Source organism: Mobula birostris, chromosome X (genome assembly GCF_030028105.1).
Source record: "Mobula birostris isolate sMobBir1 chromosome X, sMobBir1.hap1, whole genome shotgun sequence".
In the NCBI taxonomy this organism is placed as follows: Eukaryota; Metazoa; Chordata; class Chondrichthyes; order Myliobatiformes; family Myliobatidae; genus Mobula; species Mobula birostris.
Window position 1 is genome coordinate 43,961,261 of NC_092402.1, and position 72,089 is coordinate 44,033,349.

The following is a 72,089-nucleotide window of genomic DNA, read 5'->3' on the forward strand; positions in this document are numbered from 1 at the left end:
ACATCCATGCAAACAAAACTCCATTCTTTCACTCTCTCCCAATAGACCTGCAAATTACTTTCCTGCAGTTTACTATCCAATTTCTTTTTAAAAAAGGCAAGTGAACATGATCTGAAGAGAGTTTCCAACACTTTTTTTAATCTTGTTTGTAAGCTCCTGTTGATCCCCTCTGCAGACAGCAAGTTCCAGATCACAAACACTCACTGCAGACACATTTTATCTTTTGCCCTTCTCTTAAATTTTTTTGCAAGTATAAGCAGCTGCTACATATCCGTCTAAAACTATCCTGATCTCGTGAACCTTTTTCAAATAAATTCCAAAGAGAACCAGTTCCTTCAGTCTAATCTTGTAACTGAAATCTTGACCTTAGAAATGTTTTGGGAAATTTCTTCAAGGAACTAATGCACATATACATTCAGTCCCCTCCCTCCATTGATTCCTACATAACCTTTAAAGTTGTGCATTGAACCTGCATTGCCCTTCAATCTGCCAGCCAAGACATCAACACAATTATGTTTGTTAACTTTCATCTGTCATTCTGCTGCCCATTCTACCAGCATAGACTTATTGCAATCTACTAACATGTTCTTCACTGTTTAATCACCCCTCCAAACTTGGTGACAACTATAAATGTTGTCTTGCACAGCAAGTCAAATTACAGCTGCCTTAGCACAGAGTCCTAAGGACCATTGCTGCCCATTGCCAGAATTTACCATTGGAATTTTATCAACATGACTACATGAGGACAAACCCAAATGCTCCATTTCAGTACTGCCATACACACAGGTACCTCATTAATGATCAACCCTATCACCTCCCGCAACAATCTATCAGCAACCATCCTCAGTATACCACAGAACTCCCATTCAGTGTAACAGAACCCTGGGATGATTCCTTCAATGTTACCACATCACGACCCAACTCCAAGCCTTCCCAATGTTGCAAACTCTTAAATATTCCTATCTTAACACTATAATGCCATCAGATGGATTGCAAACAAAATAAAGGAAAATCATATGAGAAGGTAGAATGGAAGTATGATGAAAGGCAGTAAATGTAATTCATAGGAACAATACTTAGGAAATACAACTACACATTTTACATGCACTTTATCAGCTTTCTCAAGGTTCGAATTCCAGAAATTCTTCAAACCTCGGCTTTCTAATCCTTCGTGGCCTTATTTCATCAGGATTTCTGTCTAATCGAATATCATAACCATACAAGGAAATCAGTTCATCTCGGGATTTAGGCGCTTGTTCATCTTCTTGGAACTTATCATGCACCCATCGACCTTCATCTTTCCAGAGCTTGCGCTGTCTGACTTTGGGCCTGAAGAGAGAAAGAAGTTAAAAACTGAACAGAGTAAATATATCCAGAAAGAGAGCAAAGGGGAAAAGAACCTTTTTTGTATACTTCCTGGACTTCTCCTAAAGACAAATATACTGCATGATTATATCTTAAATTCTGCACTGATGTCCAGCACTGATTCTTACAAAGCAGCAACTAAATTCAGTAACAGACAAAAAACACTGGAGGAACTCAGCAGGTCAGGCAGCATCTATGGAGAGGAAATCACAGGCTCAAATTTAATACAATAGGATGACAATCAATCACAAACCTCACTTCTTCTGGTTCAGTATGTCCTCTTAGATCATGCTCAAAGAAGAGTCCTTTCCGTGGAATATAGGCAGGGTTTTTCCGATCTTCATCATCATCCAGTTGACGCCTGCTCTTTTTACCCATTTTATTTTCGACAGGTTCCGTGCTTTCCTATAGGGAGAAAATGTGGTACAAAAACAATTATTTTCAGAGCAGGAAATAACAGCTTTCATGTCACTTAATCCAGTTCCTTCCATGATATGATAAGGCTCTGTTCCTGAAAACAGCTTGAAAGCTGAATAGATTACAAGTTGGAAAGTGGTCCCTCAACCATGTAGTTAATAAGCACATGCGTTAACCACGTGCAGCAAGTAGTTCATCTAGGGCATACAATTCAACCATTCCAATTTCTCTGCAAGGTGCAATGATATTGCCACAAACCAAGTTCTCACATGGCAGAGTTGCCTGAAACCCTGCAACAGCTGGCAAACCCATCCTTCTGGTTGTCCCACTCATTCACTATATATACAAATGAGTGCTTGGCACATTCGAAGCTGCTGCAGGGTTCCAGGCATTTTCTGTCATGTGGGAACTTGGTCTGTGTCACTGAATGCACACAAGCATCTAGGGGTCTTGACAGGATGGAGGTGGAGTGGATGTTTCCTCTTGTGCAACTATCTAGCATTACAGGGTCACTGTCTAAAAGCAAAAGGTCACCCACTTATTACAATTATGAAGCAAGCATTTGGTCTGAGGGCTGTACATCTTTGGAACTCTGTTTCCATTGTTGTTGAGGAACAGTCCTTGAATATTATTAAAGCACAGACAAACACTTGATAAGAGGGTGTAAGGTTACTGTGGGTGATAAGAAACTGGAGTTAAGGTCAGATCAGTCATGATTTCATTAAATGACACAATAGGTTGGGGGGGGGATTGAATGACCTCCTCTTGCTCATAATTCATCTGCTTGTATGAATAGATATTGTCCCCCCCAAAAATATGTAAAATCTTAATGTTATTTTCTCTCCTGAAGACCCTAACTTTCTGATGGAGCCTATGACTCCGAGATGCATGACTACTTGCACAAATTCTGATAGAATGTGGCTATTTTAATGCAGAAGTATGACAGTCTTGCAAAAGGATAGCACTTAACACTGCTCAACTTACTAAGAGATGTGCAGATTAGTTAACATGGCAAAGAGAGAAATTATAACAAAGGTAGAAATCTTAGAAATACAGATCAGGCAACAGTTGCAGAGAGAGGCAAAAGATTATTGAACTCAAGCATCAACTCTGTTTCACCACTTCACAGACGATGCATGATGCACTGTATTTTTTCCAGCATTTCCTGTCTATACATCAGATATTGGGGTGGCACAGTAGCATAGTGGTTAGCACAATGCTTTACCATACAAGTGACCGGGTTCAATTCCAGTCAGTGCCTGTACATTTTCCCCGTGACCGTGTGGGTTTCTTCCCACACTCTAAAGATGTACCAGTTGCTAGGTAAATTAGTTGTTGTAAATTGCCCCACGATCAGGCTAGGGTTAGATTGGGCATTGCTGGGCTGTGTGGCTCAAAGGGCCTATTCCACATGGACTCTTTTTAGCACCTGCAATTAATTTGCTTTCCAATAGGATTATTACCTTGGTTGAGATGCTTTGTGCATGAAATGCATCTCTACTCATTTGCAATATTTTTGTTCAAGTGCATCCTAAATGCACTTTTACACTGTGCTAATAACTGCCAGATTCAAATACAAACAATGCACATAGCAAAAGAGTTATATCACCAGCTCTATGTCCCAGCAACTTTACATTGAACTTTCAGCTGTGCAGTTTCCATAATTACTCAGTAAAATAGCATATTATGAGAAGTGATACTTTCTGGATGAGGCATTACAAGTACAGCTGCTTCTGAGTAGCAACAAATGTCACTATTTAAAATGGAATCCTTCTAATTCATGACTGACACTGCTCTCTAGTGAACATCAAAATAATAAGTGGGTAAATGAATGCGGATTGTGCATAATTCACTGATCATAATTTATTTTGAGATGTTTCCAGAAGTGATGGGTTGCTACAAAATTTAGATTATGAGTACACTCAGTCCTCTTTTATTGTCATTTAGAAATGCATACATGCATTAAGAAATGATACAATGTTTCTCCGGAGTGGTATCACAGAAAACAGGACAGACCAAAGACTAACACTGACAGAACCACATAATTATAACATAAAGTTACAGCAGTGCAAAGCAATACCATAATTTGATGAAGAACAGACCATGGGCACAGTAAAAAAAAAAGTCTCAAAGTTCCGAGTCGATCGACTCCCGAGTCCCCGATAGCAGGCGGCAAAAGGGAGAAACTCCGTGCCATAAACCTCCAGGCACCGTCAACTTGCCGATACTTTGGAAGCAGCCGACCACGGCCGACACTGAGTCTATCCGTCCGAAAACTTCGAGCTTCCGACCAGCCTCTCCAATATAGCCTCCCGAGCGCCATCCTCTACCGAGCACCTTCAACCTCTCCCCGGCCGCTGAAACACGCAAAGCCGAGGATTTTGGGGCCTTCAGCTCTGGAGATTCCGGTTACCATACAGTAGCAGCGGCAGTGAAGCGGGCATTTCAGTTTTCCAAATGATCCTCCGTGCTCTCACGTCTGTCTCCATCAATTGAAGTGTTTTATTACTTTTCTTTCTGAATGCTGGGGATCTCTACATTACCATGTACACATTGTCACCATAAATGAAATGAGCTTTTTAGGCTTATAAGGTCAAATCTGTCTTATCCTTGCAAAGTGAAATGAGTAGCATTTTATGTTACCTGTCCATCTCCACTCTGTCTCTCTCCAGTAATCTCTCCTTTCTCTTCAGGCTTTCCTTCCTTTGATGATTCATCCTCATCCCCTTTATTGCTAGTTCTTGCTCCCTCTTTTGGGACTTCCTCTTCACTATATTCTTCACCATCTTCTTCCTGCAAACATTTGATTAAGCACTGGTAAAATAATGTAATAGATTTAAAACAGAATGCACAACAAACTATTTTTTCTTACAAAGCACAGTCTGATGTTGTTCATCATAATGATCAAAATGTTACCACAGCTTCCTTTGAGTCTCAACACTCAAGTTTTTTCTGCCTCCATCCTTTTCTGAGTACAGTGACTCAAGCTGTCTTTAGCAGTCATCAGCTCCACGATACTCTGACAAATGTTCCAAGTGGCCGTGTGTGAATAATAAAAGTGAGTTTGACTATGTGTGTTAAAGCAGACTCCACTGCACATACTTATACATTTGCCAGAGTCATGACAGAACTCCAGGACCAATCTGGAAACTGTTCATTTGGAAACAGCAATATAGATAAATTTACATTAGAGAAAACAGGAATTACACAGTACAGGTTTTCCCCCGCTATCTGAAGGTACAGCGTTCCTATGAAACAGTTCATAAGCCAAAATGTCATAAAGTGAATAAGGAATTACCATTTATTTATACAGGAAAAAGTTTTGAGCATTCCCAGACCCAAAAAAACCCTACAAAATCATGCCAAATAACACATAAAACCTAAAATAACAGTAATATATAGTAAAAGCAGGAATGATATGATAAATATACAGTCTATATAAAGTAGAAATACTTTTCTGCAGCACTGTCTAGCGCAGCAAAAATCTCACAGAAGCGCTCTCGGCAGAAACACACTCTCCAGTAACCTTTAAGCTATGAAGATGCCAAATCATACCAAATAACACATAAAAATACAGCCTATATAAAGTAGAAATAATGTATGTACAGTGTAGTTTCACTTACCGGAATCGGGAAGACTCCAATAAATTGCAGTTTCGTCACAGTTAAACACTTGCTCATACGAATAACCACCTGACACAATCGGCAATTGCCTCTGATCTGGGCTGACATTTACATGCTGGGCGGCACCTAATTAATTAGCTTGTTTATTTTGGCTTTTTTCTTAAAGTATGTGCTGGGTGCGTTCCGACTACCACTGCACCACTGCATTCTTTGCGGCAATGTATCAGTTCGTGGCCCGGAGGTTGGGGACCACTGCTTAAACTGTGAAGTTGCCCTCGCCTCAGAAACCGATCAAACCACCCATGACTACCTTTAAATTCCACTTTCACAACACTTTCATCACCATCATCCAGTGCTTTCTGGTTCAGCTTATTAAAAAGACTGACTGATTTCTCCTTAAGTATAAGAAAACTTAACGGAACACCACGCTTTGTACACCCATCAATCCACTCAAGCAATAGACTTCTCATTTTATCCATTGTTGGATGCCGACTGAGAGAGACCACTTTGCTACGAGCAGAACCAACAGTAACATCGGCAGCTTTCAAAATTCTCTCTGCGTATAAATAGTGCGAATGGTGGACACAGGCAAGTTCAACGTGCGGACAGTGTCCTTACCACGATCGAAACGCTTAATTATGTCTAGTTTTGCGCAAAGTGTAACACCCTTACGAGCTCTTTTAGGCTTTTCCAATACCTTAGAACTCATCTTGCTAACGGATGCACAAAATAAATTGAGATAAAGCACGTGTTTAAGCAATGCAGGCTAGAATGCAGTTCCAGGGGAGGAGCTTGGCTGTTTGGGCGCGTGCTGCCTTTTATCGTAACAGTGAAAACACCTTCTGTTAGCGAAAACAGGTAACTAATGTAGGTCTTTAGTAACAGCAAGGTGTCGTAAAGCAAACGTTCGGAAAACGGGAGCCACCTGTACACCAAAACTTGAGCTTTTATTAAGTTACATACTTAAAAATTAACAGAAAACAGCACAAAATATTTACATTGTACATATAATATTAACATTTTCAATTTAGTCACAGCGTAATATTTTATTCTCCTGCATTACAGAGAGTCAGCACTTTTCCTTCCTTCTCCCTATTTTAGCCCAATTAAAGTACGGATTCAGCTCAGAACATGGACTGGGCAAGATCATAAATGACTTAAGTACAAAATATATCTACTGTGAAATTTTCTATCAGGCAATGTTCTGAATCATTTTCCACAATTAGAAACTATATTAAGCTACCAAAAGTGGATATATTCCAAAACTTGTTTCTGACATATTCCTGAGTCAGTAAAATGATCAAGGTGTATGACTTATACATTCTTTGATAATAAATACACTTTGATGATTGATGAAGCTGACATTATATACTAAAATCCAAAGGTTTTAAAATTATACTCACAAATCTATTTCACATAATTTACAATTACATGAAATTAAAATAGCCAAATCAAACTATACAATCACTCACTACTACACTTACAGATTTTTGAGAACCATTCTCTTCAGCACTTTCATAATCTGAAAGTACAACAGCTGAAAGAAAAGAATAAAAAAATTAGCAAGTGTATAAAGTATAACAGAACCAACAATCTACATGTCAATTTCAATTACCACAAAACATGATTGGAGAGTCTTGTGTTAAGTTTACATGGCTTGATTGGCAAATGTACAGTCTGATGTGCCATTACTGGTCTTTGATTCAAAACTGAATTCTCAACAAAGCAGTTATATGTTGAGGAGAACAAAGCAACAAAGGACTTTATGATGCAATATATGCTTGTGTCTGTTTATAGGTTACGATGTGGGAAAACAGCAAGCACTGCTGAATATCATATAGTGATTCCTCCTGCAAAATGCTGTGAACATCATGAGGTTTGAGTTCTAAACCTCTCCACAATAAACTAGCATTGTAGAGGAAGGGCAAAAAAAAGATCATTTTCTAAGTTTGTAATTACACAGAATACAAACACACTTATTTAACACAGTCACTTACAACTTCAATACAGGTAGGATTAAAAAGTGTCAAAACCTTCTAACAAATTATAAGGCTTGCATGTATCTGTGGTACTTACCATCGCCTTCTATGCCATCTTCACTCTCCTACAAAAGAAAGACAATTTCATTGGTATTCATTTTCTGCCTTTTCAGTGCATGTTACTACATCTGATATTTAACACCAAATGTACATACTACCCCTGCTAACAGATATACTGTGTTTCAGTGTATGTATACACATCCACACAGGTACAAAAAACATATTGTATACCATCGGAGAGTAACAAAAAAATTAAGAGATTCCATCCTTCACATCACCACTTCCCCACTTAACCCTCACCTGTTTCTTTCTTTCAATTTCCAGAATCTGGACATCACTGGCAAGGATAGTGATTATTGCCCTTCCCCTTACTACTCTTGAGAAGTGGCAGTGAGTTGCTTTTTGAATAATTGTAGTCCTTACAGTAAAGAAGTGTTAGGTTAAGGAAGTCCAGAGTTTGATGCAATAATGAAGAACAGTAAATGCTAATTCAAGATGGACTTGGATGGGAACATACTGATGACCGTCTCCTTGTACATTTGAAACTACAGTCTTACTTAGCAGTAGAAGTTGCAAGTTTGGGAAATGAAGCAGCCTAATTATAATAACTGCAATGCATATTGTAATGGTACACAAAGCACTCACTCACTGTAGTAGTGAAGGATGCAATGGATAGGGTGCCAAAATGGTTGCTGTGATGCGTCTAGTGTGGTAGTGGAGTGGGTAGTGCTTATTGCTCTCACTTTCAGCTTCCACTACTGGCTAGCAGTCTTGTGAAAAGGAGAGCTGAATGGTTAAGTCTCTCCCTGCCAGTACATAGCCTCTCCAACAGAAAGCCTCATGTGGTGCCTCCTTGCTGGCTACACAGAAGCTGAACTCCTTTCGGACGCAGGCTGAACTACAGAGGACAGGGAGGAGGTCTGGCCTCTGCACATGTAGCACACAGGCTCACCAGTGTGTGGACATGCCCTGGTGCTCATGAACCAGATCTTCAGCGATGGGTAAATAGCCCCACTGCCTTGTGGGCAGCCTCAAGAGAGACGAAGGCTACGGGAGTAAACCCAGACAGCAAATCCAGAGTGGAGCCCCGAAGATGACCAGACATCATTGAACATCCTTCCGGCAGCTCCTGCAGCCAAGCTGGTACCAAACATATTGCTTCATAAGCTTTCTTTTGGACTACACTGTGAGGCCGAGAGAAGGATCTTGATGACTGGGCATCATCACCCATTGCTCTTCGAGACAGACGGATGCCAACCACCACTAGGATGCCAGTCAAGTAGACTGTGATACCTTGGATGGTGTTGGGCCTTTTGAGAGTTATTGGAACTGCACTCATCCAGACAGTGGACAGTATTCCATGATGTTTACTGTAGATGATGGAAAGACATTGAGGTGTCGAAAGACAAGCTGCTCTCTCTCTAAAATGCTGCTTTCATAGTTAAATTATTTATCTTGCTGTTCCAGCTGAGTGTCTGATCAATAGCAACCCCACAAGTATATTGAATAAATACATGGCCATGTCATAGTCCTACTTTATTGATCCCGGGGGAAATTGGTTTTCGTTACAGTTGCACCATAAATAATAAATAGTAATAGAAATAGTAATAGTAATATTACTATTAGTAAATAGTAATAGTCATGGAAATAATAAATACTAATAGAAAAATAGTAATAAATAGTTAAATAGTAATATGTAAATTATGCCAGTAAATTATGAAATAAGTCCAGGACCAGCCTATCGGCTCAGGGTGTCTGACCCTCCAAGGGAGGAGTTGTAAAGTTTGATGGCCACAGGCAGGAATGACTTCCTATGACGCTCTGTGCTGCATCTCAGTGGAATGAGTCTCTGGCTGAATGTACTCCTGTGCCCACCCAGTACATTATGTAGTGGATGGGAGACATTGACCAAGATGGCATGCAACTTGGACAGAATCCTCTTTTCAGACACCACCGTGAGAGAGTCCAGTTCCATCCCCACAACATCACTGGCCTTATGAGTTTGTTGATGCTGTTGGTGTCTGCTACCCTCAGCCTGCTGCCCCAGCACACAACAGCAAACACGATAGCACTAGCCACCACAGACTCGTAGAACATCCTCAGCATCGTCCGGCAGATGTTAAAGGGCCTCAGTCTCCTCAGGAAATAGAGACGGCTCTGACCCTTCTTGTAGACAGCCTCAGTGTTCTTTGACCAGTCCAGTTTATTGTCAACTCGTATCCCCAGGTATTTGTAATCCTCCACCATGTCCACACTGACCCCCTGGATGGAAACAGGGGTCACCGGTACCTTAGCTCTCCTCAGGTCTACCACCAGCCCCTTCGTCTTTTTCACATTAAGCTGCAGATAATTCTGCTCACACCATGTGACAAAGTTTCCTACCGTAGCCCTGTACTCAACCTCATCTCCCTTGTTGATGCATCCAACTATGGCAGAGTCATCAGAAAACTTCTGAAGATGACAAGACTCTGTGCAGTAGTTGAAGTCCGAGGTGTAAGTGGTGAAAAGAAAGGGAGACAAGACAGTACCCTGTGGAGCCCCAGTGCTGCTGATCACTCTGTCGGACACACAGTGTTGCAAGCACACGTACTGTGGTCTGCCAGTCAGGTAATCAAGAATGGTAATGTTATTAAATGATAAAAGGAACTGAAATCTCTTTTGTTGAATATGATCATTGTTTGGCACAGCATGATGTGAATATTACTTGTAAGGCAAAAACTACTTGAATGCTGAAGCACATACACCAAACCAACTTACAGTAAAACTTTAATGACTTGGCATCCCTAGCATTTTGGTGATATCAGACCAGCACATTTTTTAGACTGTTGAATGGTATTCCCATTAGTAACATTGTATTAACACACTTTTACTTAACATCTTTTTCTTGTTACAATGTAGTATAACAAATTTTCCACTAAACCAGGTGAATTTAAAGGAAGCCTAAAATATACAAACAAATGGACCCCTGCCCAAGCTGCAAACCTACCCACTTTCCTGACCCTTCCTTGGTGTTCCAACCCCAAGCTACAACCACACATTCAGCCCATAATCTACACTCAAGTCTTGGCTACACTCTGGAAGCAGTGTTCACATTCTGAACTAATATATGAACCAGATGCTGAATTATGTGGATTTACAAATGATGATACGCTAGCTAGCCCCATTCACTCTTCATATACCCATTATACTGAATGAGGTTTTTGCATAGTAGGGGAATTAAAGGTTATGGGGAAAAGGCAGGTAGGTGGCAATGAGTCCATGGTCATGATCTTATTGAGTGGCGGCTCGATGGGCCAGATGGCCTACTCCTGCTTCCATTTCTTATGTTCTAATGTAGAAACCTAAGCAAAACACATTAATCTCAAATGAAAACAGTAAAACAATACATCTTTTTCTATGAATTAATTGACTGGTGAATTTAAGTTGCAAAATCTTTCAGCCATGTAGTCAGAGTCACAGCATGGAAACAGCACCTTTGGCCCACTGAGTCCACACCAACCATCAAACAACCATTCTTACACTAAAGCTCCCATGAGCCATTTTATTCTTCTAGAATCTCCCATGAGGCATTTTATTCTTCTAGAATCTTCTACGTCATCTATACAATAAAGGGATGGGGGTGCAATTTACAATTTCCAATTAACCTACCAACCACATTTTTTGGGATGTGCGAGGAAGTTCACATGCAAAATTCACACAGAAAACTCCCAGAGATCAGAATTAAATCTTGATGGCAGAGCTGTGCACCACCACAGTGCCCTCACTACAATCTTGTAAGTGTCCATAATAACTCTAAGGCAAGCCCCAGGTCATATCTTAAAAAAAACACACCAGTGAGAACAGCAGTTCAGATAGTGAAATGTAGTCACTACACTAGTGACTATATAGTGGAGACTGCTGCCTAAACAATCAGTTTCAATGACAACTTCAGCAGTCACAACTTCTGGCAAATAAACAGCAGACAGACTCCATTAACTGAGTAGCTCAATATTTTGTCATTATGTTAATTTTATTTTCAAATGGACATCAGAATCAGGTTTATCATCACCGGCTGGTGATGTGAAATTTATTAACTTAGCAGTACCAGTTCAATGCAATAAATATAGAAGAGAAAAAAAATAAATAAAATTTTTCTAAAAATTAATAAATAAGTGTCAAATCCTGCAATGATATCATTACTATTTGGTGACATAATAGTCACACAAAACAAAAAAAGAAATCCAAGAAGCTTAATATTGTGTTTTGTAATTATTTCACTGGTCATATGCAAATGTGTATATTTTGTTCCACTACACAAAAACAAAACCTCTTGTACAATGGAAGCCACTTGATACATCTGACTGATAATCAATGTTTCAGGTACAGTTGAAATCAATTTATCTTAGTACTACTGATTACACCTGTGATTTTGTTCCTTTTGAAAACAATGTTGTTAAGTCACTTCATTTTATTTGTAGACATTAAAATAAATTAATACATTTCAAAGGCATACTTGTTGCTTTAGTCCAAATAAGCAAAGAAAAGTCTACATGTCACATCAGCAAAAATCTTACTTAAGAGTTCTGGTACCTCCAACATACATGCCTTACACAACTCTTACTGTGCACTTTAACCTGTCAACAATGTTACAGGCACAAACCATTGATATTGCCACTTTTTAGCTTTCATACTTGAACAGGAAGATGCAACCATCGACTAAGTTGGCCTGAAATTTCCATATTCCTTACTAACATGACTAGCAATTCAATATTTATTTGAAACAATTAAGCTATCGTCATATATGCCAGTGTGCAACAAAATGTCTTGAAAAATCAGCTAATCATGATAAAAGGAAATGAAACAGCAGATCATGATATGGGGAAAAATGTTTGTGTACAAGAGGCAAAACGTAAGACAAAAAAAATTTCTGATACCCTACCTGGAAGAAATGAACTTGTCTAGAGTTCCCACAGACTACAATTAAAAGCACATCGTTGTTGAGGCTAACGTACAAGAGCGCAGTCTACTACATAAACCTTAGCAACAATGCAGCCATTTGATCTGCAACACCATGATCGTAAACGAAATTAGAATACATGACCACACTGCAGCCTTATTTTCTATATCACAGTAGTCCACTTCCCAGCAAAATAACTTCGAAAAAATCGCCTGGATTCGTCTTCAACCACTTCTACATGTTGAACCCAATGTGTGAACAGATAAGACGGAATTAAATAAAAAAAATCAAACTAACACAGAGCCTGGGAGGCTGGAAGACCTTCAGCTCTATCTTGACCGGCGACACATCCCTGTACCACCAGGCTGTGTTAGGAACCCCAGGCCCAGTCCCCATCCCCATCCCTATCCCTTCACTCTCCCCCGCTGGCCACACTCACACACTCAGATTCTGCTTCGCGAGCCTGAACACCAGACAGGTCCAAGATGCAAGGGACGGAGGGAACAACTTCCAGCTCCGACTGAGGCACGTCGTCGTCTTCCTCGTCGGTGTCCTGAGAAGCACGTCGCCGCCGCCTGTCCGCCATCTTCGCTCACTGAGGAAACCGAAAAACTTATGGCGTAGTGCATCCTGGGTGCTGTAGTCAAAAGTAAACCATATATCACGAGACTACATTTCCCGATAGACCCAACCTTACATCACAAAATACAATGGAGTCCTCATAATAAGAGCTTTGGATGGAAAAAGACTACCATTCCCACAATGTCCAGGGAGACCGTGTTCTTGTTGCAGAGACAACAGACAATCAAATTGTGAGGCTGTTTCTTCAATCCTGGCTTGCCTTTTTCTCAATTAAACCTCAAGGTGCCACTAGTAAAACATAAAACAAAAATGCACTATCTTTAGAAGGGTATAAGTAATAAAGAACAATTTGGTAAATTCTGATTCAGTCATTTCAGATTGGCAACATCATCTCCACAATCACCATCAGCAAATTTGCACCACAAGGCTGTGTGCTCAGCCCCTGCTCTACTTACTTTATACTTAGGACTGAGGCTAAGTGCAGATCCAATGCCATATTTTAAGTTTGATAACGATATCAGCATTTAGGAGGGAGATTGAAAATCTGGCTGAGTGGTGCCACAATAACAACCTCTCACTCAACGACAGCAAAACTAAGGAGCTGGTCATTGAATACATGAGGAGGAATCCAGAAGTCCATGAGAGAAGTCCTCAGCAGGGGATCAGATGTGGAGAGAGTAAGTAACTCTAAATTCTTCGGTGTTATCATTTCAGGGGATCTGTCCTGAGTCCAGCACATAAGTGCCATTCCAAAGCAGGCATGGCAGTGCCTCTACTTTCAGAGAAGTTCACGAAGAGTCAGCATGTCATCTAAAACTTTGACAAATTTGTATAGATGCATGGTGGAGAGTGTACTGACTGGCTGCATCACGACCTGGTATGGAAACACAAATGCCCTTGAATGGAAAAGCCTGCAAAAAGTAGTGGATACGGCCCAGTCCATCATAGGTAAAGCCCTCCCCACCATTCAGCACATCTACAAGGAGTGTTGTTGCAGGAAAGGAGCTTCCATCATCAATGACCCTGACCATCCAAGCCATGTTCTCGGGAAATAGGTACAGGAACCTGAGGTCTTGCACAACCATGTCCATGAATAGTTATTACCCCTCAACCACCAGGCTCATGAACAAAAGTAGAGAACTTCACCTACCCCAACACTGAACTGATTCCGCGACCTATGGACTCTGAAATTCATGTTCTCGAGATTTATTATTTATTTATTATTACTATTTTTTTCTTTTTGGTATTTTCCAATTTATTGTCTTTTGCACATTGGTTGTTTGGGTGTAGTTATTCATTGATTATATTGTGTTTCTTTGATTTACTGTGAATGTCTGCAAGAAAATGCATCTCTGGGGAGTAGTATGGTAACATATATGAACTTTGATAATAAATTTACATTGAACTTTATTTTGAACTTTGAACTTGAACTGATTCTAAACCTGATTCTGAAATTGGTTTATTATTGACACACATACTGAAGTACAGTGGGAAAACTTGACTTGCATATTGTTCATACAGATCAAATCATTATGCAGTGGTACAAGGTAAACCAGTAACAGAATTCAGAATAAGGTGTTACAGTTACAGAGAAAGTGCAGTATCATTTGAGGGCCACTCCCACAGGTGTAACGGTGCCTGTGGGGGTGCATTTTGAACTTTTTGGCATTCTGAACAGCTTTTGGCCAAGTCTTCAATCTGTTTATCTATTCCTGGCCACCACATGTACCTGCAGGTGAGACTCTTCATCTTGACTGTACCCAGGTGTCCTTCAGGTACAGTTTAGAACCTCAGAACAAGATCCACACATCAGAGATACTGACAGTTGGTCTTATCTTGCTGAGACCGCTGGAAATAATGCTTTGCATTGTGATGTCATAGACTTTTGACAATGTTGTTTCCCTTTGTATTTCAAAAGTTGTTAACAGCAACTGGTCCACCAGTACAGTTTGGAGCACCTCTGCTAGACATTTCTCCTTCAGTTGTCGACAGTGGAAGACATGACAAGCCATCAGCATTGCTGTGTTGTTTGGTACCCTTGAACTCTATGTCAACAGAGTGGACTCCTAGGAAAAGTGCCCAACATTGCAACAGGGTAGCAGATATCACTGGGATTCCCTTCCTGGGATTGAAAACGGACACAAAGGGCCGGTGGTCAGTCTAAACTTTTGTCTGTAGAGGTAGTGGTGGAACTTCTTTATTCCCTATACTAGACAAAGAGCCGCTCAGTTGATCTGTGTGTAGTTGCGTTCTGTACTCATCAGTGATCTTGAAGCAAATCCAATTGGACATTCAGATCCATCGTTCATAGACTGTGACAAAACGACTCCAAAGCATCACACGCCAGTCTGATGGGCAGCGATGGATCATAATGGGTGAGTAGTTCATCTGATGTTTAGTCTCTTTGTTTCCTTAAATGTTCTTTCACATCTTTCTGACCATTTATACTTTGCTCATGCCTGCAATAGTGTGTTCAATGGGTGCAGCAATGTTTGGGAGAAACTGGTGGTAGTAGTTTATAAGGCCCAAGTATGACCCAAGTTGTGACGCATTTTCCAGTTTGGGTGCCTGTATCTCTGCTTCAATCTTCTCTTTTTCAATCTTTTTATTAGTATCGTAATGATAAAGATTAACATAACATAATAATCGTACAAAGTTATTGGGATTACATTGTTGTAATTATCATATATAAATATAAACCCAGTTAGCACATGGGTACTAAACCTCCCAATCATACAAGATACAAATATTATATATAAATAAAATAACATGAAAAAGGAAAAAAGAAGAAAAAATATACCCCCCAAAAAACTAATCTAACAAGACTAACCAACTAAACTACAGAAAAAAAAAGACATGGGCTGTTGTGAAACATTAAAAAAAAAGAACCATTAGTGTCATTGACTCCACTCCTCCCAACATATACTAAAAAGAAATGCAATAGGTTTGGAAAAGGTCAAATTACATCATATGGAAGTGTTGAATAAATAGCCTCCAAGTCTTTTCAAATTTAATAGAGGGATCATAAATAACACTTCTAATTTTTTCTAAGTTTAAACACAACATAGTTTGAGAGAACCAATGAAATGTGGTGGGGGTATTGATCTCTTTCCAATTCAGCAAAATGGATCTTCTGGCCATTAGCGTAAGAAATGCAATCATCCGACAGGCTGAAGATATTAAAAGATTTGGTTCTATCATTGGTAAACCAAAAATTGCAGTAATAGGGTGGGGTTGTAAATCAATACTCAAAACAGTTGAAATAATATCAAAGATATCTTTCCAGTATTTTTTTAAAAGAGGACATGACCAAAACATATGAGTTAAAGAAGCGATCTCAGAGTGACATCTATCACACATTTATATGAGAGTAATAATGAGCTAATTTATCCTTAGACATATGAGCCCTATGCACGACTTTAAACAGTATGTTTAACACATATAGGGGATGACTTAACTAATTGAAGAATTTTTTCCCATTTTTCAATAGGTAATCTTAAGTTCCCTTTCCCAATCAATCTTAACTTTATTAGATACGTCTGGACGTATTTTCATAATTATATTATAAATATTTGCTATTACACCTTTCTGAAAAGGATTTAAACCTAAATTTTTTTCCAAAATATCCGTTGAATATAAATTCGGGAAGGTAGGAAGAACAGTATTTTAAAAATTTCTAATCTGTAAATATCTAAAGAAATGGGATCTAGGCAAATTATATTTTTTAAATAATTGTTCAAAAGACATGAAACAATTATCCAAAAATAGATCACAAAATCTTAACATACCTTTAGTTTTCCAAGCCAAATAGGCTTGATCCATGATAGAGGGTTGAAAAAACAAATTAGATATAATAGGACTTGCTAGAATAAAATGATTCAACCCAAAAAATTTTCAAAATTGAAACCATATTCGTAAAGTATATTTTACTATTGGGTTAACCATTTGTTTATGCAATTTAGAAAGAGAAAAGGGAAGCGAAGTCCCTAAAATAGAACCCAATGAAAACCCTTGTAAAGATTTACATTCAAAAGATTTACCCAATGTGGACTTGAAGTTATGTCCAAGTCCCATGAACAAAATTTTAAATATCGAATATTAATTGCCCAATAGTAAAATCTAAAATTTGGCAATGTCAGACCCCCCTCCTTTTTAGATTTCTGTAAGTATCTTTTACCTAACCTAGGATTTTTATTCTGCCATATATATGAAGAAATTTTGGAATCAACCTTATCAAAAAAGGATTTCAGAATAAAAACTGGCACCACTTGAAATAAATATAAGAATTTAGGTAAAATAATCATCTTGATAGCATTGATCCGACCTATCAATGATAGAGACATTGGTGACCATTTAATAAACGAATGTTTAATCTGATCAATTAAAGGTAAAAAATTAGCCTTAAATAAATCCTTCTGCTTTTTTGTAATTTTGACCCTAAAGTATGTAAAGAAATCAGTAAACAATTTAAATGGTAAACATCCATAAATTGGAACCTGCATATCTAGGGGAAATAGTTCACTCTTATTAAGGTTCAATTTATAACCAGAAAAATTACTAAACTGAGCCAACAAGGATAAAACAGCAGGAATGGATTTCTCAGGGTTAGAAATATATAATAGCAAATCGCCTGCATATAATGATAACTTATGTATTTTATTCACACGGTGAATGTCAGGTGAGTCTTGAATAGCAATTGCTAAAGGTTCAAAGGCAATATCAAATAATAATGGACTAAGAGGACATCCCTGCCTAGTACCCCGAAATAAGCGAAAAAAGGGAGATCTTTGATTATTAGTAAAAACCGAAGCTACAGGGGTATGATATATCAATTTAATCCAAGATATAAATATCGGGGACTAAAATTTAATTTCTCAAGTACAGTAAATAAATATGGCCATTCAACTCTGTCAAAAGCTTTCTCAGCATCTAGTGAAATAACACATTCTGGAGTAGTAAGTGATGGAGTATAAATAATACTAATTAATCTCCTAATATTAAAAGATGAATAATGATTTTTAATAAATCCAGTCTGGTCCACAGAGATAATCTGAGGTTTTCTGAGGTAATCTGAGATAATCTGCTGTTTCAATCTTCTTTTGTGACTTATGTAAGCCATGCTCTTCAATAACATGTCTACAATATGAGATTTCATTCTTGAAAAACTCACATTTCTCTCTCTTTGTATACAATCTATACTCATTCAGCCTGGTAAGCACTTTAACAAAGTTCTGGAGGCATTCTTCATCATTCTTGCCAGTCATAATGATGCCGTCAAGGTAATATTGTGTTCCTGCGATATCTTGGAGCACTTGGTCCATTGCTGTTTGCCAAATTGCTGGAGCTGATGCGACGCCAAGGATGAGACGATTATATTGGAACAGTCTCTGTGAGTGTTGATAGTGAGGAACCTCCTGCTTGACTCCTCAATCTCCATTTGCAGATAGGCTTGTGACAAGTCCATCTTTGAAAAGCTCTCCCCGCCTGCCAAGGATACAAATATGTCTTCCATTCATGGCAGGAGATACTGCACAATCAGCAGCACCGGGTTAATGCTCACTTTGAAATCCCCACATCTGCGAACAGCTCTGGCCTTCTCTTTCTTGATCACTGGGACAATGGGCCAATCACTCCACTCAGCCTTGGTGAGATACCTCCAAACTCTGAAGTCCAGCCTCCACTTTAGGACATAGTGCATAAGGCACTGGACACACCTTATGGAATATTGGTGTTGCTGCTTCATCCAGTTCAATTCTGGCCTTCGTGTCTTTGAGTTTACAAAAACCTTCCTCAAACACCTTCTCATTTACATTAAACAGCTGTGCCAGTCTCTGGTTATTGCTACCATTTGGGCTGCCGTTGCCTGTTGATGTCACATTGAGAGCTTTGGTTTGTGCCAGTCTGGTTGGATTTTTCTCAACCATTTACGTCCAAAAAGTGCTAGCCCTCCACTTTGCCTTTGGGAGACAATCTTTTGCCTGTGTAGGTCTTTAGCATCACAGGGGTCTTTTCTAATGGTAACTTAGAAAACAGTCCGTTACAGTCAGTCTCTGAAATTACAGACAAAGCTCTATTTTCAGTTTTACACCAGACACATCTGCTTTAGTAACGTGATGCAATTCTAGGCATGACAGCTCACCTTTGTCAGATGCTGTGTTGTCTGATTCTGTTTTGCATTCGGTCACGTTATGCATTATCTGACTTGAACACTCTCTCTATGTGAACTTGTCTGTGACACTTTCTGCAAACCTTTTCTTTGAACCAACAGTCATTTGTATTTGGGAGGATTTGCCACATCGATAACATTTTTGACTTTTTGCTCAATTCAAGGACATTTTTTGCATTTCACATTCTAACCTCTTTTTCTGTAGTTCTGCCGCATCCTTTGCTGCAGTCTAACGATAATGGTCACAGTACTAGGAAAGTTTGCGCATTTCTGCATTGTATTCAGCAATGATTTCATCCTTTGGTTCCTTTTATAAAATCTAAATCTCTCCATTATTACCTGTTGTTTAGGGCTCAAGTGATTTTGCAAAATTGTAACAATTTTGTCGAACGTCTCGTTTTGGCCTTGCAGGGGTTACTAAGTTGCGTAAGAGACTGTACGTCCTAGGACCCATTAAGCTAGGAAGTTGTGGGGGCTTTCTTTTACTCATCCACGTTGTTCAACTTACAATACAGTTCGACCTTCTCGATATACGACTCCCAGCCTTCACTAGCACTATCACATTATTCAACTTTCCCATCTGAAGCCATCGCCACATTATTTTCATTTTAACTTTGCTAATTGTGTCTTTCACCGTGTACTGTGCACTGTTATACACACATTCCTTTGTTAGCGTCCATGACGGCTTTCTCCTACTATTTAGCTCTTTCCTCTCGCTGTTTCGTCCCGTAACTGTCAGTGCAGTTGGTGATGTGCTCTGACATTCAGGTTCGTATTCATCCCCGATTTGTTGTGTCTGTGCAACGACATATCAATTGCACGCAGGAGATGGCTTTAACTGGTGTATTCACATTGCAGTGAGAGAGCGAGAGATCAATGTGCATACGTAGACGACAGATCATACACAGTGCTAAGGGGAGTTGTTGCTCTAAAAGAAATAGATCCATACGTTACAGATCTGATGTGGGTAAATGGGATTAGTGTATACAAATGGTTCCGTATAGATGTAGCCAGCCAAAGGACACATTTCTGTTCTGTGTACCTGTATCACTCTGTAGCCACACAACAAATAAAGCGTCTCCATTAAATACTCAACCCTCTGTCCTATATGAACTCCAATTCCCATGGTGCCCTCACCATTTTTAATAAATTAACTAAACTGTAAAAGACTTTGAAGTCAATGATAAAGCAAAAAAAAATTAAATACTGCTGTAGTTTTCTCCAGCATTGCTTGGAACAGTCATCATATTTTAATAATTGAATTAAACTGAATTGACTTTATTTCTTACATCTTTCACATACATGAGGAGTAAAAATCTTTATGTTACATCTCCATCTAAATGTGCAATGAGCAATCAAAGTAATTTATAGTAATTTATAATAAATAGAACAGTCAGTGTAATATAGAGTACACTCAAATCAGCGTGAGTTCATCAGTCTGATGGCCTGGTGGAAGAAGCTGTCCCGGAGCCTGCTGGAGCTTTTATGCTGCGGTACCGTTTCAATTCAATACTGCAATTCCTAAAGACTAACTTTTGTAAAGTTAGAATTATATTTTCATCTTTGTACAAATTCACCCAATGAAGGGTGCAGGAGCTATTTATCTATTTTTTGTCCGTTGAAGCCATGCATATACTTTCTGCCTGTATTCTATTTTGTGGCTAATTTGTTATGGTAATCTGACATGTGGGTTGGGATGTGGTAGAAGCAAATCAGTATAGTTACATATTCTCGTTTCATTAGTTAGTTATTTAGTTTAGTCCAGTGGAGAGGAGTGAGCCACCTTTTTGTTGACCGCTGATTGGGATGTTATTGGAACGCTTCAATACGTGTAGAACACTAATTCTGATATTGCTAATTAGATTGCTTAGTTACGCTGATTTGAACGCTAAGAACACTATATTGCTAATTTAGTTTCCTTAGTTTTTTAATCGCTATAAGATTGTTCATCTTTGTTGGTTTTGTAATAAAGGATCAAAAGTACCTTTTTCAACTTGGGAACTTTGTTATTTTAGAAGTGCGTCATACAGTGTCAATCTCTGCGTTTAGTCTCTCAGCAGTTTTGGTTTGTTTTAAAGTAACCGCTATAAAGGATTTTGATCCAAAACATCAACTGTTTATTTTCCTCCATAGATAGATGCTGTCTGACCTGCTGAGTTCCTCCAGCATTTTGTATGTATTGTTATCGAAGTAGTTATTTTCCATTTAGTCCCATAACCATGTTTTCTTCTTGCTGCTGCCATTGGGAAGGAGGTACAGGGCCTTAGGTCCCACACCACCAGATTCAAGAACAGTTATTACCAGACATCCCACCTCTCCCGGAAGTTCTGGGAGTCTCCCGCATATCGATAGTGGCTCCCTGACGCCCAGAGATTATATACAATAGCCCAGAAATAGATTTTTTGAGAGGGAGAGAGAGAGGGAGAGCGAGCATCCTAATTGGTCTCTCTTCGTGCACGATATGAGTCAGCTGCACCTTTCCTCATTCCCTGTCACGCACTGTTGAATTTTAACGCATGCAAGGTCATCAGTGACCCAAGACGTGCAAAGGAATGGGTCCGTGACCCATTTGTGAATGCCCCTGGTGAATCATCCATGTCAGCGCGGGAAAAAGATCAACTCCTCGAGCTTGCAAATGACGGCGGGCTGAAAAGTATGTTTGACATAACATCTCTGCCGGCATTCTGGATCAAAGCCAAGGCTGAATATCCTGAGATAGCCACAAAAGCACTGAAAACGTTGCTTCCATTTCCAACATATTTTTGTGAAGCGGAGTTTTCTGCAATGAATGCAACGGAAACTAAATTGCGGAATAGACTGGACATAAGAAACCCCCTTCGAGTATCGCTGTCTCCCATCACCCCTCAATAGGACCGTGTTGTTGTAGGAAAACAAGCCCAGGGCTCCCACTGATTCAGCGATGTTGGTGTGTTGCAATGATTTTATATGTTCATACAAGGAAAATATGCGCTGTGTGTTTAATATCCAAACGTTACTTAAAATGTTATGATGCTATTGACTTATAAGTGACATAATTCAGTGGTCCCCAACCTCCGGACCGCGAAGAATGCAGCGGTGGCCGGAACGCACCCAGCACATCGTTAAGAAAAAAGCCGAAATAAACAAGCTAATTAATTAGGTGCCGCCCGGCACGTAAATGTCGGCCCAGATCAGAGGCGATTGCTGATTGCGTCGCCTCTGATCTGGGCCGACATTTACGTGCTGGGCGGCACCTAATCAATTAGCTTGTTTATTGAGGCTGTTTTTCTTAAGAGATGTGCTGGGTGTGTTCCAGCCACCGCTGTACCGCTGCATTCTTCGCGGCCCGGAGGTTTGGGACCACTGTTATAATTGACTTATATCTACATTCATGCAAGGAAAGTATGTGCTGTGTGTTTAATATTAAATTTGTTAGATAAACCCCTTTAGAAACGAAATTGAGTGTATTAGCCACTTACAAGTGACTTATAGTTGACTTACCACCTATATTCCGGTCGCGTTTAACCGAGGAGAACGTTAGAAGGGCCTTCCTGAAGATAAATCCAAGGAAGACGACGGGCCCAGATGGCATCCCAGGATGGGTTCTCCGGGCCTGTGCAAGGGAGCTAGCTGGAGTGTTTGCTGACATCTTCAACTGCTCCTTGCTTCAGTCTAAGATCCCCTCGTGTTTTAAGAAGGCAACGATAATCCCAGTGCCGAAGAAGAGCAAGGTGGCATGCCTGAATGACTATCGACCTGTGGCTCTGACATCAATTGCTATGAAGTGCTTTGAGCGATTGGTTATGGCACACATCAACCGCAGCCTACTGGTCAAACTTGACGCTTTGCAATTCGCCTACCGGAGCAACAGGTCAACGGCAGATGCCATCTCTCTGGCCCTACATTCCTCCTTAGAACACCTGGAGAATAAAGACGCATACGTAAGGCTCCTTTTCATTGACTACAGCTCTGCCTTTAATACCATCATTCCAAATAAACTGATTCCTAAGCTCCAGAACCTGGGCCTTAGCACTCAGATCTGCAGCTGGATCTTCAACTTCCTCACAGACAGGACCCAGGCTGTAAAAGTAGGGGACAGGCTCTCCTCTACAATCACTCTGAGCACCGGTGCCCCACAAGGCTGTGTACTCAGCCCCCTGCTGTACTCACTGTACACTCATGATTGTGTAGCCAAGTTTCCATCGAACTCAATATATAAGTTTGCTGATGACACAACAATAGTAGGCTGTATCTCGGGTAATGATGAGTTTGGGTACAGAGAGAAAATTGAGCACAGAGAGGAAATTAAGAACCTGCTGGCATGGTGCGAAGACAATAACCTATCCCTCAACGTCAGCAAGACGAAGGAATTGGTTGTTGACTTCAGAAGGAGTAGCAGACCACACGACCCAATTTACATCGGTGGTGCGCAAGTGGAACAGGTCAAAAGCTTTAAATTCCTCGGGGTCAATATCACAAATGACCTGACTTGGTCCAACCAAGCAGGGTCCACTGCCAAGGAGGTCCACCAGCGCCTTTACTTCCTGAAAAAACTAAAGAAATTTGGCCTGTCCCCTAAAACTCTCACTAATTTTTATAGATGTACCATAGAAAGCATTCTTCTAGGGTGCATCACAACCTGGTATGGAAGTTGTCCTGTCCAAGACCGAAAGAAGCTGCAGAAGATCGTGAACACGGCGCCGCACATCACACAAACCAATCTTCCATCCGTGGACTCACTTTAAACCGCACGCTGTCGGAGCAGTGCTGCCAGGATAATCAAGGACACGACCCACCCAGCCAACACACTTTTCGTCCCTCTTCCCTCCGGGAGAAGGCTCAGGAGCTTGAAGACTTGTATGACCAGATTTGGGAACAGCTTCTTTCCAACTGTGATAAGACTGCTGAATGGATCCTGACCCGGATCTGGGCCGTACCCTCCAAATATCCAGACCGGCCTCTTGGTTTTTTGCGCTACCTTACTTTCCATTTTTCTATTTTCTATTTATGATTTATAATTTAAATGTTTTAATATTTACTATCTATTTGTAATCCAGGGAGCGGGAAGCACAGAATCAAATATCGCTGTGATGATTGTACGTTTTAGTATCAATTGTTTGGCGACAATAAAGTATAAAGTTGACATCCTGCATCAGATAGTGAAAACACATCCCAGAATTGAATGAGAACTCTAGATCTTCAAGAGACTTGAATTTTATCATTGTACCAAGGTGATCAATTCGGTGTCCTGTGTGTAGATGTTTTTCAGCAATAGAGGGGAAGAAAAAAATAAGGAAGTGGCAGAGTTAGTAAAAGTATGAATGGATCTCCTACTCTCATCAATAGAAGGTCATGTTAAGATGGTGTTTCTGCTGTGTTAAGAGTACCGCAAGAATTAGTATCAGGATCTTCAGTTTCTGGAACTTGTGAAGTTCTGTCTTATGATGCAACAATGCTGGTATCATAAATAGAATGCAACTTAAATGGCGTATCTAATATATTCCAAATAGGAAATGGAAATTGCACTACAATTACTGAAAGGTTACTTGCAAAGTCAGTATGCTTTTTTTTTTACTTTTGTTGTTATCAACAGAAATAAGTAATCTTCTATTCTGGTTACTCCACACAATAATACATAAGACCAATATACATACACCACAACTCTGTCTGATCTGCAAATGGCACGAACAAGTTTTAAAGACAAAGCAGGGAACCACTGCGGGTTAACTTTAGCCAGCTGGAGGTTAACAAAAAATTCAGGTGACTGAAACCTATTCTGTGTGGTAAAGTAATTAGTAATTAATTGGTGTACAGACCTGCACCCTGCAACCACTTGGATGGGAAAAGGATGTTTAGGTGCAAACCTGCTCAAGGCTCCACCAAAAAACCAGATCCTAGGACTTCATTTACTGATTTCAGTGATGTAAACTGTTCTCAGATTTCATCACAGAGCTGGCAGATCAAATGCATGTGTTAAATAATACATCCTTTCAGCTTACCTCAATTTATTCCAGTAGTTATAATTAGATTCAAAACACAGTATTACTGAACAAGCAAGGATTGAAAAATGAGGTCAATTTTATTTTATAACAAATCGGCAGATGGCAGTTTTTGAAAACTCTATGCTAGTCAGTTACAAGCAGCATTAATGGTGATTTACCTACATCTGCCATTTTGTGGTCTGATGGTATCTGTTGCCAATATGGCTCCACTTCATTTACCTGTTGTAAAACAAAGGAACATATAAGGCATTGCTCTTATGAACAGAATCATTTCATAAGTATCAATTTCTAGATTCTGGTTCAGATTCATTAATATAAATTAATATTCATTCCAGTGCCAACATAGCATGCCCACAATGTTCAGACAACACAAGCAACAACAGACAATAGCAACAAAATCACAACATCAAAATAAGTTCCTTTTTCTCATACACACACACACACACACACACACACACACACACACACACACACACACACACACACACACACACACACACACACACTCACCCACTCACCCACTCCTCCAGCCCAGGACAAGCCGACCCAGCCGCTAATCTCCAGCGGATTCATGGACCCAGGGCTTCAGCTGTCGGGCATTGGCTTCCGGACTTCTGAAAGACCTTTGGGCTTCGATCTTCAGTATCAACTCCAGGACTAACCGCTGATGGGACCCCAAACACCAGGCCTCAAACTCCAGACTCACCGGTGACGGAATCCTGAACTCCAGGCCTTCAACTCTGGACTCACTGACTCATGACCTAAGGGGGTTAGCGGCTTCCATGATTCCTGCCCACATGGACTTTTGATCCCAGGACCCGCTGACCTGGAGGGATGCGATGCCACCAGCCCTCAGCCTCTTTGGTTTTCATCTAGAGTTCTTGCTGGCCCAACATCCGTCCACATCCACACCACTGGCTTTTGAATGTGGAGCATGGAGCAGAGGCTCCAGCCTGACTTCTAACTGTTTCACGTTCCTATCCCGAAACCCTAACCTGATCCCTAACTCCCCTCGCTGTCCCAAAACCATCCCTATGAACCTAAAAAACAACTGAGTCTGAAGCATGGCCTCAAATTTTCAGCTGTTGTGTTGCATTTCCAAATTTTTGTGAGAAGTTCTCATTCAGCAACAAAAACCAAACTACTGCAAGAACTCTGGGTGAGGATGGGACCTACCCTATTGGCATTCCAGGTATAAACATCATCCACGGAGCGAAAAACAAACTGCTGGAGGAACTCAGTGGGTCAAGCAGCATCTGTGAGAGAGGAAGAATTGTTGTTATTTTGGGTCAACATCCTGAATCAGGGATTGTAGACAAATCTGAGAATAGAATCGGAACTCTAGATCTTCAAAAGACTTGAATCTTAAACGCCATAAATCTCTTTCACAGAGCACAGTGAATTCAAAGACAAAATGTCAACAACTTCTCTCCTTCCATAATTGCAGCTCGACTTGTTGAGTTCCTCAAGCAGATTGTTGTTCCAGATTTTCCAGCCCACTGGATATTGCTCCCATTAATAATCCAAAGTACTTTAAATTTGTTTTTAAGATGTTACGGTACAATAATTTTACCAGTGAACCAGGTGAACTTAAAGGGAGCACCAACGCCCAAGAATGGAAGAGCCTACAAAAATAGCTGGGCACTGCCTGGTCCATCACAGACAAAAACACCTCCCCCCCTCTCCTCCACAATTGAGCACATTTACAAGGAGCACTGCCAGAAGAAATCAACATCCATCATCAAGGACCCCTACCATCTAGGCTCTTCTCACCGCTGCCATCAGGAAGGAGCAGGAGCCTTAGGCCCCACACCACCAGGTTCAGGAACAATCATTACCCTTCAATCATCAGTATATTGTGACATAAATGCACAATAGTAAATGTACTTTGAATTTTGAAACAAGGCAACAAGTTTACAGGGAGCATGGGAACAGTGCCTTAATGAGTTTAAACAAAGTGGAACAACCGAGGCCCCAGTGTATTTAGATTAATAATTAACACAATTGGTTAAAAAGGATTGAGTGCTTTCCTGATGTATATGACGAATAAACTCTTCTCAGGCTTCCAGCTGTGTACAGGTATCAATTTTAACCGATGTTTTCACCAGATGGCAAGTTTGTCATCAAAATGGTGGGTAAAATCAATACCTGTATTCGGTTGGAAGTCTGAGAAGAGTTTATAACACAATTCGTTCTTTAAGGTTGTTATAGTTGGGGGAGGGGTGGCGGACATGGGGCTGGTAATGGGGACAAGCTCCCAATACCTATTAAATGCTCTCAAAGGCGTGCATCTCAAATAGCCTCTGACAACCAAGTCCAGCTCCTGGCCTTCACGTGCGGCTTAGCTACTAAGCCCGGCGAAGCTCTTTCTACTGATAGGAGAAGGGGCAAAGGTGGGTTACTGACGCCTTAAAACTAGTTGCTTCGGGCAGATGGGGCTAGTCAGCTGTGGTTGGCAGCTCATCTAGGAGAAGTAAAACTCTGATCTCAAACCTCCGCTACCTTGAGGCTATACCCATTCATGGGGAAGTCTTTGGGAGTAAACCAGAGCTGGAATCCCCAAGACAGTCCTACATTGAGTTCAATGCTAACTGGCAAGTCCTGCAACACCGCTGGTCTCTGCCATTCCTTTGGATTCGTTAGCTGTGTGAGCAACAGCTTGCTCTCCATATTGTATTGCCCTAGCTTGCGTATCATAGACAGCTGGAATGCAACATCCATAGTCAACCCCAACCAATAGAGGGCCTCATAATTAACACAACAATATAACAACAAGTACAAAAGAGCAGAATGGTGCAAAGATTGTGATGTAATCTGAAGCAGAGCAAAAAAAAAACACTGAAGTAGCAATAGTGTTTCTGTGGCAACCGAAAAGACGTAGAGTTAAGAGTACAAGAATGTGGCAGCACCATTGGACAACAGCAATACGTACATCTTGCTACTGTGTGTCGTATACAGCTTAGCATACAATGCAATCACACCTTCAGTACTAATGAACAAGCTTCAAAACCTGGGCAGCTGTACCTCCCTCTGCAACTGGTTCCTTGACCTCCTCACCAGGAGAGCACAGTCTGTACGGATCAGAAATAACATCTCCTCCTCGCTGACAATCAACACTGGTGCGCCTCAAGTAGGCGTGCTTAGCCCACTGTTTACTCTCTGTATACACATGACTGTGTGGCTATGCATAGCTCAAATGCCATCACACCACAACTATTGTTGGCAGAATTTCAGATGGTGATGAGGTGTACAGAAACGAGATAGATCAGCTGGTTGAGTGGCGTTGCAACAACTTTGCACTCAACGTCAATAAGACCAAGGAATTGATTGTGGACTTCAGCAAAGGGAAGTCAGGGGAACACACACCAGTCCTCATCGAGGGATCAGCAGTGGAGAGGATGAGCAGTTTCAAGTTCTTGGGTGTCAGCATTTCTGAATATCTAACCTGGGCCCAGCATATTGATGCAATTACAAAGAAACATGACAACAGCTATATTTCCTTCGGAGTTTGAGGGGATTTGGTATGTCACCAAAGACTCTTGCAACTTTCTACAGGTGTACCATGGACAGCATTCTAACACGTTGCGTCACTGTCTGTTATGGGGGGAGGGGGCACTGAACAGGATTGGAAAAAGCTGCAGAGGGTTGCAAACTCAGCCGACTCCATCATGGGCTCTAGCCTCCCCAGCATTGAGGACATCTTCAAAAGGCAATGCCTCAAAAAGACAGCATCCATCATTAAGAGCTCCCATCTCCTAGGACATGCCTTCTTATTGCTACCATCAAGTAGGAGGTACAGGAGCTGGAAGACACACATTCAATGTTTCAGGAACAGTTTCTTCCCCTCCCCCATCAGATTTCTGAATAGAAACTGAACCCATAGCACACTACCTCACTGTTTTTTTTGGGTCTCTTTTCACAGTACTTATTTAATTTATATATAAATATTTCTCATTGTAATTTAGTTTTATTCATTATTATGTAATGCAATGCATCCACAAAACAGCAAATTTCATGAAATATTAAAACTTATAATTTAAAATGGCACTACTGAGTGCAAGCAACAGCTTACTGGTATTTCAAAGGGCAAGAAACGCAACTAAAAACATTACTAATAACACCTTCTCAGAGGTAAGTTGTGGTAAATTATCACTGCAAACAATGAAGAGGTGAGTGAAGGCAAACCAAATTCGAGGATGAACGGTGCTGGTATGTTGCAGAATTGACACAGATGGAGTGAGCTATTTGGAGAGGAGGAGTTGAGGCAGAGGAGTTCTGATGCCCGTACAACTGGCCTGGGTGCAAGGTTGGCTCGCTCTGGGTGCCAAGCCGATTTGGAGAGATCGAGAGCAGCGTCGGGCTGGATGGCAAAATCTGGGCCTGGAGCAGGTCACTGGGCAGTGTGGTCTAGATCCAGTGCGTTTTGCTGTGCCGGGGCCCCGAGTCCTAGTACTAGGGCAAGGTATGAGATGGTGTCTGGACAATTTAAACACCCTCTCAGATATACTGGAAAGACATCTTTTGCTCTCTTTCTCGCAATATTCAGCTCCACGACTCCGAGGCTATGAAGACCGCTCCAGCTGCTGTGCTTCATGCCTGCTAATATGATGAACTGATACCCAGACTTTGGGCCTACCCCGGGGTTTGGATCTGAGGACTCATTTTGGTTCAGAATGTTGTTGCTCGCTTCTATTGTTTGCATGATTTGTGGCTTTCCCCCCTTTCTCTGCGCATCAGGCGTTGGTCTTTATTTAGTTTTTTAAAATTGGGTCCTTTCAGGTTTCGTGCTTTGTGGCTGCCTGTAAGCAAACAAGTCTCAAGGTTGAATAATTTATACTTTCTTTAATAATAAATGTACTTTGAAACTTTAATATGCCAGTGATATTAAACCTGATTCTGAGGTCAGTGTAAAAAAGATGATTGGTTGAGGAGTCTGATAGCAATAGAGAACAAGCTGTTCTTGAGTCTAGACATCCAATCTTTCAAGCTCATGTATCTTCTACCAGAAGATAGAAGAGAGAAAATGGAATCGCCAGGGTCGCAGGAATCCTTAATGATACTGTTAGCCTTCCTGAAGCAAAGTACTGTGGAGGTGGATAGGATGGAAGGAAGTGAGGAGCCTGTGATAAACTGGGCTAGGTTTACCACCCTCTGCAGGCTGAAGCAGATTATTGGAGTTTTATTGCAGAAGATAGTCAGCAAAACCTTCAGGAGACAACTATGAATGGAAAAGATATTATTCATCACTCCAGTTACTGAATTCTCAATAACAATCACATTTTTCTATTCTACTCCTTTGTAACTGCAGATTTTCTCGTTTGTAGAAAAATCACATTCACCCACTTATTTTCCCTGTAACCTATTCTGTCTTCAGTTTCTATCAATATCCTGATCATTATTTCCAGGTTTCATTGCCAAAACAGGTCTGTAGTAACAGGGTTTATCTCAAACATTTTCTATTTCAGTATTGATGCCCCACCCACAAAATATGTGGAAGAATATGCCCAAGGCCCTTGCTTTCCACTGCAACACATGCTAATCAGGCTATTGATCTCAGCCTCAGACTGCAGAAGTGAGAATGACTAAACACAGCAGGCTGAGAATGGAACAAGGACAACAACAGAACAGTTCATAAGGGAGAATGGCTGAATGTACCAGTTTCATATGCATTGGGAGGAATGAGTAAACACAGTCCCATATTGCAGTAACCCCCAACTATAACAAGGAGTGACTCAGTGCATCAGACCCAGACTGCAACAGGGGGAATAAATCACAGTTAATCATAACACAGGAGCCATTTTTTGATCCACTGAGACCATGGCAGCCCAAACATTACATCCTATACCTGTTGCTCTGCAAGTTTATTCCCCATGGTGTCTATCCAATTTCCTTTTTAAATCATTGCTTTTACATAAAACTCTAAATGTGCCTTCCTGCCATTGTACCACCCACTAATGGGCATAGAATTTATGTGATAAAAATCACTCATCCCTCTGGTAAGTCACCTCTTCACCTTCTCAAGAGCCCTCATATCCTTCCTAAATTATGACCAGAACTAGGCAAAAAATTCTATCACTTGGCCGATCCAGAGCTTTATCCAGAACCCCTATAGACATCAATGCATGTGGGGTTGAGAGGGTAAATTGCTCTAAGTTCCTCGGCATCCACATCACTGAGGATCTCACGTGATCTGTACACACCAGCTGTGTCGTGAAAAAGGCACAACAGCGCCTCTTTCACCTCAGATGGTTGAGGAAGTTTGGTATGGGCCCCCAAATCCCAAGAACTTTCTACAGGGGCACAATTGAGAGCATCCTGACTGTATGCATCAATGCCTGGTATGGGAACTGTACTTCCCTCAATCACTGGATTCTGCAGAGCGTGGTGTGGACAGCCCAGCGCATCTGTAGTTGTGAACTTCCCATGATCCCATAGGAACATTGGGGACCCGAGTCATCCCAACCACAATCTATTCCAGCTGCTACCATCCGGGAAATGATACCACAGCATAAAAGCCAGGACCAACAGGCTCCAGGACAGCTTCTTCCACCAGGCCATCAGACTGATGAACTCATGCTGATTTGAGTATATTACATTGACTGTTCTATTTATCATAAATTACTATGATTGCACATTTAGACAGAGACATAATGTAAAGATTTTTACTCATGTATGTTAAAGATGTAAGAAATAGTCAATTCAATTCATATAAAAATCAGCATGGCTTCCATGATTTCATAAAGTTAAAGATAATAAAGATCAGCTTACATCAAGCTACATCTTGCTGCCATCGATTGAGTGAAAATACAGAAAATGCTCTAAAAAGGCAATAGGGCAGAAAGCATCTGGGGAAAGAGTTTCAGCTTCCGGTGAAGTCCTTTGTAAAACTGAATGCAAAATACACATATAACAGCAAGAGTAGTGAATTGATGTTTTCAGCAACATGCAGCAGGTGGAATAGCTGAATGTGTTAGTCCCAACCTACAGCACCGGCAAGTACTCTGCACTGCACCAGAGGAAGTAACAAAGCTTTTACTAAAACTCTGTGCTTTAGGAACAGCTTTTTCCCCTCTACCATGAGATTTCTGGGTGGTCAATGAACACTACCTTTTGCATTTTTTTTACTTTTAATTGTTTTGTGTCTTGCACTGTACTGTGGCCACAAAACAACAAATTTCACAATAATCAGTGATAATAAGACCATAAGATATAGCAGACTTAGACCATCCAGTTTGTTCTGGTAATATGAACATAACTGATTTATTTTTCCCCTCTCAATCCCATTCATCTGCCTTCTCCCTGTAACCTTTGATGCCCTTACAAATGAAGAACCTATCAACCTCCACTTTAAATACACCCAGTGACTTGGTCTCGTCGTCTGACTCCGCCCACCGATTGTTACGTAACGCTATGCAACATAAGCAGCGCCTGCGCAGTCCGCAAGCAATCTCCAAGCAGATGCGGAGGGAAACAAACCGGGAGAAAGAGCTAGGGTTCGGGTGGGGGTGGGAGGTAGGGAGAGAGCCGGGCTGGGGACGGGCAAGCACAGACATGTATGAATCAATGAATAATAAAGCACACTGAATAAAGAGCAGCTGGGCCGCAGCGGAGGGGGCGACTCCGCCCCGACAATAACATAAATCAGCAGCGCCGCCTGTGAGCCCCGGCAGAGGCGCCGAGCCTCCGAGGGGGGGAAATCGGCCGGCGAAGGAAGCGGGGACAGGCCGCCCGCCAGGTGCGGGCCGGCGCGGAGCCTGTGCCCGAAGCGGGCCAACGGGCCATGACAATGAAGCCAGGCCTGTTAAAGCAGCCGGGCGGGGTGGCCGAGGCCGAGAAGCGGGCGGCGACGGCAAGCGAGCACGATGGCGGAGAGGCCGTGGGATCCGGCGGGGAGAACCCGACCAAAGGCGGTCGAAAGGTGAACGGCAGCGAGCACGGCAAGATGGCGAAGGGAGTGCGGACGGCTTGGGCTCGAGCAGCGGCCGTGCCCAGTGCAGAAGGTGGCGGCGATGGTGCCGGACGGGGACCTGGCGAGAGTATAGCTCCAGTTCCCGGCTTGGAGGCCTTATACTGGGGTAAAGTGAAGAAGCAGCAACAGCCGCCGTCATCACAACAGCAACCGCTACAGCAGGGCCCGAGCCAGAGCGCCCGCCTCAAACAGATCGTCCTGCTGCAGCTCGACCTTATTGAGCAGCAGCAGCAGCAACTCCAGCTCAAAGAGAGGGAGATCGACGAGCTGAAGGCAGAGAAAGAGACGGTGAGGAACCTAAAATGGCGGGGCCGCTTCTGACAATGACAGGCGTTAAATGTGCTGGGGTGTCGGGGAACCATCTTAGAATCCGCTAAAATGGTGGAGGGAGAGGAGTCGCCTCTTGCCGCGGGGCGCGCCGGGAACTGTAGACCCTAGTTGCTCTTTCCACGCTGACCTACAAACCTGGGTTGCTTGCAGGACTACAGTTCCCAAGCTGCACTGGTGTCGAGCGAGTGTTAGTCTGGCTGGGCAAAGTGGCGCACGACAATGACGTCACTGTCCTCTTCAAACTACCTTCCTGCTTGGCCTGTAATTCAAAGTCTTTGGAAGAAAGAGCTCCATTTTCTTTCTTTCTTTCTTTCTTTCTCAAATCAACCGAAAGGGCGGCTTCAGATGTTCAATTTCTTATGTTTTCTTTGATAAGCCTTTACTAGTACTACCCATGCTGCTCTTCAGTATTTTTATCTTTTACAGAGATGTCTCATATGTTCAAGTATGTTTCTTCAGCTGTTATGTTTTAAATGTAGAACTACTGCCGAATGGTTGTGTTCCAATCACCAATAAACAAGGGAAACATTTTGGTTTCACTGTCTATTTTGCCATTAAATATTTAATGATGTTGAAAAAAGAAACATCAAACCTGACTCGATTTACATCTAAAAATAAAGCACAAACCAATGTGCTGCCATCTGTGTAATTTGTTAAAATGCAGAATTAGTTGCCAAGGTTGCTTTTATCAATTGTTAATTTTTAATAAAATCATAGTTATGCACCCTTATTCTTGAGGCCATCTTGCCATACAAACATTTTAAACATCATTTCCATTTTAGATCCCAAGCTTGTATTACAAGCAGTGCATTTGGAATCTTAAATGCTTGAGAATAGTACTTGTAGATTCTGGCTACCAGGTTATTGTTTGTTTTTCCTTTATTATTTTATTCCCACTCACTGGGTAAAATTATTTTTGGGATCTAAAGCTTTTGTTGCTGCATATGTATTTTATTTTTTATATATATGGTTGAAGTAAATTGGTGCAGCGTCATATTGGGAATGCTATAGGAAGCTTGACTTTAGCATCTGCTTTTTCATTTTGGCAGTTAAGATGTATTTGGGAGAAGGAGGATTGAGGTAAGAAATGCTATATTACCATCCTAAAGATTTGCATTTCCATTCAGACATTTTTCTTTGCAACCTGTTAGATTACTTCTGCTTTAAAGTGGTGGAATATGCCCTTTTTTAATTTAAAGAGTCCTAAAATAGAAGGGAGCAAGGAATGGTGTATGCAGAAAATAATCTTGTTTAATAAGAATCATTTTTTGTTAGCATGGGTTCTAAATGAAAGTCTCTACAATGGTTGCAATCATGTTTTCAGTAAGCAATAGCTTTTACTTTAGCCCATCTCTACTGGGGAATAGGCTGCCGACAGGAGCTAGCCAGAACCCTCTGTCCTGGGCTAGTCTTTTAAGTTGTCTCCTGGAGTCTTTTAGGTGAAGATTCTTCCCTGCCCAGGGATGAGGTCTTTGGAGCTGCTTTTGATGTTTCTATAGCTCTAGGTTTTTACTGGATGGGGTTGTTAACCCCATCCCCAACCTGCCTCCTATCACAGCTGTCCATGGTGGAGTTTAAGCAGTAGTCACCCATTGAAAGGATCACTAAATTTGCACCTTGAGCTAATGTGGGACAGCATCGGACATCAGGTACATAATATTTCTAGGTACTCCCACTGATGAATGAGAAATGTTAGTGAGTTCATCTTCATATTTAATCTTGGGTTGCAAGCACCAACCCATTGTGCAGCAAAGTACTTTTCTCATAGTAATTGTGCTGAGTCAAAGGTCACTAACTCTCTGTACCGTTGGGTACTACACACTCCACTTGGGTATTTGTACCACAAATATGAAGACCAGGACAGAATTAATGACTTAAATTGGGGATTTAAATGGCATTTGATGTTCTGTACCATTGTTTCACTTGAAGTCAATGCTAGGTTTTTTAAAAGAAGCTGGTTGATCCTACCATAAAGTAACAAGTGAAAATACTGGATACTTTGAGGTCTTCAATTTTCCTTATAGCTTCTGGCTCGTCTTGAGCGCATGGAAAGGAGGATGCAGCTGGTGAAAAAAGAGAATGATAAGGACAAGCATCGATTCATTCCCGCGGTGGATGGGAATGAGGAGAAGAATATAACAGAACCAGAGAAAATCCAGCCGGAACATCAACAGATAACCCCTGAACAGCCCCTGGTTCAGGCACAGATCAATCAAACAGAAACTCATTCAGGGAAGGGTTACAAAAGGTACTCGGTGCTTTATAAGCGGAATTTCAAGTTTAGTTGGGTGCTTTTTATTAGGGGAGGTATGGTAGATTGCAAATTTGTGGAAATACATGGAATGTTCCTCCTCTTGCTCCATTGCCTCAGCAAATTAAATAAAGGGTAGAATGAGAATTGCAAAGATATTGCATGAGTTTTTAAAACATAAAACAATATTGAAGGTAAAATTAATTAAAATGTGAAACTTCTGGTACACTGCAGTTGATGTGTCATTATTATGAAAATAAAGCATTTATTAATGGAACTGGTGTAGTCACGTGCTACTGGGGTAACATATGGTGCCAGTTTCTCCTGAGGGAACATGTTTTACACAAACTAGGCTGTTTATATCATTGTGCTTATCCCCATATGTTACTTTCAACATAGGTTCCCTTTTAGGGTGTAGTAGAGCTTGGCTGGACTTGCGGATAAACATTGTAACAATTTTACAAAGTAACAAAGTCGTAACAATTAAAATGGTATGTTAAGATCATTGACAGAGAAAGACAAAAATCTGGTTCGAGCAATTTTGCATTTCTAAACCTAGTTCCATACTAACTATTGAAACTAGCTTGCTTCTCAACAGGGAGTGGGCAAGAAGCTGGTTTTTGTGAAATTTTCTCCTGCATTTCCAATCTGGTATGATAGGACACCCCCCCCCCCCCCCACCCCAACATTTTTGAGCTTTTTACCTCTTGCAGCTCTTGTTCTTTCTAAGTTGTGCTGATTGTAGTGCCTGATGAAAAGCAAAAGTGAGTGGAGAACCTTATTTCTTACCCCAAACCAAAACGCAGGATGTATCATTTCTTTACAGACAAAGTATTGGTCAAAGAGCAAACCTAAGTACTACCACAAGTAGCTGTGCGGATTTAAGTATTAATGATTGTTAGAAAACTCATTTTGTGGCAGTGAGAAAAATAACTGTTACACAAATTAACTTACTAAAGTATGTGGTTGCACTTTGCAAACGAAAGAGGAAGCTTCAAGGATGACATTATTTTCCTATCTTGTGAAAGTGATTCCTGTTTGGAAGTTTTTCCTATGCGTGATGTCTGTAGGACAGTAGTTCCTGACTCTTGTTGCGGAGTTGTATTTGGTATCTGCATATGTGTTCTGGTATGTTATTTTGTTAAAGACTAAACTACTTGTGCTTACTTCAGGAAATCTGTGCTAGGAACAACAGAGAGAAAAGCACCAGTGAAAAAGCTCGCAGCTGAATTCTCGAGAGTGCGGACAAAGTTGGCTAAATCCTCTCAATTCCGACAGGCCTCAAGTAGCCCCTTACCCGACAAAATTTCAAAACGAGAACTGCGAAGTAAAGAAACTCCGGAAAAAACTAAATCTCAGACTGAGGGGGTCCACAAACCTTCGGCAACCATAAAGACTCCAGGTCTTCCCATCAGTAAAGACCAGTCTGTATGTAATGACATAGAAGAGGAACCGTACCTCTGTACCACTGAGATGTACCTATGTCGGTGGCACCAGCGACCACCCTCTCCTCTTCGAGAACCTTCACCCAAGAAAGAAGAAACTGTAGCAAGTTAGTATAAAGAGCATGACAATCTAGAGGCCCTAATGTCTACAGTAAGTGGCCTGATAATGAGGGAAGAAATCAGTCTTTTAAGTAGGTGCTTTTTTTTTTTTTTTTTTTTTTTTTTTTTTTTTGCAGCATTGGCAAAATGATTCCAGAACAGAAAAGCGAGAGAAATGATTCTTTTTTTTTGATGTAGTTCATCAATCTAATTGGGACTGATGTATTTACAGTAAAACAAAGGCTGCATTTGCTGGAGAAATGATTGAAACAAGGTGCTAGGAATATTCAGCAAATCAGATGGCATCTATAAAGAGTGAAATAGAGCTAACTTGTCAGAATGTGGACATTTTTCTAGTTCAGATTAAAGATCAATGGCTGAAACAAATGTTTTGCTCTTTACTGATGCTACTTGACTTGATGGACATTTCAGCTGTTTTCTGTTTTATGTGGCATTTTATGACAGCTTGTCAAATGTTTTGGGTATAACTCACCCAATATTAAGAGGAACAAGGGGAAGTAGAAGATATTCTTTTACATTGAATAATTTAATAGGTTGCAACAAAACCCCTTTTTTAAACAGGAAAAAAAGGTAGAGATTAAAGGTAAAAATCATTTGGTATAAAACAATTCTTTTCATACCTATTGAAAGCTTTGAAACCTTGCGTATGTTATATGACCATTGGCCCCAGTTGGCTTTGTATAATGTGTTTTTAAAACAAAATGCAGCATATTTAAGCAAAATTCAGTATGTGTTGGGTTTCCAGATGGTGCTCAATAAGGCTTATTGACTGAGGCCAATCCTATTGCTTCTTGGCTTTAGTACTCAAGCACTGCTAGTCTCTGGGAGTCACTGAATAGCAATTGAAAATGCCAACTCTAGGTTTGAAAAATGACTTTCCTTTTCCTCTGTCTAACCCAGCATACTAAGAGCAGACAGTGGCTGGGGTGTGATCATCTAATTTCAGCAAGCTGCAAGACTAGAGCTTTGATCTTGTGACTAAAATTTTGATCATGTTTGCTCAGATTCTTGAGTAAATTAAGATCACTATAGTAAATAGACCATGACAGGCTTGCTTTTTTTTTTTTTTTAATGCTTCTCGGGCTATTCAAAATACACTGGCAAATTCCAGATTTGCAAACCTTTGCTCCCCAGACAGAGAATCTGGGAGAATGTATAATGAGAATGGGGCTCTTACAGAAGCCACTTTGAAGACCATGTTAGATGTGAGGCATTTGTCTTCCTTTGGAATGAGAACAGGGAGGGAAAACGCCAGGCAGTGAATTCCACAGCCAGGAAGATGGGCTGTGGAATTTGATTTCACAATGCACTGAGACCTGCAGCATCGACTCAGCTTACAAGCAGGAAACTAAGTTTATATCCGGCTTTTCCAAAGACAAGAGTTAGTGATCATTTGTGTGTATCTGTCAGTGTAAATTTGCTTATACATAAATGACCACGGTAAAAATATTAGATTAGTTCAATTATTGAGCTGTTTTGGATTGTAAGTTTGCTGGGACAAAAATCTTGTTTACAATATTTTGCTTTAAATACTTAAGCAGTAAAGTGTCAGAATATCCTTCTGAATGGGGAAGGGGTAGAAGTTAAAAATCAGATTATCCTAAATTGCTCTACAGCCAATTAAGCACATTTGAAGTGCATTCACAGTTGGAAAGTCGAAACAGTAGTTGATATTTTCCGCAGCATACTCCCATATACAGTAATGTTATAATGACTGGATCATTCTCCTCTTCCAGTGATGATTGAGATGAATGACTGGAACTTTTTAAAGAAAAGTTAGCTTTATTTGTCACGTACATCGAAACATACAGTGAAATGTGTCATTTTGCATCAACAACCAACACAGCCTGAAGATGTGCTGGGGGCAGCCCACAACTGTCGCCATGCTTCTGGCACCAACATAGCATGCCCACAACTTACTGACTCTAACCTGTACGTCTTTGGAACATGAGAGGAAATCTCACCTGCACTACTTCAGAACAGTGTTAAAGGATCTTGTATATTCACTTGAAAGGGTAGGTGGGATCTCTTCAGAAAGACAAATGGCACATCCACCAGTATTCCTGTTTTTCATGGGCTATGTCATGGGTTTTGTAGTTCAGAAGTGTAAAACAAAGGCGGGAAATTGTGTTTTTAATTAACATTAGATTCCTGTCCAGATTGTATTGGCGGTGCTGAATGAATCAGCTTCACTGCACCCTGTAGTAAAACCCATCAAAGGGAATATTTAATCTTGTATCCTTTTTGTTTAAATCTTGTTTCCTCTTTGTAGTACCATCATGGAAAGAACACTCAGCGGAGCCTCTCATCGACCTGCAGCCCGATGAAGTACTTGAGGTACAGCACCAAACTACAAAAATATCTGATATTTTTAAAAAATCCAATTTCCCCATCTGTTTTATTTCAAGTGGTCTAACGTAATTTATCTTCCCCTAAATAAGTCCCAGCTTGTAACTGCATGATGGAATGATCCCTTGCCCATCTCCTGTTTTAGACTCCTCCAAACTGCTTTGTAACTGGATGCTTCCATAGAACTACCTACCTTTTTCAAAGCTCAAGTATTTGACCTCTGTCAGGAAGGAATGTCAAATTAATATAATCGTAAAATAGTTACTGGCTTGTAAAATTAATGGTTACTAAACATTAAGGTGGATGTGCTGAGCTGTTGGGGTTCCACAACGTATTTAGGCCTTTTCCAATTTTGTATGCTGTTTTTAATCTTTTGAGTCATGGAAACAGAAAATTCTAACAATGATGTCTTAAAATAATGTACTGAAGGGTACTTGTACTGGTTGCTTTGTAAACCAAACCAAATATAAGCCTCGGGAGTAGTATCTGTAGTCTTGGTCATTTCCTCAACTATTGACTGTAGCAGTGGCCTATTCCCATCCATATCATCCATCTTACTGTGTGAATTATGACTGGCAGTTTGCTGTTAACAAGTACAAGAGACAACTTTCAGATTTAGCTGAGTTTTTGAAATTTTAGATCGACTAGCCTAATGACATTAATTGTTGCTGCTACATTTGTAAACTAGGTTTTTGGCTCCCATTTGACCCAGAAGGTTAAATTTTAGCACTCTACATTCATAGTGGCTCTGGCAATTTTGGTGCCTGCAGTAGTTAGTGGGCATATGGGTGTGAAGCTGTTATGTTGCTACAGTCTTTCAACACTGTTTTTGTTGTTGAATGTGATTAATTCAATACAAAATATTTCCATACTTTCATCATATGATGTTTGGAATACCCTGCCCCATTTTGTATTTGTACCAGTTGGGGTAATGTTTGATTGTAAGGATTGTTGATGGACAATTTTTAGATTGGTGATTGTGGTGTAATGTTACAATTTGCAGCTGTAAGGAATTCAATGTCTGCAGTGGGCTCTCGGCCTCTAGTGGCACAAATATGTTGTTACACCATTACAGCATGGCAACATTACAATTTCTCTACTTTCTTAAATTTGACTGTTAGTTAACTAGCGTTAGAAATTTCTTCACTCTGGCAAGATGTATTTTGTCATAATCTTCAAATTAAACAGTTCTCTTTTTGTTTGAGGTGCTTGAAATGGTAACTCCATTAAGGCCAGTTTTGCTGCACATCAGCAGAAAGTTTCACTTGTGACTAACTGCTCACTTTGAAGTTGTATCATGCACTGTCTGCATACATGCAGTTACTTTAGAGGCCATTGTGTAACAATCAGGAACTGAAATATTTTGCTTATGATCAGAAGGAAAGAAGGATGTGATTTTTGTGACATAGGGACAACCCGGTCAGTGAAGTTCTTCAGATGTATAGCCATTGTTGTAGTGCAAAAACGTGCAGCCAATTTGTTCACAGCAAGACTCCACTAATGACAATGATGGCTTTATTTTTCCAGGTAAAGTTATGCTGTTTAATTCAATTGATTTCTTATTTTTGTTTTTAAAATAAATTGATCAGGAACTGTTGACCTCTATATTCTTAAATATGACATTTAAGATTGCTTATTTTAAATATCTATTAACTTTTTTCAGGTGTGGATTAGTATTACAGGTTTCCCCTGCTATCCGAAGGTAGAGTGTTCCTATGAAACGGTTCGTAAGCCGGAATGTCGTAAAGTGAATAAGGAATTACCATTTATTAATATGGGAAAATTTTTTGAACGTTCCCAGACCCAAAAAATACCCTACAAAATCATGCCAAATAACACACACAACCTGAAATAACAGTAACATATAGTAAAAGCAGGAATGATATGATAAATACACAGCCTATATAAAGTAGAAATACTTTTCAGCACTGTCTAGTACAGCGAAAATCTCACGGCAGCACTCTTGGCAGAAGCACTCTCGGCAGAAACACTCTCTCCAGTAACCTTTAAGCTATGAAGCTGCGAAATCATACCAAATAACGCATAAAAATGCACAGCCTATATAAAGTAGAAATAATGTATGTACAGTAGCCAAGCTCACTATTGTCGTATTTATTGTTGATGGTTCGAAGCTTTTAAAATCGTTCACTGCTTTGGGACACAGTTTCTTCCAAACGCCATTTCTCATCGAGACTGTTAGCCTATCGAGAGCATCTCCAATGTTGGCGATTGCCAGTTTTATATTATATTCCTTCCAGATCTGTCGCAAAGACGCTTCGGCGTTGCTCTCTCTGCCAATGGTACTTACAATAAAACTCATCACATTTTGCGTATAGTAAGCCTTAATTGTGGCTACTATAATTGGTCGCACGGCTGCAGCAATGATGTCGCAAATGGCAGTAAGAACGCAACAGGAATGTTACCACCATACTCGGTAATGCCAGGTGGATGAGCAGCACAATTATCAACAATCACAAAATGCCTATTATCGAGGTTATTTTCTCTACAGTATTTTTCAACAAAAGGACTAACGTATCCACTCATGTACTCAGAAAAAAGCACTTGGGTATTCCAACCACTTGGATGTGAACGGAACACAACGGGAAGTGTTTTCTTATCAACGCCTTTAAGTGCCCTCGGATTTTCTGAATGGTACACTAGTAGAGGCTTAAGGACAGCATCACCAGTGGCATTAATAATAGGCATTAGGGTAAACCTGTCCTTCGATGCCTTGTGTCCCTTAGCCTGCTTCTCTTCTATCGAAATAAATGTCTTGCTCGGCAATTTTTTCCAATAAATTGCAGTTTCGTCACAGTTAAACATTTGCTTATACGGTTAACCAAACGCCATTTCTCTCTGCGTATAAATAGTGGACGCAGGCAAGTTCAACGCGTGGACAATGTCCTTACTTCATTCACCACGATCGAATTGCTCAATTGTGTCTAGTTTTACACCAAGTGTAACACCCTTATGAGCTCTTTTAGGCTTTTCCGGTACCTTAGAACTCATCTTGCTAACGGATGCACAAAATAAATCAAGATAAAGCACGTGTTTAAGCAATGCCGGCTAGAATGCAGCTCCAGGGGAGGAGCTTGGCTGTTTGGGTGCGCGCTGCCTTTTTTCGTAACAGTGAAAGCACCTTCTGTTAGCGAAAACAGGTAACTAATGTAGGTCTTTCTTAACAGTGAGGTGTCATAAAGCGAATGTTTGGAAAACGGGGGCCAACTATCTTAAGGCCGACTATGAAGAAAGTTGCAAACAATCAATGTTTGATTAATTGTATCTAATTTTGAATGCAATTATTAGTCGCCTTGCACATTGTGCATGTATAATTGTGTATGCTCTTGTGCAAAAATACAGTTGAAGGGACATTAGGATTTTGCTGTAAGTAAATGTACCATGACTTCTGGTATGAATTTGTGTAAATAACTATTTCCCACACAAATGGTCTAAATACAGATTGTTTATAGTAACATAATATCTCCCTGCCAAGCTAAAGTTCCTGTTCCCTTATTCTTTCTCTTGTTTTGCCTCCCCAAGAGGCGCAAAAGGGAATATTCCAAAACTAGCCATTTCTGGCTTCCACAATTGCAAATGGTTCAATTGTGAACCCTTGTAGAATGCTCTGAATATTAATTGCAGTACCTTGAACCAGAGATTGCTTACTAACTGGCTTTGTTTATTTTAGAATTTAGATGACTCTGTGTTTGCAAAGCGACATGCAAAACTTGAGCTTGATGAGAAGAGAAGGAAAAGGTATGTAAGAGCTCAGTATATCTCAGAACTTAGTGTTTTGTAGACCATTGGCCAAATTAAGAGCAATTTGTTTTTGATAGTTATTTACTGACCATTATACATTTATATTTCTCATGTTCCAGCACACCATTTTCTCCATAAAGTCTAGAGCAGCTCTTGAACATTCCCCAGTCATTTAACCCCTCTCTGATCAACTCCTCTTCTCCCTCACTCCTCCAACCTACCCATCACGCTAGGAGTACTCACCAGCTAGACTAAATGGACTAATAAATAAATGTGTGATCTGGCATTTTAACTGTAGTCTGTGATGCTGCATTTGCTGACTGTAGGTGAGACGACATGAGATTGAGGACTCCATTGACTTTAATGGGCATTCTGAACTTTTGGTTTTGGAAATAATTCAAAACATAGCTATTATTCATGTTTTTAATTCACTTTTAGTTCTATTTACTCATTTATAATTTTAAATTTAGAAATACAGCATGATAACATTGAAACCTATTGAATATTGAAAGGCCTAGATAGAGGAGAGGATGTTTACTATAGTGGGTGAGTCTATGACCAGAGGACACAACCTCAGAATAGAAGGGTGTCCCTTTAGAACGGCGATGAGGAACGATTTATTTAGCCAGAAGGTTGTAAATCATTGCCAAGGATGGCTGTGGAGATAAAGTTATTGGGTAGATTTAAAGCAGAGGTCGGTAAGTTCTTGATTTGTGAGGGTGTCAAAGGTTTTTGGGAGAAGGGAGGAGAAGGGAGGAGAATGGGGTTAAGAGGGATAATAAATCAGCCATGATAGAATGGTAGAGCAGACTCAATAGGCCAAATGACCTAATTTTTTTCCTGTGTCTTACGGTAACGGGTTCTTCCAGCCCAAAAAGTCCACGCTGCCCAATTACATGTGACCTATTTACCTACCAACCTATATATCTTTGGAAAGTGGGAGGAAACTGGAGCATCCAGAGGAAGCTTGTGTCCTGGCGGGGGGAATGTACAGACTCCTTGCAGATAGCAACTGCTACCTGCAAACAGTTACATTAACTGTTACGCCCCCGTGTTACCCTACCCCAAATGTCGTCTTGTAACATATAAATGTTTGTTTGTTTTTTTTTTAAATCAAGAAGTCAAAGCTCCATTTCCCAGTTTTGAATTCCATCAAAGGCTTTCTGAGGCTGGTCCTTGGCACTTGGGTGGCACAGTGGTACAGTTAGTAGAACTGCTGCCCGTCAGCTCCAGCAGTCTAGATTCAATGCTGACCTCTGGTGCTATCTACGTGGGGTTTGTGCATTCTCCCTGTGACCATGCGGGTTTCTTCTGATGCTCCGTTTTCCTCCCACATCCCAAAAGGTGCGCAGATGGCCAGGTTAATTGGCCACTGTAAAATGCCTGTAATTTATGGGTGGAATGGGGAGTTGAAATGAAAGTGGGGAGAATAAAACCGGATTAGTGTTGGATGCTGGATGGTTATCTCACACTGAGGCTGGAAGGCCTATTTCCATTTTGTATGATTTAAGGACCACTGAGACCCAGACCTAACACACGTGGTTCATGAAGTCAACCCATCTGTAGCTGGACAATACTGTCATGGGTAGGTGGAATCACAATATCAAGCAATCTTACCGCTCAATGCAATTGCAAAGGCTGCAGATTTGAGCCTTGTGATTTCTGTTTGTTGAGGGTAATCATTTCATCCACTGATTTTTTTGTTTTTACAGGAGGGCACTTTTTTTTTAAAAAGGAGGAATGGATCTTAAGACTCCCCTCCCCCACCCTTTGTTGCACCTTCAATCACTGGGAGAATTGGCCTTCAGATATCCAAAATCAAGGCTTACTCTCCTGCAGTCAAGCTGGAGGTTTGCTTAAAGAAGTAGTAGTGTAATCTGTTTCAGGTAGCTGTAAATTCCACTAATAGGGAACACTTGGTCTGAAGGCTAGGCTGAGAACTAGTACACTTGTCCACTGGGGATTGGGGAAAGCCCTATTTCTTTTGTCCTACTTTTATTTTACAAATGCAGAAAGCACTTCAGGTTTCTAGGGAAGGTCACTTCCACACACGTTAAATCTAGTTTTTCACACACAAGCTGTTATCCTCTCTTCATAAGGATATCAGTGACACTTGAGATGTTACATTTTTTTTAAATCAATAATTTGTGTATTCATTTGTTAGTTGTATTCAGCCATTGTTATTCAAACCAAGTAGGTTTTAAAGACTGCCAAAAAAGTTTGAGGTTGACCAGCTGGAATATGCTGTTGATAAAGTAAGACTTGTGTAATCCTGTTAGCTTTTATAACTGTTTGAGAAGTAGTTTAATATTTCATTGATATTCTGGATTTTGATTACAGTACCATGCATTCCTGTGATTGCATTGATAAATGAATGTCCTATTACTGCTGAAGGATGTAGCTTTTTGGACTTCATTTGTAAAAAGTAATGTCTATCAGTATTAGTTATCATAAACTTTTCCGCATATATGCACTCAGAAGTCTAAAGGTACCTATGTAATTGTTTCTAGAGGCTGGTGCAAAGAAAATGACTTCTCTGTCTATGAGAAACCATAAGATTGCTTCAGGCACTACAGAATAACTTTAAGTATAATCGTGCACTTTCGGTGTTTGTGTCATATCTTTGTATCACTTTTTCTTCAGGTGGGATATTCAGCGGATCAGAGAACAAAGGCTGCTGCAACGTTTGCAACTGAGGATGTACAAAAAGAAAGGAATTCAGGAATCAGAGCCAGAAATCTTGTCATTTTTCCCTGAACCAGATGATGGTAGGTTTAAATATTTAATTTTAAACTACCATTGATAATTACAACTTGTAGGTATGTAGGAGGTGGAAAAACTTCACAAATGGACATTTCTTATTCATACTATCGGGGAGGAAGTACAGGAGCCTGAAGACCCACACTCGAGGTTTTAGGAATAGTTTTTTCTTCTCCATCAGATTTCAGAATGATCCATTGATGCTACTGCATTATTTATTGTAATAGTAATTTTTTTCTTGCACTGTACTACCACAAAACAAATTTAATAACCAACAAGTAGGCATCCATTAGTCTTGCAAGACAATGGATCTGCACCTGGAAAGTCTTCACTTTCCAGGGCGCAGGCCTGGGCAAGGTTGTATGGAAGACCCCTCTCACCCCATGACACCGATATTGTCCAAGGGAAGGGGAAGGGCCGATACAGTTGGCACCAGTGTCGTCGCAGAGCACTGTGTGGTTAAGTGCCTTGCTCAAGGATACAACATGCTGCCTTGGCTGGGGCTCGAACTCACGACCTTCAGGTCGCTTGTCAAATGCCTTAACCACTTAGCCACATGCCCACTATGACCAACAACAGTGATGATAAACTTGATTCTGATTTGTGCTCAAGTTCTAGGTGATCCACATGTGACCTTCCCCTTGTACAGAATTGAAATTTACTTTGAAAAGCAGATACTGTCTTTTTGCACAGTGAAATAACTTTTTTTTCTCTTCTGCAGTGGAATCTTTGGTAATTACCCCGTTTCTACCTGTGGTAGCTTTTGGGAGACCTTTGCCAAAGTTGTCACAACAGTAAGTTTCCACTGTGTATTGAAAATAATCTGATACTGATGTAATGTTCAGTCTAAATATATTGGTTGTGTTTCAGTACAATGAAAATTCTAATGAATGTGTAATTTTCTCTTCTGTCTCTCTAATCTCCAATGAAATAGTTTTCTCTCCTTCCACAATTGAGTATTATAGAGTGCATGCATCAGCCATCATGTGAATGAATTAGTATGACAATTAATATGGATTGGGACTGGATTCCTTCCCCCCCCCCCCCCATGTCACTAATTAATACAGTGCCCTAATGTTAAGGGGTTAAGAAATGTTGCTTTTCAGTCAGTCAGAGAACTCAGCATATATAGCAGAATAAATAGCACACAGAAAGCTTGAAATTAAAATGACTGGTGTAAAGGCAAAGCCTTGAACTATTGAAACTAATGTGAAACAGAAGTGGTAGAACAGTGCAGGCATGAAATATTGTTGATGGAAACAATGAAAATGGTTTCAAATTCATGTACTAGATAGGACTTTTGCATGAAAACAAACTAAAAGATGTACTTAATTTCTGAGCATGTGATATGTTCCTGTTTTTATTAAAACAACAAACATCCAAAGTACAAATGAAATGAATAAAGAAAGCTATCAAAGTATAGTTTGTATTCTCCATGCATTAATTTTGTCAAATCCTCAATCACCATGTCCTGTGTCAGGTGGCACAGGAATCACTGCTGGGATATATTAGCATCTCATTGGAAAGTACAATAAGTAATGTGTAAATGAGCATTTTTTAAAATGGGTTTAAAAGCTACTAAAGGGTAAGACTGCTGAAATCCCTCTGTGACTTGCTTCTCTTCCTCCTTGCAGGAACTTTGAATTGCCCTGGTTGGATGAGCGTAGCAGGTGCAGGATAGACATGCAGAAAAAACAGACACCACATCGAACATGTCGGAAATAGATGCTTCGGACAGAAATTTGACTTGTATACTTGTATACAGCACTTGGATGCAAACAGGCAGAGATCTGGGGGTCTTCGAAAAGACCATCTGCCTGGGTATCTTGCTGAGTGTTTATATTGGTGTTTATAATTGATCATCACTATATCAATAACTGAATAGACTAATTTCTTGCCTTTATACTTTTTGCTTCTCTTACTGAAGTGAAAAACTTTTTCTTTTTGTCTGTTGAATTCTGACAGTTTCTTTTTTGCAAATTTGGTCATGTACAGAAAAAAAATTGAGACCATGTACAATAATCATGCACCTTTTTTAAAAAACATGTAAAGATGTTGCAAATAGCCCTGATTTCTTAGATTCAGTTATGTTTTTTTTTTCCAAATAATACCTGCCTTGATGTGTTAACCAGGATGCACTCTTAAAGTGGTTTCTGTCATCAGTTTATTGAACCTATAGTTCAAATTTGGTAATCTGGGGCAATGTTGACTCATTCAATGTGCTGTGTTGCTGTTCCTGCTAAACTGTGGAACCTGGGCTAGAAAATGTTAAGTGGAAGATGTAAATATCTATCTTCTCATCTTGAACCACATATAGCCTTTCCACTAGGATTTGGTCCAAGCCAGAGACAAACGTCTTGAAACTGATGAGAAAACAGTATAAACTATGGAAAGCATGCCCTTTCAGCAACTTGTATTAATCTGAACCCAAGCAAACAGATCAAATTTGAAGTTGCTCAAAATCTAGACACAACCTCAGGAGTCAGTGGGTGAATAAGCTGGAATAGGTGGGGTGGGGAAGGAGGTAAGGGACAGAAAGGAGCATGTGCAGCAGGTGAAATACAAGAAATTCACTAGTGGTTGCAAAGAAGAATGAAAAATCTTGCCACTTTTTGGCTTTACCTCACTGAACTGAGAACCATTGAATGAAGCAGTGCGATGGATTGCTTTGATTCATGCCATATCCAGCTTGTCTAATATATCACAAATCACAGACTGTTATCCCAGTACAATCAACTTGTACTAAGGGGGGGGGGGGAGGAGAGGAGAAGCAAACCATGAAGGATCCTGTGTAGTTCTGCTTTTTTCTTTTTGGGGGGTGGGGGGATGGAAGTTCTCCAGTTTGAATGTTGTAATATGTTTTGGTGAATGCAGAAAATAAAAATGGCAGGTAACTTGTTATTTTGTTCAGAATTATTTTCTTATCGGGAATGTGTCATTTGATATGAGCGCATCAAAAGCATATGCTTTGGCAGGCCGTTCAAATCACAGGAGCTGTTTGGCTTTCTTACAAATAACATTTTGGAGAAAGTATCTAGTCTAAAAGACACGCTGAAGCTTGGTACATTGTAAATACTTCAACAATGAATTACTTCAAATGTGTAACAATTTTATGGGGTAAGTATCATTTCAATATGCACATTTTTCAGCACCAGGTTTCCTCCTGTATCTGTTCTTACAGATTGTGTGCTGAATTGTGATCCCAAAATGTTTTGATTTGGGTGATTAAGCCAAACTGCTGCTGATCAATTACCTATTACTCAACTGGTTCATTGATGATCCAAAGACCAAATAGTGAAAATCTGAAATAAAACTGTGGATGTGAACTGTTTACTATTTCTCTATATATGTTTTGCCTGACCTGAGAACCTAAAGTATTAAACACAAAAGATTCTGCGGATGTTCCACGCACAAGGCTGGGGGAACTCAGCAGGTCAGGCAACATCAATGAAACTGAATAAACCATTGATGTTTCAGGCCGAGACAGATATTGGAGGCATCTTAGCAAGATACCTCTTATTCAAAACTTCCACATGAACTACTTTCCCAACCCAGTTTCTGTATGTGCGTTTATCCAGGGGTTGCAATAGGAACTGAAAGCCCAGATTGCATGTAGAAGCTGAATTTTGACACTGCTTAATTTGTCTTAGCACTCCCTATTGCAAATTGACTCATTCACAAGGAGAAAAGTCATGAGTACAATTTGTATGTTACTCCCTCTTCTTCTCCCCCTCCTGTGAAGATATTTTCAGTTAATTTTGAAGCAGTATATTCCCTCAAAAAAAAATCTGCAGATGGCAGACATCTGAAACTCAAATAAAAATTGCTAGTTAGAAAGAACGTTGGAAAGAGAAAACGTCGACGTTTTGGATTTTCTATTCTTTGTAAAACTAAAATGGGCAACATTAAACTGGCCCATTTCAAAAACACTTATTTTCAATAAACTTTTTAGGTTTTCTTAAAGGAATTGGATAGGAACGACTGAGTAGTCTAAATATATTTAAATATTTTAAATCGGCTTTTATTACAATATGGCAGCGCTTGTTATTTCTCTGCCCTTCACCAAGCTCCCTCCCAAACGGAAATTAGGAATGGCTGCCTGCGGAATTTAGCAGTGTGATTTAATGCAGAGAAGCACAAAAGGTTTTAAAAACTCGATTTGATTTCCGCGCTGTGATTCACGGGCAGACGCCCACTGTCCCCTTTATTATGTATGAAGCACCTATATTCTGCACCAATCTGTAATCTCTAACAGGGAAAACTAGCGCATAAGGAGTTATCATCTCACATGCCCAAGCCACGTGTGACCAGCGATTCCCTATATGTTTGAAATGTCTTCACGTTGTCTGGGGCATGGTCAGTAATTATTGCTTTCGAAAGCACACGCAACATCTCCTTAAAAGGTTCGTGTTTGCTAATTTAAAATCGCCGAGCTTTATTATAAGATCACTATTATGGAGACAGAGCAGCAATTCAGGAAACCTCAGAGATACGCTGCAAAAAAAAACGACACGTTATTAATGTGCATTGCGAAAACAGCCACAGACACACACAATGAATAGATAAATCGTTGACCTCCTTTGCACTAATGATAAGGTCTTGAAACTGGGCAGTCTGCCGAAAACTGCTGCAACGTTAGTCTTTCAACTGTGGTTTCTGCTTGAGAAGTGAAACCGATTGGGTTGCTTTTAGCGCATGCCGCTGCTTTTAGCAACACCCTCACTTTAGTGCATATGTTGCTGAGACTTTTTTTATGCAAGTCACGCGAACACTAGGTTAGCAGGAGCAGGAATCTGGCAGCATGACCTACATTCAAATTAGCGTCTTCCTAACAAGCCCACACTCTGCATTCTGCATTGCAACGTGATTCCCCGCCCCGAACGGATTCATGAGTTTTAATCTTGCAATATGATTTATAAAAGTATTTGGAAACTCCCGATCGCATAGTGTTTTGGTGTACTTTTAAAAATATTGCGCTATTACTATATATATTTTTGAAATATATATTTGCGAAATTAGGTGGTGCTTGCTTGACATAAAAGCAGAAAAACAAAGGTAAATGATTTATGTAACACACGCGAACCCCTGGAGCCTGCGGTGCCAGTCTAGTCACGGGGACACACGCACGAGTCTTTTTTTTAGTTACACTGAAATCACACTCCCTGCTGCGTTGAAAAAATATGGACGGAACCACTTGCATAGTACGCCATCAGTTTTCATAATACGTGCTTGAAAAACAAAAGGCTTCTTCCCCGTTTTTCAAGTGAAATCACAAACGATTTCAAAAATTAAAAAAAAATAAGATGAACGGAACATTTGTGCACATTTTAAAGAAATCAGATACGTTTAGCAATGCAAAGAGATATCACATTTCTGCGCAAAATTGCCTGAATTTTGTCTCTTGAGGAACAGTAACGATGTATTTACATGCCAACGTTAGCACCACTGCAAAGTGGTTTCGCAACGCTTGAGTTGGCCAATAGACGCAGAATAAGGCAGTTTTAAAGGTTACCATCCTTTCCTTCAAATCTCTAAATATTTATCTAAATAAATATCTAAATACTGCAGAAAAATAATTCGGCTTTAAAAACACATGAAATACTGGAGGAACTCAACAGGTCAGGCAACATCTATGAAGAGGAATAAAGAGTCAACGTTTTGGGCCGAGACCCTTCAGCAGGATGCATGAAGGGTCAAAAGTTCACAACATGCTTGAGGAACTCAGCAGGTCAGGCAGCATCCGTGGAAACGATCAGTCAACGTTTCAGGCTGGAACCCTTCGTCAGGACTGTAGAGGGAAGGGGCAGAGGCCCTCCCCCCGCCTTCTTTATAGGGCCTCTGCATTGAACTTATACACAGTTTTATAGTACTGTAGTAGTATTAGTGGTGTTCTAATTTTTTCTGTTTTTCCTTTAAATACCTAATGCGTTTACTCAGTAGTTAAACGGTAGTTTGTCTTTTTATACCTTTTTAACTATTTCCATGCAACTTTGGTTAATTGGGGCAACTGGTTAATTGGGACAAAATGCACTGGTCCCAATGTGTCCCAATTAATTCGAATCCACTGTATTTCTTATTGTAATTTTTAAAAATGTAATGCAATGTACTGCTGCTGCAAAACAACATATTTCCAGTGTTACTAAACTTGATTCTGTCTCCATTGATGCTATCTGACCTACTGAGTTCCTCCAGCGTTTTGTGTGCATTACTACCTACTTACTTGCTGTACCTACGTAGCAACTTTAAGTGTTTTATGCACTAGGACTTCTGCTTGCTTTGCACTGCAACATTTTGTGTTTCACTTGTTTATATATCAAATTGCCCATTTCACTTTACCTTCCAAAGGAGAAAAGAAAGGTTGAACAGAGTGAGGGAAATGCAGAAACTGAAGATCTGGCACAGCTGCCAGATGGGAGTGAGTATACTCAAGAATGCTTCAGATGCCATCTTAGGAGGAACACAGAGGCTTTAGGGCTGGAGGGCAATTTCAGTGATATGGAGGGGCAAGATCATGGAGAGATCTGAAAACAGGAACCTGCATTTTAACATCAAGATATGGTTAAACCAGAAGCTGCTTTAGGCAAGCAAACACAGAGGTGACACAAGAGACTGCAAATGCTGGAAACTGGAGCAAAAAAAAATTAACTCTGTGGGTCTATCAACACGTGTGCAGGGAAACGGACAGATCCAGCCGAAGGGTCTCGGCCCGAAATGTCGACTGTACTTTTTTCCATAGATGCTGAGTTCCTCCAGCATTTTGTGTGTGTTGTTGAGATTTCAGGTCAAGAATCTTCATCAAAGTAAAAGTCAAGTTTATTGTCATATGGACGAGCAAATGAATGCACAGGTGCAATGTAAAAACGTTAGCCACCCTCTGGCTAAAGAAATTCCTCCTCACCTCTGTTCCAAAGGGACATCAAAGTCTGTTCCCTCTGGTCCTAGGCTCTACCAATATTGGAAACATCCTCTGCACATCCACTCTATCTAGGGCTTTCAATATTCAGTAGGTTTCACAATGCACAGGCTATAGCCACTTACATGTATCATTAGCCAGCTGCTATCCATGAAAGCCTTAATCTTGTATATAATCTGCACCTTCAGGAAGGGAGGGTTGAAAATGGGGAGGTAGAAGAATCATGACATCATTAGATTGCACTTTGTTATAAATAACAAGCAGGGATAAGTTTTATTAGGTAAATAAATTAGAATGATAATGATTGAACAGATTATTGGAAGTATAAACAGAATAACTGAAAAGCTTTGGAACCAGTCCATAAAGGTGTAAGTGTTGATCTAATGTGCAAACAGATCCTAAAATTGAGTTGAAAATGAGAAACTGCACACAGGCAACGAAGTGATTGGTTTTGAATTTAGTCCCTTTGCTACATGTTCCATCACAATTATCTCTCGCAATAAATTATGATTGCAGGGATATTTCAGAGTAAATAGTACTGGATGTTACAAATGTACAGCAAAATTGCAAAAACAAGCTCAGATTTACAGCAAAAATATGAAATACCCTTCGTAGTAACAAGAAGCAGGATCTGCCAAAAATCGTGGGGAGATCCTTGACTTAAACAATGTCTCTTTTCGTTTTTTTTAGGGAATCTTCTGTCAATTAAGCCGATTGTGTTCTAATTGAACTATCTGCAAATTAAATACTCTGCCTGTCAAAGCTAGCACATGAATACCAACCCCTTTGATACATCATTGAGGGAGAATGTGAGGAAGGATTTTTCACACTGACTGTAAGGGTGGTAGATGTAGAATCAAGTAGAGCTATCAAAAGGATATTAGATTAGTTCAAGGTAAAATAATTAGCAGGGCAATGGGACTGAACAGATTACCCTACAGAAAGCCCTCATTCACTAAGTGGGTCAAAAGGCCCCCTTTTCCACTGTGAAGGTCATATGACTCTAGCTCTGTGATAAGCTATTTGAGGGTATAGTAAGTAGAGTCATTGAAGAGGAAGTGGTGAGTGTGGTTTAATTGGGCTTTCAGCTTTAGATAAGGTCCAGCACAAGAGCAGGCTGAACAAAATTGGGGCATATGGAAAGGGGATGTTATATCCAGATCAACTGACAGTTGGCAAATAGATCAGAATAGGGTGGCAAGGTAACATAGTGATTAGCCCTATCGCTTTACAGCACCAGCAATTACCGATCGAGGTTTGATTCCCACCACTGTCAAAAAGGAGTTTGTACATTCTCCCCATAACCGTGTGGGTTTCCTCTGGGTGCTCTGGTTTCCTCTCACATTCCAAAGATGTACGGTTAGGGTTAGGGAGTTCTGGGCATGCTACATTGGCACCGGAAGTATGGCGACACTTGCAGGTTGCCCCCTGCACAATGATCAGGCTGCCTTGGTTAATGCAAAATGACACACTTCTCTGTATGTTTCAACATACATGTGACAAATAAAGCTAATCTTTCTGACCTTCAAAAGCAAAGAGTAGGAGTAGACAGATTCTTCTCAGGTAGGCAGGTTATGACCAGTGAAGTACCACAGGAATCAGTGTTTGGTTCCTGTCTATCTCAATCTATAATGACAATTTGATTGCAGGGACAAATATTTCCAAATTTGTTGTCAATACGAAGCTAAATGGAAACACAAGAGAAGTGCAGATGCTGGAATCTGGAACATCACACAAGGTGGTGGAGAAAATTAGTAAGGTAAGCAGCATCTATGGAGGGAAATGGATTGCATTTAGAAAAATAAGAGATGACTTCTTTGAAGCATACAATATTCTACAGGGTAAGATGCTGGGAGGCTGTTTCGCGTGACAGAGGAAGAACTCAGAATCATAGTCTTGAAATAAGGACGAGGTCATTTAGGACTGAAATGAAGAGACATTTCTTCACTTGACTGGAGCCATTTCTTCATTCCTTTATCAACTGCAAATCAGCTTTCAATACCATCATCCCCTCAAAGCTAATAAATAAGCACCTCGACCTTGGCCTCAATACCTCCTTGTGCAACTGGATCCTTGATTTCCTCACTCATAGACCCCAGTCAGTTCAGTTTGGCAACAACATCTTCTCCATAATCTCCATCAGCACAGGTGCACTACAATGCTGTGTGCTTAGCCCTCTGCTCTACTCGCTTTACACTTAGCCCCCTGCTCTACTGGCTGAGCACAGCTCCAATGCCATATTTAAGTTTGTTGACGACACCACTGTCATTGGCTGAATCAAAGGTAGTGACAAATCAGCATACAGGAGGGAGACTGAAAATCTGACTGAGTGATGCCATAACAACAACCTTTTACTCAATGTCAGCAAGTCCAAGGAGCTGATTATTGACTTCAGGAAGAGAAAACAAGAGGTCCATGAATCAGTCCTTATCGGAGGATCAGAAGTGGAGAGGGTCAGCAACTTTCAATTCCTCGGTGTTATTATTTCGGAAGATCTGTCCTGGGCCCAGCACGCAAGTGCAATTGCGAAGAAAGCACGGCAGCACCTCTACTTCCTTAGGAACTTGTGAAGATCTGGCATGACATCTAAAACTTTGACAAACTTTGATAGATGTGTAGTGGAAAGTATATTGACTGACTGCATCACAGCCTGGTATGGGAACACCAATGACCTTAAATGGAAATCCTGCGGAAAGCAGTGGATACAGCCCAGTCCATCACGGGTAAAGCCCTCACAACCATCGAGCATGTCTACATGGAACGCCGTTGCAGAAAAGCAGCATCCATCATCAGGGACCCCCACCATCCAGGTCGTGCTCTCTTCTCGCTGCTGCCATCAGGAAGAAGGTACAGGAGCTTCAGGACTCACACCACCAGGTTCAGGAACAGTTATTACCCCCCAACCATCAGGCTATTGAACCAGGTGGGATAACTTCACTCAACTTCACTTGCCCCCTCACTGAACTGTTCCCACAACCTATGGGCTCACTTTCAAGATCTCTTCATCTCATGTTCTTGATATTTATTGCTTATTTATTTATTATTATTTCTTTCTTTGTGTAGCTGAATGCCCAAGTTGGTGTGGTCTTTCATTGATTCTGTTATGATTATAATTCTATAGATTTATTGAGTACACCCACAAGAAAATGAATCTCTGGGTTGGATATGGTGACATATATGTACTTTGAAAATAAATTTACTTTGAACTTTGAACTCAGAGTGGTGAATCTTTGAAATTCTCTACTGTAGAGGGTTGTGGAAGCTCAGTCATTTATTGTATTCAGAAATGGGGTTGATAGACTTCTGGATATTGAGGGCATCAAGATTATGAGGGTAAAGAAGCTCAACTCTGATTTTATTGATTTTACGGGGCTGAATAACTTACACTTGCAGCTATTTCATATGTTCCTGCATATGTCAGAAAAACCTACACTGCAGATACAGAATTTTCAAGACAGCAGCTCCTTCATGAGTGCTTCTGCTTTGAACTTTAACCTTTGCTCTTTGTCCCTTAATTTCCTTTTTACTGTCTTTACTGTTTAAACCCTTGTGACTCTGATAACAAGTGCTTTTTAACCCAAAGCTACATGTGCAGAGCTCCCATCCTGTCTCCTTACTGCATGTGTTTGTTTCAATGGGCTTTCCACCTTGCTCCTCATTGTCGCCGTTACAATGATGTGTTCAGTCAGCGAAGGCACTGCAAATGACTACTGGACTCCTGAAATAGAGTCATAGACTCATAGAAAGTACAGCACAGAATACAGGCCCTTTGGACCATCTAGTTCATGCTGAACCATTTAACTTGCCTACACACATCGACCTGCTTACGCCTACCATCCATGTAGCTATCCAAATGTCATATCATTGCCAAAGTCTCACATGTCCTAACAAGAAAACATATAGCAATGCATCCACAAGTACTTTTCCCCTCTAAAATCTCCCAGACTCAGGTTGTATCTCTAAAGTTCAAAGTAAATTTATTTTCAAAGTACGTATATGCCACCATATGCTACCCTGAGATTCATCTTCTCAGTAATGGTTAACATAAATTTGTTGATACTTCAAGCATAAGGCACCCTCTAACACTAACTTCAGTCTCCTTCAAATTGTCCCCTGATTTCTGTTACACCCAAGCTGTACCAATTCTAATTATCTCTGTCATTTATTAATGAGAATTCCTCCAAGGCTACTCACACGCACAACTTAATCGTCTCTTACGCACAACCTGTCATTCCAAAGCCTTTCCACTGTCTGCAAAACATGTCACAGCATGTGAGTACATTTTTCTTCTCATTCCTCATATGCTAAATCTCCTCCCAATTTCGTTACCCAGGCAACGAACATCCACAAAATGGGAGCACCTAACTATCTCTATAATGCTCAAAGGTATTTCCAGCTTTGATTCTTGATCATCAACATTTCAGTTACCACTAACAAGAAACCAATCACAAAAGGCAGGGTGATAAAGGGATGGGTGTGTGCGTGTGAAGTCTCTCACCTCCCTACTCCTTACAGCTTTTCCATGACCTACAAGGCACAAGTGGTTCCATGTGACAGAGCAGACTCTATTTGCTTGGATAGGTGCAGTTCCAATGATATGTGATGCTCAACACATCCAGAGCAAAGGAAAGGCAATGGAGGCCAAGTCATTGGGAATATTTAAAGTGGAAGTTAATAGGATTCAAAAAGGCATCAAAGGTTACAGGCAGAATGGGGTTGAGAGGAAAAATAAATTAGCCATGATTGAATGGCGAAGCTGACTCGATGTGTCGAAAATGCTCCTATGTCTCATGTCAAAATTAATTGCACTGTAATTTTGTAACCTTGCACAGTACCGCTGCCACGAAACAAATTTCACATCATTTAGGCAAGTGAAAATAAACCTGATTCTGAATTAAAAGAGTGTTCAGGAATTAAAAGAAATAACATCCTGTGATACAGAAAACCTGCAAGTTTGGCACCAATAAGGTTCCAGGCATGCCGGATTATCAGAGTATTCAGAGTTTTACAGAAACAGGCCACTTGCCCATCAAGTCAAAGAGCCAGGAAAAGTAGGTATGGAAGTAATGGTTTGATAAGGAGCAGCAATCACAGTGGGCATAGATTAAATTAGGTTTAAGTACTGTGTGTACCTTAATGGTTTTTTTCATCCATATAGACACCCATTTCTGATTTAGCCCATTACCCCCACTGGGGCATAGGTTGCCAACAGCAGCTCACCAAAGTCCTCTGTGCTGGGCTGAAGGTTGTTGGGCCCCATGGCTTCCATTTTCACCATGTGACTTCATACATCTTCCAGGCGAAGATCTTTCCTCTCGCAGGGCTGAGGTCTTTGGAGCTTCTGTTGGTGTTTCTGTAGCTCTGGGATGGATTGCTAGCCTCATGCCCAACCCTCCTCCTTCTACAGCCAGGCTTGGGACCGTCCATGGCGGAGTTAAGCAAATGTATCCTCTTGTGAAGGAACACATTAAACATTATTATATCAATTGCAGTTGTAAAAACATATAAATGTGTCCTTTAGGAACTTAATGCGTTTTTCCATTGTTCTCAGCATAAATTCCTCCTCACACACTATTCCAAAGTACCCAAAATACTTGTAAACACTTCCATCCAGTAGATATGCAAGGAACTAATCCTGTTATCCCACTCACACATCTCTCCTTGGCCTATTGGGAGAGAAACAGCCTTTGTATTTCCTTCTGTAATTACATATTCTTGAAATATATATTCCTTCCAAGCCAATGACCTTATGATGCTTTCATTAATATTATGACTTGAATGGAATCTTAAACTCAGGGAGCATGACATTTTTCACCTTACCTGGTACCCCGTCCAAATGATCATGGTGGTCCTATTCCCCAAATGTCACTTTGGTCCTGTATTATTCTGGGATCTTCTCTCACTTAAGCACCGCATTGTGTAGTTTTAAAACTATCATTCTTTTCAGGTCACTATTAGTACATTTAAGAGCGGCCATTCCAATGCTCTCTGGCCATCCACTATAATCAGTAACCCTGTTCAAATTCAATCTAACCCACTGCAGTTCACATTCTTCTCTAGACGTCAGGTTTAACCCAGTGCCCTGTTATTGAAGGAAGTTGCAATGTTTAACCAGTATAATTAATCTGTGACTTCAGATCCAGAGCAAAGTGTTTGATCCTTGACTGTTCCGTAAGGTGGCCCAACAAGTTGTTTTATCAAAGGTAAATTAAGAATGGGCAATAAATGGTGACCTTGTTAATGACTGAATGAAAGTAAGTAAGTAAATAAATAGTAGAACTCTCATTGCATTCAAATCCCATCATCTCCTGTCAGTCTCCTCCATAGCTTTTTTAATCCATGAAAATCCCTATAAATTCTGCACTCCTTTAATTCTGATTCCTTATCCATCTCTCGCACCCTTTGTCCATGGATATCAACTGAGGGCTTAACCAGGCCCCAAGATCAGAAATTCCCTCCATAGACTTCTCTTCTCGACACCTCTTTTGGGAAGCTCCTTAAAAATCTATTTGACTGACCGTTTAGTCACCTCTTCCCATTTCTCCTTCATTGTCTTGGTGTCAAAGTTTATCCAGTTGTACAACTGGGAAAACCTCCCAAGGTGTATCATATGTCAGAGGCTGTACAATAATGCATGTTGTTTTGATATATTTATCCAATTTTAAACAGAATTTGTTCAAGCTGTAGTCATAAGCATTAGCTCCATTGGTGAATGAAGCATATTCACTGCTTTAGTTTACTCTTAAAATGACAGATCAATTGAACAGGAGCAACTAAAGAGGTTTTGAGAGTACTAGAATATAAAAGCAAAGATGTAATGCTAAAGGTTTATAAGGAATTGGTCAGACTGCACTTGGAGTATTGTGAGCAGTTTTGGGCCCCTTATCTAAGAAAGAATGTGTTGGTATTGGAAAGGGTGCAGAAGAGGTGGTAAGGATATCAAAGGTTATGGGAAGAAGGCAGGAAAATGGAGCTGAAGAGGATAATAAATCAGCCATGATCAAATGGTGGAGCAGGTTCGATGAGCTGAGTGGCTCGATTCTGCTCCTGTGTCCTATGGTCTCATGGTCTCATAATGTGATTGATATAATGACTTTGATGGAATAATATGTCAGCAAACCAAGATGACTCAGATTTCATATGATTTGGAGAGAGGGTTTGTTACATAACCAAGGAAGTTTAGTCCTGTATTCAGATGTATGTTTAGTAATCCCAGTAATTTAAAAATAGATTTAGAAACTTGTACGACTTGGATTTGAGCAAGATAGGAGCAGTGGGAAGGGAGATCATGATAGAAGTCATGAACAAGAAGGATTAAGTCAGTTCACCAACCTAACGTGGGGAACCTTACTGAAAGGCGTCAAGACTTGTATACATATATCACATCCATTGGTCCTGCTTATCTATTTCACTATCCTCAAAGAACTGCAATAGGTTAGTCAAACATGATTTTCCTTTGATAAATCCATGCTGATTCTGCTATTCTTTTCAAGGTCAAAACCCAAGATGCTAGAGGAACTCAGTAGGTCAGGCAGCAGCCGGGGAGGGATGTAGACAGTTTTAAAAGTTTCAAAGGTACATTTAATGTCAGAGAAATGTATACAATATACATCCTGAAATGCTTTTTCTTCGCAACCATCCACGAAAATAGAGGAGTGCTCCAAAAGAATAAACAATAGTTAAATGTTAGAACCCCACAGCCCACCCCCAGCTCCCCACTCCCTCCCACACGTAATCAGCAGCAAAGCAACGATCCCCTCTCCCCCCACCAGCAAAAAAACATCGGCACCTATCACCGAGCACTCAAGCGTGCAGCAAAGCATCAGCAAAGAGACAGACTTGCAGATACCCCAAGGACTACTCGTTCACGTGGTATTCAACATACCACAGGCTCTCTCTCTCCCTAATAATGGAGAAAGAGGTGTCTCCGTTTCACAGCGAGAGGGGAGACATAACAAACAACTCACTGATTTACGATGTTAAAAGTCCATTGCGTCGCCTTTTCTGAGCTCTGTGCCCAAAGATCTCGGGTCGAGGCTTTGTCTGACCCACTGAGTTCCTCCAGCATCTTATTTGTCACTCCAGGTTCCAGCACCTGCCGTCTCCTGTGTCTCCATTCCTTTCAGCATGTTCTGTTAATACATCCTTCGTTATAGATATCAACATTTTCCCTACTAATGAGATTGGGCTAACAGATCAGTAGTTTTCTGGTGGTTTTCTCTCCCCCTCCTTTCTTAAAGAGTGTGTCATATTTGCTGGCCTCTAATCCACATGTTCAATACAAGGATCATTTAATCTTGGAAAATAATAACTAGAGTGCTCATTGTCTAAGATTATAAAGATAACAATTAGCTTTATTTATCGCATATAATCGGAACATACAGTGCAATGCGTTGTTTGCAACAAATCAAATCAGCAAGGATCTTCATGGCCTTCTCTTTCAAAACTTTGGGGAGAATGGCCAGACTGGGTCAAGCTGACAGGAAGGTGACACTCACTCACATAAACGTGTGTTACAGCAGTGGTGTGCAGAAGAGCATCTCTGAAAGCACACCATGTTGAACCTTGAAGTGGATGGAATACAGCAGCAAAAGAGCATGAACATACACTCAGTGGCCACTTTATTAGATACCTCCTGAACTGAATAAAGTTACCACCAAGTGTATGTTTCTTGCAAGTTTCAAATTATACCTTGAATTTCTTTATCAATTTCATTGTCCTTTTTCCTGAAATTTACAATACTTCGAATCATCAGACCTGCTGCTATCTCTGCCAATATTAAACTGAAAGTCTTTTTCTTTGAATTAATACTATCTTCAGTGTCAGTAGTGCCATCTTTCAAATATCTGGGGAGCATTCTCTCTGAGGATAGTGGCTTGACAACGACATCCAGAGCCTCATTAAACAGGCATCAGCTGCCTTTGGGAGACTTCGGCGTAGAGTCTTTCAGGACAGGAGCCTTTGTCCCTCCACAAAGGTCGCGAGCCTGATGGTTGGGGGGTAATAACTGTTCCTGAACCTGATGGTGTGAGTCCTGAAGCTCCAGTACCTCCTTCCTGATGGCAGCAGTGAGAAGAGAGCATGACTGGGATGGTGGGGGTCCTTGATGATGGATGCTGGTTTCCTGCGACAGCTCTCTGTGTAGATGTGCTCACTGGTGGGGAGGGCTTTATTCATGATGGACTAGGCCATATCCACTATTTTCGTAAGCTTTTTTATTCAAGAGTGAAGGTTGGCACAACATTGTGGGCTGAAGGGCCTGTAATGTGTGCTGTAATGTTCTATGTTCACTACAGCTAACTCATTTTCTTTGTTTAGATACATATACTGTAAGGCTGTAGTTTTTGATTGAACTACATAACTCACTTTTCCTTAAAGACCCTTTTGCAAAAAGATTATCAGCGAACACGTTCTTATTTAAACCAGAACAAGATCCGGCATAACCTTTACTCTAGTTTGTTCCTATTCAATGCATTCCATGAACTTGTCCTCCAACTTACGACTGCCCTGAAGGCAACGGTGAATTTTATAATTAATGTATGACTTTGCTGTGATATGGCTCCTAAGGATTGGGAAACCATTCATGCTTTTTTTATGGACCTTAGTTGTTGGAGAGTTTTGTTATTCAATGGGGATAGCTTATAAACATAGAACACAGAAAAGCTACAGCACAATACAGGCCCTTCAGCCCACAAAGCTGTGCTGAACATGTCCCCACCTTAGAATTACTGAGGATTTACCCATAGCCCTCTATTTTTCTAAGCTCCATGTATCCATCCAGGAGTCTCTTAAAAGACCCTATCGTATCCACCTCCACCACCGTCGCCGGCAGCCCATTCCACGCACTCACCACTCTCTGCATAAAAAACTTACCCCTGACATCTCCTCTGTACCTGCTTCCAAGCACCTTAAAACTATGCCCTCTCGTGCTAGCCATTTCAGCCCTGGGAAAAAGCCTCTGACTATCCACACGATCAATGCCTCTCACCATCTTATATACCTCTATCAGGTCACCTCTCATCCTCTATCGCTCCAAGGAGAAAAGGCCGAGTTCACTCAACCTATTCTCATAAGGCATGCTCCCCAATCCAGGCAACATCCTTGTAAATCTCCTCTGCACCCTTTCTATGGTTTCCACGTCCTTCCTGTAGTGAGGCGACCAGAATTGAGCACAGTACTCCAAGTGGGGTCTGACCAAGGTCATATATAGCTGTAACATTACCTCTCAGCTCTTAAACTCAATCCCATGATTGATAAAGGCCAATGCACCGTTTAACCACAGAGTCAACCTGCGTAGCAGCTTTGAGTGTCCTATGGACTCGGACCCCAAGATTCCTCTGATCCTCCACACTGCCAATAATACTATATTCTGCCATCGTATTTGACCTACCAAAATGAACCACCTCACACTTATCTGGGTTGAACTCCATCTGCCACTTCTCAGCCCAGTTTTGCATCCTAGCAATATCCCATTGTAACCTCTGACAGCCCTCCACACTATCCACAACACCTACAACCTTTGTGTCATCAGCAAATTTACTAACCCATCCCTCCACTTCCTCATCCAGGTCATTTATCAAAATCATAAAGAGTAGGGGTCCCAGAACAGATCCCTGAGGCACACCACCAGCCACTGACCTCCATGCAGAATATGACCCGTCTACAACCACTCTTTACCTTCTGTGGGCAAGCCAGTTCTGGACCCACAAAGCAATGTCCCCTTGGATCCCACGCCTCCTTACTTTCTCAATAAGCCTTGCATGGGGTACCTTATCAAATGCCTTGCTAAAATCCATATACTGCTCTACCTTCATCAATGTGTTGAGTCATATCCTCAAAAAATTCAATCAGGCTCGTAAGGCACAACCTACCTTTGACAAAGCCATGCTGACTATTCCTAATCATATTATGCCTCTCCAAATGTTCATAAATCCTGCCTCTCAGGATCTTCTCCATTAATTTACCAACCACTGAAGTAAGAGTCACTGGTCTATAATTTCCTGGGCTATCTCTACTCCCTTTCTTGAATAATGGAACAACATCCGCAACCCTCCAATCCTCCGGAACCTCTCCCGTCCCCATTGATGATGCAAGGATCATTGCCAGAGGCTCAGCAATCTCCTCCTTCGCTTCCCACAGTAGCCTGGGATACATCTCACCCGGTCCCAGCAACTTATCCAACTTGATAAGCTTGGTAGGCAAAAGCCTTGTGCTTAGGGTCACAAGAGTCAAAGAATAATATCACAGAGAACAGGCCCTTCAGCCCAACTCATTATATAACCATATAACAATTACAGCACAGAAACAGGCCATCTCGGCCCTTCTAGTCCGTGCTGAACTCTTACTCTCACCTAGTCCCACCGACCTGCACTCAGCCCATAACCCTCCATTCCTTTCCTGTCCATATAGCTATCCAATTTAACTTTAAACGACAACATCGAACCTGCCTCAACCACTTCTGCTGGAAGCTCATTCCACACAGCCACCACTCTCTGAGTAAAGAAGTTCCCCCTCATGTTACCCCTAAACTTTTGCCCTCTAATTCTCAACCCATGTCCTTTTGTTTGAATCTTCCCCACTTTCAGTGGAAAAAGTCTAACCACGTCAACTCTATCAATCATTCATACCAACTAACACGTCCATCTAAGCTAGTCCCATTTTCTCACTCCTTACTTACTTACCTACTGCCCGTTATGCCACTGGTCCTTAAGGCAGCAATGAAAGTCCTCCATTTCTGGCATTGGTCAGGGTTTCCTTCATCATGTCAGTGGCTTCCTCTCAATTTTGTTTTACCAGTCAGGGTTGTTAGCCCTAAGTTGAACCCCTGGAACCTAGAGGGCCTGGTGGACCACTCTTGGTCTACCCTCTACCCTTTGACCTTTTTTGGCAAAAACCAAAGCACAAAGCCCTGACTCCAGCCTCACGTACTTTACTGATCACTTGAAGCTCATCCCTGAAGCTGGGCAAACAAGCAATAGACTATGTACTCCAACTCAGTAACTGAGACTGGCATTTCCTTTGAGATTATAGAACTCTAGTTAAGCTGCATCTGGGATATTCCATACAGTTCTGGTCACCCTGCTCTTGGAAGGATGGTGAAGCTTTGGAGAGGGCGCCTAAGAGCTTTACCAGGATGCTGTCTGGATTAGAGGGCATGTGCTACAATGGAAGGTTGGACAAACTTGGTTTGTTTCTCAGCAGTGGCAGAGGTTGAGGGGAGATCTGACAGAGGTTTATAAGATCATGCAAGGCATGGATAGAGTAGACAGACAGTATCTTTTCCCCAGGGTTGAAATGTCTAACAGCAGGGGGCGTGCATTTAAGGTGAGAGGGGTTAATTTCAAAGGAGATGTGAAGGGCAAGTTTTTTTTACACAGAGAGTGGTGGGTCTCTGGGGTAGTGGTAGAGGAAGGTACATTAGAGACTTCTAAGGGATGTTTTGATAGACACATGAATGTGAGGGAAATGGGAGGATAGCGACATTGTGTAGGTAGTCATTTGATTACTAATTTAATTGGTTTGGCACAACATTGAGGGCCAAAGGGTCTGTTCCTGTGCTGTGCTCTTCTATGTTCTATGTTGTCTAGAGTGGATGTACTGTAGGTTGAACAGCCTCCCATCTCTCCGTAGATTAGTTCTACTTCAGGAAATTTAACAGAGGTGAGGGCTGTGACAAGAAAGAGAGAAAAAAGTAACGGCAGAATGGTCCAGCATATCCTGACAGCAGTCTACCCTGAGATCGGTTCTGTTGTGGAACTGTTATTTGAATCAAGGTCTCCATGCCATTGTGAAGCAAACACAAACACAGATGACTTTCTGTGGGTAGCTAAATTTGCTTCACACTCACTTTTTGCTAATAGAGTCAAAGGCTTTAGTGCTTTTTAAAAAGGCAATGCATACTGATACCATTGATACTATTCCCCGCATTTCTCTTGAAGCTGGTGTGTGTGGTGAAGATAAAGTCCACTATGACTCAAATCCAGATTGTGAAGTAGGGAGCAGTTTTAGGGAGGAGGTGCTTGCCGAGGACCCCGATAGTGATTTTCCCTGTGGCACACAGAAGGGAGACGCAACTGTAGTCAGACATGTTTCCTTTGTTGAATGTGGCCTTGATTACCGTATCTCTGAGTTCTCCTGGCACATCCTCTACTTTACAGAAGCAGATGATTGAAGTTGTGCATTCTCTGCCAAGTTTTAGAATTCCAGCTAAGGTCTGAACATTCCATTAACACTCAATGTAACAGTGATTAATGTCCATGCATCAGGTTACGAAGTGAAGTCAAGAACGATGCAGTTCTTTTATATTAAATTTCTTCAAATTGAGAAAGAACACCTTTACCTGAAGTGAATTCATTCTTACAGCCTTTCTCAACTATTGAAGAAATAATTCAAAATGAAGGTAATTCAGGATATTTCAATTTTAGATTTTAACAGCATAGAACATAGAAAATAGCACATCGAACAGTAAAGCACAGGAACAGGCCTTTCTGTCCACAATGTCTATGCTGACCATGCAGGCAATTTTCACTAACCCCCATCTGCCTGCACATGGTCTGTATACCTCATTTTGTCATCTGTTCGAGTGCCTGTCCAAGTTCCTCTTAAACAGTGCTGTAGTATCTGCTCCACCACATGTTTCTGTTATTTTTTTAAACAAAATAAACTTTATTCATAGTAAAAACCATCCAATAAACTATTCAATGCCTTTTTCATTCTTTACACTTATGGTCAATGTTTTCCATACCGTTTTATTGCATTCATACACATGAAAATGCTTCCAGCACTTCCCTTAGCAGTGTGTTTCAGGCACTTAGCCCTCTCTGTCTGAAAACTTAACTCGTAAATCTCCTTTAAACTTTTCCCCCCTCACCTTAAACTTATGCCCTCTAGTACTTCCACCCTGAGAAACTAACTCAATCTTCTCTTATAATTAGCACATTGTATTTTTAACCTAAATCTCTCGGACAGCGATCAAGATTGTGAGTGAAAAGAATTTGCAGTTCATCACCCATTCCTGAAAAAAAAAGAGAGATTTGCTAGTTTGTCAGAGAGAAAGCAGTCTCATGGGGACTAACTCCATTAATGGCCCTGGTTTGGAAAATTCTTAACAACATAGGCCAGCTTCTGGTCACTGGTTGATATTAAAATATGGATTGACTAACATTTGAACAAGAAACTGCTTCTACATTGATACCGTTAAGATGCAAAATTTGATTAGGTCACTACTGAAATGTTATAATTGTTCTGCATATTATTGATAAAACAGCACAGCTCTTGGTATAAGTAATGATACTCATCTTTCATAGCAAAAGAGTTTGTCTGTTCTCCCTGTGACCGTGTGGGCTTTCTCCGGGTGCTCTGGTTCCCTCCCACATTCCAGAGACTTAGGGGTTACTAGGTTAATTGGTCACATGGGTGAACTTGGGTGGAACAGGCTCGTTGGGCTGGAAGGGCTTGTTACCATGCTGTATCTCTAAATAAAAAAATTAAATATGTATAACATGATTTTCCCTGCAAGGAAGCATATCAGCTATTTCCCTAGTAGTTGTAACAAGAATTCTACTATCAGGACCAATGTAACAATCAACAATATAACAATCAACAATGTAACAAGCATTTCGCTATCAGAAACAACATAACAGTTATAATATCGCCAAAAACAACAAGCAATCTACTGATGGGAGTTTCAAACTACAATTTCCCAACTGAATAATGAGGTTCTTGTTCTTACAAGGCAACAAAGTTGTCACTCTAAATATAATTTAGGGAAAGGTATTGTGAGTAGTAATAGGCTGCAGGGGAAATTACCTATGAACAAAGATGATTTGATGTCGAAATAAATTTCATAAACGTGAACTTATTGGTGGTAATATTTTATTTTACGTGCTGTGTGTGACATACGTTATGTGGTCTGGAGGAATGTTGTTTTGTTTGGTTGTACTTATGTCCTGGCAGATGACAATAAACTTGGACTTGTTCATAATTGATCATTTCAAATAACGTATTCCACGATCTTCAGACGTGACAATCTTCCACTCAAATTGGTGTTATCCAAATCAAGTCACTACTTCCTAACACAGTTAAGTTCGAGAGACAATCAACACTGGCACGCCTTAGGGATGTGTGCTTAGCCCACTGTTCTACTCGCTCTATACCCATGACAGTGTAGCTATGCATAGCTCAAGCGCCATCTATACATTTTCTGATGATACAACCATTGTTGGCAGAATTTCAGATGGTGACGAGAGGGCGTACAGGAGAGAGATATACCAGCTAGTTGAGTGGTGTCGCATCAACAACCTTGCACTCAATGCCGGCAAGACCAAACAACTGATTGTGGAGTTCAGGAAGGGTAAGATGAGGGAACAGAAACCTATCCTCATGGAGGAATCAGAAGTGAAAAGAGTGAGCAATTTCAAGTTCCTGGGTGTCAAGATCTCTGAGGACTTAACCGGGATGCAACTATAAAGAAGGCAAGGCAGCAGCTATACATCATTCAGAGTTTGAGGAGATTTGGTATGTCACCTAAAACACGCAGAAATATCTACAGATGTAATGTGGAGAACATTCCAATTAGCTGCATTACCGTCTGGTATAGGGAGCGGGTGCACAAGATTGAAGTAAGTTGCAGAAATCTGTAAAATTAGTCAGCTCCATCATAGATACTAGCCCCCGTAGTATCCAAGACATCTTCAAGAAGTGGAGCCTTAGGAAGGTGATGACCATTATTAAGGACCCCCATCACCCAGGGCATGCCCCCTTCTCATTGTTACCATCAGGAAGGAGGTACAGGAGCCTGAAGGCACACACGCAGTGATTCAGGAATCGCTTCTTCCTCCTTGCCATCAGATTCCTAAATGGACATTGAACCTATGAACACTACCTCACTACTTTTTTATTTCTTATTTTAATAGACATATATATACTTAACGTAACTCAGTTTTTTCTCTATATTCATTTATCATGTATTGCATTGTTGTGCCAACATAAAGTTAACAAATTTCACGACATATGCCAGTATATTAAACCAGATTCCGATTTCGAGTGTAATTTATATTTGTACTGCTGGTTCTTCTGAACAACTGAAGTGAACATACCCACCATAGTGTCAACTGTGATTTTCTGATTAAGTCAATGAAATACAAGTGTTTCACTGTCAAAATGATGCAGGGAGGATTGATTATTCATTGAATTTAAATGAGATTCCTTATTTTGACCTCCTTATTATGCAATAACTGACAGCAATTAAATTACAATTACAGAACCAGTAAACCAGCCCAAAGCTGTTTCACCTGCTTTGCATTGTCGAAAAAAAAACAATGTCTCAACAATCAGGATCAGCTAGAGATGAAAGTAAGCAATCTCTCCCAACCGCAGGTATCAGGTTCCTTTGGCTTCAGTCAGTTTTCACTTTGTTTCTGGATTTACACGACCATTTATTAGCAACTACTCTCTAGCTGTAGTGTAAAGGTGTTCTTACATTATGTAAAAAAGACAAAAGTATTAATAAGAAGCATTGCTTATTTTCCTTGTACAACTTAACTATGAATACACACAACATATTTTAGCTTAAAAATTGAGATTGTATTTCCAATGGTTTATAACACTTAATTCAAGATTGCTTCCAACTTTGGTACCATACAGGACCCCAGGAGAAACAGCTGACCACTTATGCTGTCTCTCACATAAGTCGCCTCGGTAGGATCATATGATTCTAGCTTGGCCACATTCATTCTGCTGCCGAAGCCCCACTGCAATAATAGCTACGACAGCGGCACTACCAGCTTGCATCCATGTAGTTCATACAAAGTAGCAAAAGGCCTATGGTTGCTCAGGGTGCTGATCAACAAAACTTGATGTTTGGGCACATAAAAGGGATGTTTAGGCAGAAAAGTAACAGTTTGGTTGAAGAGGTAGGATTTATAGAGAACCTCAAAAGACGGGAAGAGAGGTGGAGAGGTTAGGGGAAGGAATTCCAGAGCTTAGGTCCTGGACAGCTGAAAGCAGGGCTGCCGTGAGTAGAGTGATCTAATTTGGGTTCAGTAAAAAGGCCAGTAAAGCAGAAACAGTACTTAAATATATTTTGTACATTTGTAGGGAAGGAGGAGATTACAAAGATAGTGAGGAAGAAGTCCAGGGAAGGATCTGAAAAACAAGAGCAAAGATTTTAAATTACAGCCATTGCTTTATCAGGAGTATTATCTTGTATATTATGGCTAGCACGGGAGGGCAGTTTTAAGGTGCTTGGAAGTAGGTACAGAGGAGATGTCAGGGGTAAGTTTTTTATGCAGAGAGTGGTGTGTGTGTGGAATGGGTTGCCGGCAACAGTGGTGGAGGCGGAAACAACAGGGTCTTTTAAGATGCTCCTGGATAGGTACATGCAGCTCAGAAAAATAGAGGGCTATGGGTAGCCCTAGGTAATTTCTCAGGTGAGGGCATGTTTGGCTCAGGTTTGTGGGTCGAAGGGGCCTGTATTGTGCTGTAGGCTTTCTATGTTTCAATGATACGATATAGGTCAACAAATTCAGGGGTGATGGATGTAAGGACATGGCTTGAGTTAGCACTGATCTCAAACCTCTGGAAAACAGATAAAGGAAGGGTGATCAGGAACATGCCGGAGTGCATGTACTTGTTACCTCTTAGCCTGACTGCTCCAATGTAAACATCCCACAGTGCAAACCTCTGATTCATTTGTACCAATTCACACTGGAGTTTCACTCTGGCTCACCATAAGTCAATTTTAAGATTCTCTCATCCTTACTTCTAAATTCTCCCGTGGCTTAGCCTCCCTTCTCATCCAACTCTACACCACTTCGAAATATGCTCCTTTTGGACTTCTTTTCTTCTCGTTTTTAAGCACTGCCCCAATAGTACCAGTGTCTTCAGCTGCCAATCCACCAGATTCTGGAATTTCCTCCATAAAACACTCAAACGGCCAAGAAATTCATAGAATATGTGAAACAAAGTTGGACCATATGGAAATAGGGTAACATACAAATGTGGGTTCAAAGTTAGTTAATAGATGCAAAGCAAAGAGGAATAGCTAACTCTTTTTCAAAGTTCAAAATTCAAGGTAAATTTATTATCAAAGTATGAATATGCCCCCATATACCACCCTGAGATTAATTTTCCTGCAGACATTCAGAATAGAACAAAGAAATACAACAGAAAAACTGCACACAAAGACTGACAAACTATCAATCTGCAAAAGAAGACAAGCTGTATCAAACAGAATCATGATCAGGTTTAATATTACTGACGTATATCGTGAAATTTGTTAACTTTGCAGCAGCAGTGCAATGCAATGCATGATAATGTAGAAAAAAACTGTGAATCACAGTAAGTATATATTAAATAGTTAAATTAAATAAGTAGTGCAAAAACGGAAGTACAAAATAAAGTAGTGAGGTAGTATTCATGGGTTCAATGTCCATTCAGAAATCGGATGGCAGCGGGGAAGAAGCGTTCTTGAATTTGTCCCTTCAGGCTTCTGTACCTCCTTCCTGATGGTAACAAAGAGAAGTGGACGTGTCCTGGGTGGTGAGGGACCTTAATGAAGGATGCCACCTTTTTAAGGCACCGCTCTTGAAGGTGTCTTGGGTACTACAAGGGCTAGTGCCCATGATGGAGCCGACTAATTTTACAACTCTCTGCAGCTTTCTTTGATCCTGTGCAGTTGCCGCACACCCCCCCCCCACCCCACCACCATACCAGACAGTGATGCAGCCAGTTAGAATGCTCTCCATGGTACATCTGTAGAAATTTGTGAGTGTTTTAGGTGACACACCAAATCTTCTCAAACTCCTAATGAAATATAGCCGCTGTCTTGCCTTCCTTATAGCTGCATCGATATGCTAGGACCAGGTTATGTCCTCGGAGATATTGACACCCAGGAACTTGAAATTGCTCACTCGATTCACTTCTGATCCCGCTACGAGAACCTGTGTGTACAATGCCTATAACAAAATGTATTCACCCCCCACCCCCAGAAGTTTTCATGTTTTATTGTTTCACACGGTGATTTTAACTTGGCTTTTTTGACAATGATCAGCAGAAAAAGACTCTTTTATATCAAAATGAAAAC

General features: G+C 40.7%; 2 protein-coding genes across 3 annotated transcripts in view; one reads left to right on the forward strand and one right to left on the reverse strand.

The window, feature by feature from the left end:
* casc3 (casc3 exon junction complex subunit) overlaps positions 1-13,005 on the reverse strand; it is a 23,019-nt gene extending 10,014 nt beyond the window's left edge. For both annotated transcript variants that reach the window (XM_072249513.1, XM_072249512.1), the window contains exons 1-6: positions 12,820-13,005; positions 7,482-7,509; positions 6,890-6,942; positions 4,426-4,575; positions 1,619-1,770; positions 1,153-1,329 (exon numbers count right to left, since the gene is read on the reverse strand). In XM_072249513.1, the coding sequence (XP_072105614.1) occupies positions 1,153-1,329; positions 1,619-1,770; positions 4,426-4,575; positions 6,890-6,942; positions 7,482-7,509; positions 12,820-12,966 (707 nt within the window). In that variant the 5' untranslated portion in view covers positions 12,967-13,005. The remainder of the gene's footprint in view (positions 1-1,152; positions 1,330-1,618; positions 1,771-4,425; positions 4,576-6,889; positions 6,943-7,481; positions 7,510-12,819) is intronic.
* Positions 13,006-32,609: 19,604 nt separating this feature from the next.
* Positions 32,610-48,875, forward strand: LOC140191784 (male-specific lethal 1 homolog). Its single transcript, XM_072249518.1, has 8 exons — positions 32,610-33,366; positions 35,433-35,656; positions 36,832-37,211; positions 39,497-39,561; positions 43,262-43,329; positions 45,976-46,100; positions 46,814-46,886; positions 47,727-48,875. The coding sequence occupies exons 1-8, from the start codon at positions 32,890-32,892 to the stop codon at positions 47,815-47,817; spliced, it is 1,503 nt and encodes a 500-aa protein (XP_072105619.1). The 5' UTR covers positions 32,610-32,889; the 3' UTR covers positions 47,818-48,875.
* Positions 48,876-72,089: the final 23,214 nt, after the last annotated feature.

Bases quoted from the DNA above. Each gene is read 5' to 3' on its own strand.
- LOC140191784 (XM_072249518.1), top strand. From the start codon at position 32,890: ATGACAATGAAGCCAGGCCTGTTAAAGCAGCCGGGCGGGGTGGCCGAG. The intron at 33,367-35,432 runs GTGAGGAACCTA...TTTTCCTTATAG, and splicing joins TGAAGGCAGAGAAAGAGACG to CTTCTGGCTCGTCTTGAGCG. The intron at 39,562-43,261 runs GTACAGCACCAA...TGTTTATTTTAG, and splicing joins AGCCCGATGAAGTACTTGAG to AATTTAGATGACTCTGTGTT.